This window comes from Oncorhynchus clarkii, chromosome 20 (assembly GCF_045791955.1).
Source record: "Oncorhynchus clarkii lewisi isolate Uvic-CL-2024 chromosome 20, UVic_Ocla_1.0, whole genome shotgun sequence".
Classification (NCBI taxonomy): domain Eukaryota; kingdom Metazoa; phylum Chordata; class Actinopteri; order Salmoniformes; family Salmonidae; genus Oncorhynchus; species Oncorhynchus clarkii.
In genome coordinates, this window is record NC_092166.1 from 74,413,353 (window position 1) to 74,481,189 (window position 67,837).

At 42.0% G+C, this 67,837-nt stretch overlaps 2 protein-coding genes across 3 annotated transcripts in view; one reads left to right on the forward strand and one right to left on the reverse strand.

The window, feature by feature from the left end:
• The window catches only part of LOC139376894 (mitogen-activated protein kinase kinase kinase 4-like), a 79,650-nt gene extending 69,250 nt beyond the window's left edge, over nt 1-10,400 (reverse strand). Inside the window, exon 1 of one of the 2 annotated variants that reach the window (XM_071119883.1) lies at nt 10,126-10,400. In XM_071119883.1, the coding sequence (XP_070975984.1) occupies nt 10,126-10,400 (275 nt within the window). The remainder of the gene's footprint in view (nt 1-10,125) is intronic. The other variant, XM_071119884.1, reaches the window with a different exon arrangement.
• A 12,337-nt stretch (nt 10,401-22,737) lies between these two features.
• LOC139376897 (potassium channel, subfamily K, member 1b) lies at nt 22,738-48,574 on the forward strand. The gene is made up of 3 exons (XM_071119888.1): nt 22,738-23,287; nt 27,035-27,430; nt 45,018-48,574. Exons 1-3 carry the CDS (start codon nt 22,933-22,935, stop codon nt 45,287-45,289), a joined length of 1,023 nt encoding a protein of 340 aa, XP_070975989.1. The 5' UTR covers nt 22,738-22,932; the 3' UTR covers nt 45,290-48,574.
• Nucleotides 48,575-67,837: the final 19,263 nt, after the last annotated feature.

Here is a 67,837-nt window from a genome sequence, read left to right on the forward strand (position 1 = left end):
GACCTGTGCTAGCCAAGGAACAATGTACACAGACAATCATGTAATGATGATGGCCTGAATAACCTTCCTTCCTGAATCACATGGTGGCATGACACGCAACCAGTCTTTTTCACGCATGCACAAACAGGTGCAGCAGCTGTTTATGAGAGAGAGAGACAGATAGGGGTAAAGAGAGAGACAAGAAAGAAAGAAATAGCGAGTGAGATGGTGAGAGAAATGTTTAAAAATACCAAGTGTCAGCCAAAGTTTATGAGTGCTAGCCTGGGGGGTTCCAGTGTGTTGCATTAATGAGTTGTAGCCACATGTTCCTCATGCTTCAGGCCATGAGGCTACTATCCTCTCTACGCAGGACTACACCACATCCTGAAATCCCTGGAATGCATGCGAGAGTGCCTGAATGTTACTTGCCCAGCCAGAGGACCAAATAGCAAGAAAGCTCTGACAAAAGATCTGTCCTGTTCCTCCTTGCAATGGTTGGCATGAGAAGATAGTGAGTGCTGTGCATGCATTTTTAAACATGTTTGCAAATCATCTTGTCTTACACAGTCAGGGACAGGGGTGACCATAACTCGAGCAGGCAGACAGTGTTGCACAATCATGTTCCTTGTTGTTTGTTTGTCTCTCTCCCTCTATGTTCTGCACATGCCAGACAGAGAGGGGTTGCGTCCCAAAGGGCACCCTATTCCCTACATAGTGCACTACTTTTGAACAGGACCTAAAGGGAATCGGGTGACATTTCCCCATTTGGGATGCAGCCAGGGACTCTAGAGGGGGGAGGAGAGGGCAGCTTTGTTGGAACTTGGAACTCTACTATTGACAATATGACATCATTGCTATAATATTCAAGCCCAAAGCAATCCAAGTTCCAGCCTTTGAGGTTTTCCCCGCTTTTCCGGAAAAACATTGGTCAAAACCAGAGGGCCCTCCAGGAAGTGCCTTGCCTGCAGGGCATGTTTATGTCTTAGTCCAAAATGTCACCCTATTCCCTATATAGTGCACTGCTTTTGACCAGAGTAGTGCACTATAAAGGTAATAGGGAGCAATGTGGGATGCAGAAAATGAGTTAGGACAAAAATACAATGAGCCTGCAGTTGCACAAACTGATTCCTGGAAGAGAGGAACTTCAAGTTCCCCAGTCCCCACCCATACGCTGCAGCTGCATAACCATGAGCAGGGTAAGTATACCTATTAATCCCACCAAAATCTGAGTTGACATTTCTTACAAAAATTAAAGCAGTATGTTAGAAAAGTGGATATAAAATGAAAGATTAATCTCATGTTTTAAAGAGACAAATATTTAAATCTCTTGAAGTTATGACTTTACTTACGTGTTTTAATAAATGTGTGAGAAGTCCGGACTGGGTTTAATGCGTACCGACTTTACGCCTTAAACCCATGGGTGTTCCAAATAAGCCCACCTCTTAAACAATCCATGTTAAAAACTTACAAACTGACACTTCTTATATAAAATTACATTATATGAATCACCCCTAAAATAAAATGATCATTGCTATTCATCATGAAAGTAGCACTTAAAACAGGGGGTGTCCAATTGTATCCACAGAGAACAAAGTGGACTTGGGCTTTTGTTCTTGCTGACCAGTACACGCCTGATTCAACTAATCAGACTTCAATCAAGACATTAGTCGAATCAGGTGTGTTATTGCTTAGAACACAAACCTGCACCCACCCTGGCCCTCTGTGGATAAGAAGCCATGCAACAAAGACCAGAACACAACTTTTTAGGAATTATCTGAAAGCTAATTCACATTTGCAGTACTGCTATTCTTGTTAATTAGTACAACTCATCTTCCTAAGGCATATCTGAAGACAGTTTCAATCTCCCACTCTGTGTATTAAATAAAGTACAGGTGGACCAAACAGATTCACCTGGATGAATGAAAGAAAGACAGGCGTAGTCTCCCAATAGTCTTCGTCGCTCTCATTTGTTTGCATTTTTATCCACCACCTGTAGGTTTTTGTTTCTCTAATATCCCTCAACCCTAAATTTCTGCATCAACATTCTGAGCACAATGATTGCTAATTGTTTCGAATCTTGGTAAAGGCACCATGGGTAGATGCACAATATGCATAATGATAGTGTGTGTTTTAAATCAACTTAAAATCTGAACAAAAATAATTTATGCTCATGTTGATTGAATATTAGGGATATCAAACTATCCTAGTGTTTCAATGCATACTGGCCTTAAAAGGAGAAACAGTGATTTGTTGAAGAAGAGAATAGGAAAGTCTACTCAAAATACTTGAAACCAATGGTTTGGGGTATAAAGATTAGAGGTCGACCGATTAATCGGAATGGTCGATTAATTAGGGCCGATTTCAAGTTTTCATAACAATCGGAAATCTGTATTTTTGGGCGCCGATTTGCCGATTTTTTTTCACACCTTTATTTAACTAGGCAAGTCAGTTAAGAACACATTCTTATTTTCAATAACGGCCTAGGAACGGTGGGTTTAACTGCGTCGTTCTGGGGCAGAAAGACAGATTTTCAACTTGTCAGCTTGGGGGATCAAATCTTGCAACCTTACAGTTAACTAGTCCAACGCAATAACGACCTGCCTCTCTCTCGTTGCACTCCACAAGGAGACTGCCTGTTACGCAAATGCAGTAAGCCAAGGTAAGTTGCTAGCTAGCATTAAACTTATCTTATAAAAAAACAATCATAATCACTAGTTAACTACACATGGTTGATGATATTACTAGATATTATCTAGCGTGTCCTGTGTTGCATATAATCTGACTCAGCATACAAGTATCTGACTGAGCGGTGGTAGGCAGAAGTATGGCGCGTAAACATTCATTCAAACAGCACTTTCGTGCGTTTTGCCAGCAGCTCTTTGTTGTGCATCAAGCATTGCGCTGTTTATGACTTCAAACCTATCAACTCCCGAGATGAGGCTGGTGTGACCGAAGTGAAATGGCTGGCTAGTTAGCGCTCGCTAATAGCGTTTCAAACTTCACTCGCTCTGAGCCTTGGGGTGGTTGTTTCCCTTGCTCTGCATGGGTAACGCTGCTTCGATGTGGTGGCTGTTGTCGTTGTGTTGCAGGTTCGAGCCCACGGAAGAGCGAGGAGAGGGACGGAGGCTATACTGTTACACTGGCAATACTAAAGTGCCTATAAGAACATCCAATAGTCAAAGGTTGAGGAAATACAAATGGTAGAGGGAAATAGTCCTAAAATTCTGATAATAACTACAACCTAAAACTTCTTACCTGGGAATATTGAAGACTCATGTTAAAAGGAACCACCAGCTTTCATATGTTCTCATGTTCTGAGCAAGGAACTGAAACGTAAGCTTTCTTACATAGCACATATTGCACTTTTACTTTCATCTCCAACACTTTGTTTTAGCATTATTTAAACCAAATTGAGCGTGTTTCATTATTTATTTGAGGCTAAATTGATTTTATTGATGTATTATATTAAAAATAAGTTTCATTATTACAAATACATTTTTATTTTATTTAAAAACGGCCGATCAAATCGGTATCGGTCTTTTTGTTCCTCCAATAATCGGTATCGGCGTTGAAAAATCATAATCGGTCGACCTCTAAAGATACACTAGACTACAATATTATGCAAAGTTAGGATTGATCATATTTAATGATATTGCTTTGTCATTTACATTCTGTATAGTGCGCTACTGTACCCTTTAAGCCCACCTGAGATAAATGTCAAATTTAACAAAAATGTATGTATAGCAATACAATGTTCATTTAACAGTGAAATTAGAAAAGCATTCAAAAATGTAAGCTGTAAATTGCCTGAAATCTATTCACTAAGTGGTGTTGGTACTGTGAGACGGACATGCCGGCACAACTACTTGCATGAAAAACTATTTTCAATTGGCAAGAAAAAGTAATGAATGCTCATGAAATATGCTGTCATGTTTTTACATTAGCACATAAATATCTTCATTTTAGATAAAGTATGATCACTTACTTGAGAAGGTACTAAAAATGTTTATCGGAGGGGAGGGGAGGGTAGCCTCAATGGCATTTATTTTTTTTTTTTTTTTTATTTTTTTTCAGCTTTGAAATTGACAACACACACAATTGTCAATAACTTCATCTGATTGGCTTAACATTTTAAAAAGTTGTAGATAACCATTTGAATTAGTTGAAACAGCAGAAAATATTTGTTTTCTAGTTTACTTGAATCCAAAGATGGAAGTGGGCTTAATGGGTATGCTTACTCTACATACCAAAATGTCACCCTATTCCCTACTTTTGACCTGACATTTATAAGAATTTACATCAGCAGCAACTGACAGTCTGACAAATGCCTGAATGCCAGTCTGTGCCATAATGCCAACTCCTTGTCACTAAAAGGGTGTTTTCACACATGGTCCTCTTTAAAAGAACCGATTGGAGTCCTCTTTAAAGTGAACTCTGGGGTAAAAAAATTTAAACATTTTAAAAAAAAGCTAAAGAACTCAATTCTCTTTGTATTCACACTGCCATTGGTTTGAATGAGGACTCAGCTCTTTTGACAGTTCACTTCACCCGTTTTGTGGTCCGAATGATCTTTGCATTCACATTGCTATGTTTAGAAAGGAACAAATATATTTTTACAACATTCAATCAATGCACTCCGGGATTTGTCAAAGTGCAGGACAAGCCATTTCATCAGAACGTATTATCGGACAGCTAGATATGCCAACTTACATTTTGGAAGCTAATAAATAGATTGCATTTAGTTCAAATATGAGACAATTGTAAATCAGAAGATACTATTAACAAATAAATAGCAGAAGAATAACTGCAGATTAAATAATGTTATAACTGACAAATGTAAACCCATTATCGGTTACTGCCCTTTAAGAGCTATAACAGATTTTGTACCATACAGTATGTTGTGATTCTCACCAAATACATCGTCTTCTCACACTATTCAAAAACCACAATCGAACAAAAGTCTTAAAGATCAAATCAAATTTCTGTTCATCACATGCCCCGAATACAACAGATACACCTTAGTGAAATGCTTACTTACGAGCCCCTAACCAACAATGCAGTTAAACAATAAAATACAGATTTTAAAAAAAGTAACAAGTAATTAAAAAGCAGCAGTAAAATAACAAGACTATATAAAGTGGGGTCACATATTGCAAACAAATAATCTGAACCAGAAACTACACAAACTCAGCAAAAAAAGAACGGTGCCTTTTTCAGGACCCTGTCTTTCAAAGATAATTTGTAAAAATCCCAATAACTTCACAGATCCTCATTGTAAAGGGTTTAAACACCGTTTCCCATGCTTATTCAATGAACCATCAACAATTAATGAACATGCACCTGTGGAACGGTCGTTAAGACACTAACAGCTTACAGACAGGAGGCAATTAAGATCACAGTTATGACAACTTGACACTAAAGAGGCCTTTCTACGGACTCTGAAAAACACCAAAAGAAAGATGCCCAGGGTCCCTGCTCATCTGCGTGAACGTGCCTTGGGCATGCTGCAAGGAGGCATGAGGACTGCAGATGTGGCCACGGAGACGCATAAGACAGCGCTACAGGGAGACAGGACGGACAGCTGATCGTCCTCGCAATGGAAGACCACGTGTAACACCTGCACAGGATCGGTACATCCGAACATCACACCTGCGGGACAGGTACAGGATGGCAACAACTGCACGAGTTACACCAGGAACGCACAACCCCTCCATCAGTGCTCAGACTGTCCACAATAGGCTGAGAGAGGCTGGACTGAGGGCTTGTAGGCCTGTTCTAAGGCAGGTCCTTACCAGACATCACTGGCAACAACGGCGCCTACGGGCACAAACCCACCATTGCTGGACCAGACAGGACTGTCAAAAAGTGCTCTTCACTGACGAGTTGCGGTTGTCGTCTCACCAGGGGTGATGGTCGGATTTGCGTTTATCGTCAAAGGAATGAGTGTTACACCAAGGCCTGTACCCTGGAGTAGAGGCTGACCGATTAAATCGGCATGGCCGATTAATTAGGGCCGAATTTAAGTTCTCATAATCGGTAATATGCCTTTTAGGACGGTGATTATGGTCGATTACATTGAAATCCACAAGGAAACTGTGTGTCAAGCTGACCACCGGTTACACGAGTGCAGCGTCAAAAGGACCCTGTTGCTGCAAGAAGCCAAGGTAAGTTGCTAGCTAGCATTAAACTTATCTTATAAAAAAACTATCAAACGACACATTGATGATATTACTAGGTTAATTAGCTTGTCCTGCGTTGCATATAATCAATGCGGTGCCTGTTAATTTATCATCAAATCACAGCCTACTTCATCTTCCCCAAACGGGTGATTTATTAACCTCTTTGATCTCTAGGGGCGCTATTTCATTTTTGGATAAAAAACGTTCCCGTTTTAAGCGCGATATTTTGTCACGAAAAGATGCTCGACTATGCATATTCTTGACAGTTTTTGAAAGAAAACACTGAAGTTTCAGAATCTGCAAAGATATTGTCTGTAAGTGCCCCAGAACTCATTCTACAGGCAAAACCAAGATGATGCGTCAACCAGGAAATGAGCAGATTTCTGAAGCTCTGTTTTCCATTGTCTCCTTATATGGCTGTGATTGCGCAAGGAATGAGCCTACACTTTCTGTCGTTCTCCCAAGGCGTTAGCAGCATTGTGACGTATTTGTAGGCATATCATTGGAAGATTGACCATAAGAGACTACATTTTCCAAGTGTCCGCCTGGTGTCCCTGCGTCGAAATTGGAGCGTAAAGCCAGGTGCAATTATTTTTCCATTTGAGAGCAAGGAGAAACCAGGCTTCCACGAAGGATATATCATTGAAGAGATATGTGGATAAACACCTTGAGGATTGATTCTAAACCACGTTTGCCATGTTTCAGTCGATATTATGGAGTTCATTTGGAAAAAAGTTCGCGTTTTGAGGGCTGAATTTTCGTTTTTTTTTTTTTGGTAGCCAAATGTGATGTACAAAACGGAGCTATTTCTAATACACAAATAATCTTTTTGGAAAAACTGAGCATCTGCTATCTAACTGAGAGTCTCCTCATTGAAAACATCAGAAGTTCTTCAAAGGTAAGTTATTTTATTTGAAGGCTTTACTTGTTTTTGTGATAGTTGCCTGCTAAATGCTAACGCTAATGCTAACGCTAAATGCTACGCTAGCTAGCTACTGTTACACAAATGATTGTTTTCCTATGGTTGAAAAGCATATTTTGAAAATCTGAGATGACAGTGTTGTTAACAAAAGGCTAAGCTTGAGAGATAGCATATTTATTTCATTTCATTTGCGATTTTCATGAATAGTTAACGTTGCGTTATGGTAATGAGCTTAGGTCTATAAATAGAATCCCGGATCCGGGTTTGGTCGTCGCAACAAGTTAACAAAAGTGCATTTGCAAAAAAAGAACATTGGCTGCACAAATGTACCTAACCATAAACATCAATGCCTTAAATCAATATACAGTAGTATGTTTAGTTAAACCTGCATATTTTAGTTAAAATAAATGCATGTTAGCAGGCAATATTAACTAGTGAAACTGTCACTTCTCTTGCATTCAGTGCAAGCAGAGTCCGGGTATATGCAACAGTTTGGACCTGTTGGATCGGAGGGTGAGGGCTAGGGCCATTCTCCCCAGAAATGTCTGGGAACTTGCAGGTGCCTTGGTGGAAGAGTGGGGTAACATCTCACTGCAAGAACGGGCAAATCTGGTGCAGTCCATGAGGAGGATGCACTGCAGTACTTAATGCAGCTGGTGGCCACACCAGATACTGACTGTTACTTTTGATTTTGACCCCCCCCCCCCAAGTTCAGGGACACATTCAATTTCTGTTAGTCACATGTCTGTAGAACTTCTTCAGTTTATTTCTCAGTTGTTGAATCTTGTTATGTTCATACAAATATTTACACAGGTTAAGTTTGCTGAAAATGAACAGTTGACAGTGAGAGGATGTTTCTTTTTTTGCTGAGTTTACTTGGGAATGTCTGTGCATCCTTGACAATCGCTAATCAATATCTAAGAACAGCACTTTTTTCCCCCTGCTAATCTGCACATCATTATCTTCTCCCTTTTGGGACACCAATATGAGGGTTTATGGTAGGGGGGAAGGTGTTGCAGTAGTCTAGTGTGGGGGTTTATGGTAGGGGGAACAGTGTTGCAGTAGTCTAGTGTGGGGGAACAACAAGCGAACCTGGGGAGCTTTGTGTTCATGTTGTCCTAAAAAAGGGAACAGGACTACGGAATTCAAGCGAACAGAAAGACCATCTCTCGAGATAGTTTGGTTCATGTTGGGGCTCTTTTGAGGGGTCTGAATTATTTTGGAGTGTTCACACCGCACACAAAAAAAACCATTTACAAAACACTGAGTTCACAAAACTTGCCTGAAAGGGACCAAGTGTGAAAACAACCTAATTGCCATGTTGAGCTTGACAAGGAGTGCAATGGAGTTGGAAAGAGCACAAAGAGATGTGGGACCTGGCTCGTCTGACAGCAGCAGTACAGTAACTAGATATTTAAGTCTGCTTGTGCTTGCAAATGAGACTTGGATTGAAAACACAGCCAACCAGTATGATCAAAGTGATGACACAGACAATCAAGAACCACACTAAAGCATTGAACACATTTTAGCACTCTGAACATCATTCTATCCATTTAAATTCAGTCCCCCGTGCAGTGTAGGCCAGGCACTCTTGCATGCCTCAAGGGAGAGAGACATAACATTGGATTCCAGAGAATCTGTCGCCAGGAGTCAGGGGCAAACAAACCCGATGACGTCGTGTGGGGTCAAAAGAGAAGCACATAGAACAAAAACATTCCACTAAAATCAGCTGGAAGCAATAACTCAGAAGCCGTTTTCTAGTGGAATACAGAGCATACACATTGACTGTACATGCAATCCCTGGCTAACAACAAATGGCTTCTGAAAAGCTTAAGGCAAGAAACACGTTAACAATATTCTATCTCCCGAACAAAGAGCAGGCATCATTGTATATCCTGCAATACTAATACCTACTAGCTCAAGCTTGGAATTAATATTTTCCCCGCTGGTGATTTGCAATGTTTACATGATGATCACCACACATACAACAGCAAGCACGAAATTCATGGGTGTGTTTAGGATATATATAATAGAAATGTTCAATACATCTAAGCAATCGGTGGTCTATTGTAGCTAGTAAGCTAACCATGTTCCACAAAAAGGTTTTGAAACTTCATAAGCGTTGCTAAAACGAGATCATGTTCATGTGCCAGTGTTGGCAGCACACTGTGCTTTTCCTACTGTGCTGAGAACAGTCTTGAATTCTAGGAAAGCTAAATAATACATTCCATAACATGAGTAGTTTCCCCATCTTCTCAGTTCAAGTCATAGCTATAAAAAAAACAGCATATCAGCCTAGCCACTGAATTCTTACTTTTCTGGCTGCAAGTACAACACTTTATCATAAAATGCATGCCCCAACAAATATAACTAGTTATGACGTGGAGCCTAGCGTAGTAAGTTAGCGAACTGCCTAACTAAATGGTTAAAGATAGCTAGCTAGTTATAGTAGCTAGCGTTGGCTAACAATTCATGAAAAGTATTAAAACATTTCAATTAATGTTTCAAATAGAATTCTATTGAAGTTCGTGCATACCGTACATATAGAAAAATGTTCCACAATCCTGACGAAAGCTAATAGCTACCAAACTTTGCAAGAAAGAAGAGCAATGTTAATTTGCAACTGACAAAACGGAATAAACTCAACGACCCGTTAAAGTAACGTCCGCCACATAGTTAGCCTAGCAAGTTGCTAGGTAGCTGCCTTTCGATGTTGCAAATCGAATGCCAAGTCAAAAATAGTTAGTTACCTCTTTCAAAAGGTAAGTATTTCCTCCATCCCTCCAATAATTCCACAACAAATAGAAACACAGTGCAAAGTTACATTTCAGAGAACAGATGTATCTCCCAAAAACTTTGCATCTTTTAACGCTGCAAAAACATTGCAACTGCACGCAAACCACTATGTGACAGTAGGTTGCCTTTAGACGCACAAGCGCGCCAATTGACCCGCGTGGGTTGTCACATTCAGCTCACAAAGTGGCAGCAGCCGAAGCCCCGGCTGTGTAGTTTCTTTTCACGAAGAAGCACTGATTATTCGCCTACCTGCTAGGTTCGCTATTATCCGGAGGCTCCATAGCAGGTCGGGGAATGCTCGGTTCTAGTGGTGCATGGGACCACCCATGACCATGCAAGTTTAATAGTTGTTTGCACGTTTTCCTTTTGCAAAAGCTGGGCGAAAGGTGTCTTTCTGTTAAGATTTTTTTTCGCCTGCAGAATTGGGGCTCGCCTGGGTGTGCGCTGCCGCCATCTTTCCAGCAGTCAGGAGGAGTGCTACGGCAACCCGTACAGTTCATCCGTTCAGCAGTCAAGTCACACATTGAACAGCGAGACAGATATTTCACCGGATGTGTAAATGGAAGCATCATTTGGCGTTTCCACTTACTACCAAATATGGTGATGAGAGGAAGCCCAGTGGCAGGCAGTGGTAGAAGATTATCAAGGGAAATGGATTTTGACCGATATTCTGCAAATGTCCTGATTGATGAAACATTTGATCTCCATACAGTTTTCTGTTTCCAAAACTAGAATCTGCAACAAACAGAGTGAACTGTGTTTTGTAGACTTTACCCTTTGCCAAAGTTTACAAAAACATTTGTTAACGCATGAACGCACATCACAAAACAGGCGTTCCCTAACGGAATTATGCAAATAAATGCCAGAACACGCTAATAGGATCTCAATAGCTCGTGATCTCCTTGCTTGTTCTACCCACTATCCTTAATTTGCTCCCATTGGAAACGATAGGCTCTGGTCTATCTTGGGTTATCTATAAAAAATCTTTGACAAAGTGGTGACGATGCTTCTTCTTCGAGGTTTAATGGCAGACTAAACCCTACTGGTGCATTGTCGCCACCTACTGTACAGTGAAGTAAAACAAAAATTATATTTCTGGAAAGTAAACAAAATAAATTCATAGTCAAATCAAATTGTATTTGTCACATGCTTAGTAAACAACAGGTGTTGACTGAAATACTTACTTATGGGCCCTTCCCAACAACACAAGCTCAGGTGCCTTTGAGGGCAGAGCATTCATCGACAGGGTTCCTTGTAGTGCCTCCGAGTCCCAAAAAACTTTCAGCCGCACTCTCTGTTTGCGCCGTGCAGTTGATAACCAAAGCAATAATCTCTACAAAGTCCACCTTCTTATCATGCAACATGTCAGGATCCCTCTGTTGAGGGAATAATAATCTCTGGTGTCCAGTGGCAGATGTAGGTATGGGTAGGTATTCTGGTTTGTGCAAAATCGTTCAGAATAATATAAAACCAGTCTGCACACCACCAAGGTGAATTGGTTTAGTCTTGACTCTTGGTTGACAGTGTTGGGCGATGGGTAATGTATTGATGCTCGAGTGCCAAATCAACACACATGGATAATTTTATTTATTTTATTTCACCTTTATTTAACCAGGCAGGCAAGTTGAGAACAAGTTCTCATTTACAATTGCGACCTGGCCAAGATAAAGCAAAGCAGTCCGACACGTACAACAACACAGAGTTACACATGGAGTAAAACAAACATACAGTCAATTATACAGTAGGAAAAAAAGTCTATATACAATGTGAGCAGGTGAGGTGAGATAAGGGAGGGAAAGGCAAAAAGGCCATGGTGGCGAAGTAAATACAATATAGCAAGTAAAACACTGGAATGGTAGATTTGCAGTGGAAGAATGTGCAAAGTAGAAATATAAATAATGGGGTGCAAAGGAGCAAAATAAATAAATAAATACAGTAGGGGGAGAGGTAGTTGTTTGGGCTAAATTATAGATGGGCTATGTACAGGTTCAGTAATCTGTGAGCTGCTCTGACAGCTGGTGCTTAAAGCTAGTGATAAGAAGAGGTCTAAGCCATCAGGTGTCCAGTCTAGGAAAAAGAGGAAAGAAAGAGAGGAGAAACGCATAAAAGATAAAGGTATGCAGCTATGTCATCTCTTTATGAGTATAATATTATGCAAGTAATGAAATAGGCTAGTATAACACTTACGTTTGCTAGTCTATGTTGCTATGTTGCTTGCTATGCTATTACACATTGGGCGACAATATTCTGTTTTTTGTCCAACTAGCTTACATAACACTGGATATAATTTCACACAGTTTCATCATTATAATGTGTGTAGCCTGCAGTAAAATGATTACAACCTAACTAGCACATTCTTGATTTGGTTGACTTTCATTGAGCTGTAGGCTAACTTAAAATATATCTATATTATGCTAATATTTTGTATCTTTTGTGATATAACGAGCATTTTGGGGTGTCTTATGCCTAGAATTAGCCAAGGAGGTTGTATGGTCCATGTGGTTGCTATTCTGAAAGTTTGATAAATTGTGCAAAATGACATGTATATTTAATTGTGCAACAAATGTATTTAGGGTGTCAGACTCACATACTGTATTTCAATGCAAATTCAGGGGCACTTCTGAAATATTTTGGAGCACCGTCTGGCACTGGCCAGGATGAGGAGCCATCCACCTCCTCAGCCACACAGGCCTCTTCGGAAATTATCTCGGAGCGTCAGGATATCAGGTAGAATAACAACTCAATGTTTATATCCCAGGACAAATTAGCTAGCATCAGCAAGCTAGCTAAATAGGACAAATTAGCTAGCAAGTGCAAGCTAACTAGCTAAATTGCAAAAAAGTGTAATGCTTTTCAACCTGTTCCCAAATTAATGACATTGGTTCAGAGTTTGTTTTGATATTTTAAGCTGCGTGTCGTGATCGCGTTTGGTGTAGGGGGACGAAATATATTTATGTACGATAGCGCACGATGGCGTACACGCACAGCCGGTTTGGGTTCCGTGTTAGTGGACACACAGAAACACTGTACTCTCCATCAAATTTTAATTTCCTCAAAGAGGTTGAACTGATGGCCCAATTTGATGTAGTCATGAAAGAGCACCTTAACATTGGCCACCAACTACAGAATTAATTTATTGATTTGTTGAGCAGCAAGGTCAATTCAATAATGGTGTGACATCAAGCTGGCAAAATCATTCTAGATTGCACCTCAGATTTCAGCCACACTGTACAGTTGTCAGTTGTGATTATAATTGTGTTACTGAAGGAGGAGCCCCACATAAAGGAACATTTTATGGGGGTTTTGGCAGCAGAGGAGTCCACGGGCCAACATATGGAATCCCTGATTTTCAGATTAGAGGAGCTAAAAATTCCTTTTGAGGACTGCAGAGGACTATCATGTTTCAGGTAAGACCCAAGTGCAGACTTTGTTTAAGTAACAATGTTAATTACAACAACAGGGACAGGCAAACGACAGGTCAAGGCAGGCAGGGGTCGGTAATCCAGAGTAGGGGCAAAGGCACCAGATGGCAGGCAGGCTCAGGGGCAGGCAGAGTGGTCAGACAGGTGGGCTCAGAGTCAGGACAAGCAATTGTCAAAACCAGGAGGGTGAGAAAAGAGAGACTGGGGAAAAGCAGGAGCTGAGAAACATAACACTGGTTGACTTGACAAACAAGATGAACTGGCAACAGACAAACAGAGAACACAGGTATAAGTACCCAGGGGACAATGGGGAAGATGGGCGACACCTGGAGTGGGTGGAGACAAGCACAAGAACAGGTGAAACAGATCCGGGCGTGACAATGACACTCTTATGATAATGGGGCCAACATGAGAGGCAAAAACAAAGGTGTCCAAGCCAGACTCCTGGAATTGAATCCAAGAGCTCTATTTGTGCCATGTGGGGCTCACATATTGAACCTGGTTGTGGCTGATGCTGCTAAAAGTTCTGTCGATGCCACAGGTTACTTTGGCATCTTATACAAACTGTACACCTTGTTCTCAGCCTCCACACAGCGATGAGCCATCCTGAAAAAACATGTGGACATCCCTTTGAAGATGTGGACTTAGACAAGGTGGGAGAGGAAAGTTAAGAGTTTCAAGCCACTGAGGTATCAGGCAGCAGCGGTGAGAGGGGCACTGATTGAGGTGAGGGATCAAACCAAAGACCCTGTGATAAAGATTGAGGCCCAGTCCTTGTCAGAGGAGGTGGGATCATACCACTTCAGCATCTGTACAGTGGTGTGGTATGACATCTGGAGCCAGATCCAACATGTGATCAAGCTGATGCAGTCTCCCAGTATGCATGTGGATGTTGCAGTCAGTCTTCTCAGAAAGACAGAGAGAGGTCTCAGCAACTCCAGGGCGACAGGCTTTATGACTGCACAAGCGTCAGCCAAGGATATTTGCGAGGCTATGAATGTAGTACATGAATGTTCTACAACAAAAAAGGCTGTGTCCACAAAGCAGGACATTTCATACGGATCATTTGATGAGCCTTTGAGTGATGCCCTGAAGAAGCTGGATGGGACGTTTTTCAATGTCATCGTTGATGCTGCAACCTCAGCCCTTCAGGAAAGATTTTCCACATTGGAAAATGTGGGGGAGAAGTTTGGAGTGCTGTCAGCCTTCCAAAGTCTTTCAAATGAGGAGCTGACAGAGCAATGTGAGGTCCTTAGTATGACACTGCACTATAAAGAACACTCAGACTTGGATGGCAGAGAGCTTGCACAAGAACTGAAGAACTTGCCTGACTTGCCATCGAAGACCATGACCCTGCTTGATCTGCTGATATTTATGCACGAAAGGGAGGTCTCAGAAATATATCCACATTTGTGGACTGCTCTCAGAATTAGTCTTACTCTTCCAGTGACCGTAGCTGAAGCAGAGAGGAGCTTTTCAAAGCTGAAGCTCATCAAATCCTACCTGACGTCCACCATGTCACAGGAACACCTTAGTGACCTTGCTGACATCAGTATTAACCATGCAATAGCTGGGCAGATTTCTTATGATGATGTAATTGATGACTTTGCATCAAGGAAGGCAAGAAAGGTCAGGGTTTAGATGGGAGTTGTGCAATTTAGTTTGTGTGTTTCTTGTTTGAAGTGCAATAGTATAATAATCAAATTCTCTTCTTTATAAGTGTGTTATTCTATTTGTGTATTTATGTGATATAGAATTTGTGCAATTTAGTTTTATTTGTGTTTTTTGTTAGCAATAGGGTAATAGTGTAATAATTCAATTCTCTTTTTTGTTTGTATTTATACACTACAATTTGTTTCTATTTGTCTTTGTTACTTCTTTTTTGATATTTATGAGTGTTATTTTTGTGTATATATATATATATATATAATTTAATATATATATATATATATATATTATTATATATATATATATATTCATATATATATATATATTTGAAACGGTTTTCCTACTTACAAAGCATGTAGAGGTCTGTAATTTTTATCATAGGTACACTTCAACTGTGAGAGATGGAATCTAAAACAAAAATCCAGAAAATCACATTGTATGATTTTTAAGTAATTAATTTGCATTTTATTGCATGACATAAGTATTTGATACATCAGAAAAGCAGAACTTAATATTTGGTACAGAAACAATTACAGAGATCATACGTTTCCTGTAGTTCTTGACCAGGTTTGCACACACTGCAGCAGGGATTTTGGCCCACTCCTCCATACAGACCTTCTCCAGATCCTTCAGGTTTCGGGGCTGTTGCTAGGCAATACGGACCTTCAGCTCCCTCCAAAGATTTTCTATTGGGTTCAGGTCTGGAGACTGGCTAGGCCACTCCAGGACCTTGATGCTTCTTACACTCCTTCGTTGCCCTGGCTGTGTGTTTCGGGTCGTTGTCATGCTGGAAGACCCAGCCACGACCCATCTTCAATGCTCTTACTGAGGGAAGGAGGTTGTTGGCCAAGATCTCGCGATACATGGCCCCATCCATCCTCACCTCAATATGGTGCAGTCGTCCTGTCCCCTTTGCAGAAAAGCATCCCCGAAGAATGATGTTTCCACCTCCATGCTTCACGGTTGGGATGGTGTTCTTGGGGTTGTACTCATCCTTCTTCTTCCTCCAAACACGGCGAGTGAAGTTTAGACCAAAAAGCTCTATTTTTGTCTCATCAGACCACATGACCTTCTCCCATTCCTCCTCTGGATCATCCAGAGGGTCATTGGCAAACTTCAGACGGGCCTGGTCCTGTGCTGGCTTGAGCAGGGGGACCTTGCGTGCGCTGCAGGATTTTAATCCATGACGGCGTAGTGTGTTACTAATGGTTTTCTTTGAGACTGTGGTCCCAGCTCTCTTCAGGTCATTGACCAGGTCCTGCCGTGTAGTTCTGGGCTGATCCCTCACCTTCCTCATGATCATTGATGCCCCACGAGGTGAGATCTTGCATGGAGCCCCAGAGGGAGGGTGATTGACCGTCATCTTGAACTTCTTCCATTTTCTTCTTAAAGAAAAACTAACAGGTCTGTGAGAGCCGGAATTCTTACTGGTTGGTAGGTGATCAAATACTTATGTCATGCAATAAAATGCAAATGAATTACTTAAAAATCATACAATGTTATTTTCTGGATTTTTGTTTTAGATTCCGTCTCTCACAGTTGAAGTGTACCTATGATAAAAAATCGTCAGTGTATCAAATACTTGTTCTCCCCACTGTATAACTCCAAATCTGTAAACACGGGCACCTTCATAGATATCATCCTAACTAACTCAACCTCCAAATACACTTCTGCTGTTTTCAATCAAGATCTCAGCGATCACTGCCTCATCGCCTGCATCCGTAATGGGTCTGCGAGCAAATGACCACCCCTCATCACTGTCAAACGCTCCCTAAAACACTTCTGCGAGCAGTCCTTTCTAATCGACCTGGCCGGAGTATCCTGGAACGACATTAACCTCATCCCGACAGTAGAGGATGCCTGGTTATTCTTTAAAAGTGCCTTCCTCACCATCTTAAATAGGCATGCCCCATTCAAAAAATTTAGAACCTGGAATAGATATAGCCCTTGGTTCACTCCAGACCTGTCTGCCCTTGACCAGCACAAAAACATCCTGTGGCGTTCTGCATTAGCATCGAATAGCCCCCGTGATATGCAACTTTTCAGGGAAGTTAAAAACCAATATACACAGGCAGTTAGGAAAGCTAAGGCTAGATTTTTTAAACAGAAATTTTCATCCTGCAGTACAAACTCAAAAAAGTTCTGGGACACTGTAAAGTCCATGGAGAATAAAAGCACCTCATCCCAGCTACCCACTGCTCTGAGGCTAGGAAACACTGTTACAACCGACAAATCCACTATAATTGAGAATTTCAATAAGCATTTCTCTACAGCTGGCCATGCTTTCCACCTGGCTACCCCTACCCCGGTCAACTTCCCGGCACCCTCCACAGCAACCCGCCCAAGCCCCCACCATTTCTCGTTCACCCATATCCAGATAGCTAATGTTCTGAAAGAGCTGCAAAATCTGGACCCCTACAAATCAGACGTGCTAGACAATCTGAACCCTCTCTTTCTTAAATTATCTGCCGAAATTGTTGCAACCCCTATTACTAGCCTGTTCAACCTCTCTTTCGTATCATCTGAGATTCCCAAAGATTGGAAAGCTGCCGCGGTCATCCCCCTCTTCAAAGGGGGAGACACTCTAGACCCAAACTGCTACAGACCTATATCTATCCTACCCTGCATCTCTAAGGTCTTCGAAAGCCAGGTTAACAAACAGATTACTGACCATTTTGAATCACATCGTACCTTCTCCACTATGCAATCCAGCATCACTACTCTGGACGGCTCTGACTTAGAATACGTGGATAACTACAAATACCTAGGTGTCTGGCTAGACTGTAAACTCTCCTTCCAGACTCACATTAAGCATCTCCAATCAAAAATTTAATCTAGAATCGGCTTCCTATTTCGCAACAAAGCTTCCTTCACTCATGCTGCCAATTATACCCTCGTAAAACTGACCATCCTACCGATCCTTGACTTCGGCGATGCCATCTATAAAATAGCCTCCAACACTCTACTCAGCAAACTGGATGTAGTCTATCACAGTGCCAGCCATTTTGTCACCAAAGCCCCATATACTACCCACCACTGCGACCTGTACACTCTCGTTGGCTGGCCCTCGCTTCATACTCGTCGCCAAACCCACTGGCTACAGGTTATCTACAAGTCTCTGCTAGGTAAAGCCCCGCCCTATCTCAGCTCGCTGGTCACCATAGCGGCACCCACTCATAGCACACGCTCTAGCAGGTATATCTCACTGGTCACCCCCAAAGCCAATTCCTCCTTTGGTCGCCTTTCCTTACAGTTCTCTGCTGCCACTGACTGGAACGAACTGCAAAAATCACTGAAACTGGAGATTCCCATCTCCCTCACTAGCTTTAAGAACCAGCTGTCAGAGCAGCTCACAGATCACTGCACCTGTTCATAGCCCATCTGTATACAGCCCATCTATCTACCTCATTCCCATTCTGTATTTATTTATTTAGCTCCTTTTGCACCACAGTATCTCTACTTGCACATCCATCTTTTGCACATCTATCATTCCAGTGTTTAATTGCCATATTGTAATTACTTCACCACCATGGCCTATTTATTGCCCTAACTCCCTTATTTGACCTTATTTGCACTCACTGTATATAGACTTTTTTCCTTTTTTTTCCTACTGTATTATTGACTGTATGTTTTGTTCATTCCACGTGTAACTCTGTGTTGTTGTATGTGTCGAACTGCTATGCTTTATCTTGGCCAGGTCGCAGTTGCAAATGAGAACTTGTTCTCAACTACAGTGCATTGCGAAAGTATTCGGCCCCCTTGAACTTTGCGCCCTTTTGCCACATTTCAGGCTTCAAACATAAAGATATAAAACTGTATTTTTTTGTGAAGAATCAACAACAAGTGGGACACAATCATGAAGTGGAACGACATTTATTGGATATTTCAAACTTTTTTAACAAATCAAAAACTGAAAAATTGGGCGTGCAAAATTATTCAGCCCCTTTACTTTCAGTGCAGCAAACTCTCCCCAGAAGTTCAGTGAGGATCTCTGAATGATCCAATGTTGACCTAAATGACTAATGATGATAAATACAATCCACCTGTGTGTAATCAAGTCTCCGTATAAATGCACCTGCACTGTGATAGTCTAAGAGGTCCGTTAAAAGCGCAGAGAGCATCATGAAGAACAAGGAACACACCAGGCAGGTCCGAGAACCCTTTGAAGAACTATTTTTGGTTCCAGGTATAACTCCAGGTAGAACTTTGGACAGCCAAAGAACGCAAGCAGAACAGTTTAAACTTGAGCAGCAGCTTAACAAGTTTGACTGGGGACTGGGACAGCCAGGAGTCATCAGGCCAGGTAGTCCTGAGGCATGGTCCTAGGGCACAGGTCCTCTGGGAGGGGAGAGAGAGATATGGGAGAATTAGAGGGAGCATACTTAAGATCACACAGGACACCAGATAAGACAGGATAATTTCACCAGATATGACTGACTGACCCTAGACCCCTGGCACATAGACTTTTGCAGCATAGATACTGGAGGCTGAGATAAGGTGGATCGGGCCACTGTGGCCTTGTCTGACGATACCCCGGACAGGGCCAACCAGGAAGGATATAACCCCACCCACTTTACCAAAGCACAGCTTCCACACCACCAGATGGATATCAACAGACCACCAACTTACTACCCTGAGACAAGTCCAAACAGGAAGATCACATCAGTGACTCAACACACTCAAGTTAAGTATAGCAACAACAACAAAAAACTGTCACGACGCACCCCTCCTATGGACATCATGAAAGAGCACTAGTAAGCCAGTGACTGAGGTCACATAATAGGGTCAGAGGCAGAGAATCCCAGTGGAGAGAGGGGAGCCAGGCAAAGACAGCAAGGGTGGTTTTGTCTCATCACATACTCTATGATCTATCCCGTTGCCTAGTCACTTTATCCCTACCGATATGTACCTATCTACCTCCATTACCTCGTACCCCTGCACATGGACTCGGTACCTGTACCCTGCGTATACAGCCAAGTTATCATTACTCATTGTGCATTTATTCCTTGTGTTATTATCTTTCTATAACTGATCTATCCTTTGTGTTATTTTTTTACTATTTCTGTTTTCTGCATTGTTGGGAAGGGCCTGTAAGTAAGCATTTCACTGTTAGTCTACACCTGTTGTGACAAATTCAATTTTATTTGATCTATTTATTTTGAAAGAGAAAATATTCGGTCTAATAGGTTGTTAACTTAGTAGAGAGAAAACATTACACAATACAGGATCTGGAAAGGAGCCTAGTGTCACGGTTTTCTGTATGAGAAGGAGAGTCGGACCAAAATGCGGCGTGTGGATTGCGATCCATGTTTAATAAACAAACGTAAAACACGAATCGATACAAACACTACGTAACGAAAACCGAAACAGCCCTATCTGGTGAACAACACAGAGACAGGAACAATCACCCACAAACACACAGTGAAACCCAGGCTACCTAAATATGGTTCCCAATCAGAGACAATGACTAACACCTGCCTCTGATTGAGAACCATATCAGGCCAGACATAGAAATAGACAAACTAGACAATGAAACATAGAAACCCACTCAGCTCACACCCTGACCAACCAAAACATAGAAATATACAAAGTAAACTATGGTCAGGGTGTGACACCTAGCCTACTTGGCAACTGGCCCTTTATCCTTGTTCAAATGAAGGTTATAATGTCAGACAGTTGGGGAGTGGAATGAGATGGTTTGGCGATTATGTGTGAAAGACACACACACACACACACACACACATACAGCCTATAGGAAGAGGGATGTGACAGGCTACTGCCTACTAAAATAATTAAGTTGTCCCTGCCAATATCAGTCATTCTCTTTGGGTAGGTTAACACTAAATAAAAAGCCAACCACCCAATTTCAATTTCAGCAATAGCATCTAATTTTAGACAAAATGTGTGATTTCACTACGCCCTTGGCTTTCTCGTTGATCATCTGTTTAATTTCGATAACAATAGCTATAGCCAAAGAGGTGCTATAGACTAGCGCTCTACGCCCGTGTCTCTCTTTCAATGCGTTTCACCTGGAAGAGATAAGAGAAGCACATTCTCTCCGCCGCCACATCATCCTCCTCTCAGCAGTAGCTCGACCCTTCTCCGTGAAAGTGAAGTGCATAGACAGAGTAGGTTACTATGGAAAGAGAGGCTATACAGGCACGCCTGGTGCTCACATGGATGACGTATGTCGCGCAGTGGAAAGTCGTGGGTGGATTCGGTTCAGTCAGTCAAGCTAGTTAATGCCGTCAACAGCAGCGGCATTGTGCTAGTTATAAAGCAAAGTTGTGTTTATATCGATGGGGAAATATTGTATTGGTCACCATCTCTAATTTGTTCCATCCCACTTGATAGCAGCCTACACGATAAATTACTTGTAATAGGCTATTGATAGTAATCATCTGGATGTCACCGGGATAATCTATACTGGTCAATGCTAGGGAGAGTTTGTGCTGCAAACCAACAACACAGCAACACGGGTCACCGTGTCCTTAGCTCCTACTTGCTGCAGTAAATAGAGGGAAGTACTGCAGCTTTACTGAACAAAAATATCAACGCAACATGTAAAGTGTTGGTCCCATGTTTCATTGGTCGCCAAAAAAGATCCCATAAATGTTCCATACGCACAAAAAACTTATTTATCTAAAATTTTGTGCACAAATGTGTTTACACCCCTGTTAGTGAGCCTGACAGGCGTGGCATATCAAGGAGCTGATTAAACGGCACGATCATTACACAGGTGCATCTTGTGCTAGGAACAATAAAAGGCCACTCTTAAAATATGAAGTTTTGTCACACAACAATACCACAGATGTCTCAATTTTTTAGGGGGCATGCAATTGTCATGCTGACTGCAGGAATGTCCACCAGAGCTGTTGCCAGATAATTTAATGTTAATTTCTCTTCCATGAACCACCTCCAACGTCGTTAAAAATAAATATTTGGCCGTATGTCCAACTGGCCTCACAACTGCCGACCATGTATAACCACGCCAGCCCAGGAACTTCACATCTGGCTTCTTCACCTGTTGGATCGTCTGAGACCAGCCACCCGGACAGCTGATGAAAGAAGTATTTCTGTCTGTAATAAAGCCCTTTTGTAGGGAAAAACTCATTGTGATTGTCTGGGACTGGCTCCCAAGTGGGTGGGCCTATGCCCTCCCATGCCCAACCATGGCTGCACCCCTGCCCAGCCATGTGAAATCCATAGATGAGTGTTTAATGTGTTGCTGCCATGCTATGTTGCCCTGCTATGTTGTCATTTTAGGTCTCTCTTTATGTAGTGTTATGTTGTCTCTCGTCATGATGTGTGTTTTGTCCTATATTTGTATTTATTTATTTTTAATCCCAGCCCCCATCCATGCAGGAGGCCTTTTGCATTTTGGTAGGCAGTCATTGTAAATAATAATATGATCCTAACTGACTTGTCTAGCTAAATAAAGGTTAAATAAAATAATGAATTCATTTCAATTTACTGATTTCCTTATATGAACTGTAACTCAATAAAATCGTTAATTGTTGCATGGTGCGTCTATATTTTTGTTCAGTGTTGATATTGGCTACACTATCTATCAGGCCAGGGTGACAGCTAAAACATATTTATTGTAGTGATTTTCATCGAAAATGTAGCCTATAAGTACCGCATTATTAACGTCTAACGTAGCTAGCTGGGAAGGGCTCATCAGGAAGACAGATTGAATTGACTGAACCGAATCTGTTCGTCTCCACTCGACTCTCGCCGCACGACAACGTCATCAATTTGGACACCAGGCGTGTCCATTTAGCTTTCCCAACAGACAGAGACGGAAAAAACGATTGTCATCATAAGCTTAGCTGTTGCTAAGGACAGCGCGTGTGAAAAGAAACTAGAAGACATTGTAACATTTGTGGTGTCTAGGCTATTCATTGTTTTTGACAAGGATATCAACTGTAGCCCATCAACTTGTCGATTCGAGAACTCTTGGAAAATGCTACAATCTCTAACTAGCAATTCGTGTGTGCGATTGATCGAAAGTCACAAATCGACATGGTATTTTTTGTTTTTAGTCCTGGGCTATATTCTGTATCTTATATTCGGAGCTGTTGTCTTCTCCTCGGTGGAACTGCCTTATGAAGACCTTCTACGCCAGGAGCTCCGAACCATCAAAAAACAGTTCCTCCAAGAAAACCAATGTCTGTCGGAAGAACGCCTCGAGGAGTTTTTGGAGAAGGCGCTCGAGGCCAGTAACTATGGAGTGTCCATTCTCAACAACGCATCGGCAAATTGGAATTGGGACTTCACCTCCTCGCTGTTTTTCGCCAGTACTGTATTGTCTACCACAGGTGAGTCAGTCAGTGGCCCATTTTAAGTGTAGACTACTGCTTTTCAGCCATCTCTCGATGGAACGTTGAATGACATACGGGGCTTGAAGGAGGTGATGCAGCCTCCGCGTCAAAAACGCGTTCTGCGTCGGCGCATCGCCCCCAGAAATGAATAGGTGCCATTCAGAAATGTTTATTTTAATAGCTATATTTTCAGAAAAATAAAGGAGTTGCTTGCTTACGTAGTCATGTCTAGTGGTAATATAGTTGATTATTGTCATACGCGTCTTGTTAGGTAGGCACACGACATTCCTGAAAGCAGGTTGGCATTTTTTGTTGTTGCCTGTGACACTGAAATGTACCCTTTCGCGACACTGTACACCCAAGTAACTAACACCTGCCTACGTTACCCGAGCTCAGCATTCTGTCATGATAATATACAGTATGCCCTCAATGTCTGTCTGCCTGCCTGCTCGTCTGTGTTTATGCATTGAGCAAGGGCACGTTCTTTCTCACACACTGAACACATTTATCCTTTTAAAAAGCCTACAAGCCTGGGTCTATAGTTTTTGACACTCCCACCAACGATTACCGACTTTAAAAGAAAACACTATGTAAATTCCGTTTTAGCTTAACTTTTCAAGTTACAACATATGTAATTTTATGTAGGCCTAACATAAGTAATGTTTAGGGATGGGATACCAACATTACATGCTTCAGATCAGACCGCAAAGGCGTTTCTTTTGAATAGGTGTTACATATAACAAACAACCTCCTTATCATATAGCCTATTGCGTAAAAGGCCTACATTCGTTTCATGTCTCTGTAGAACTTTGGTCCTAACCCAAGTGATATAAAGATGCTCAGAAGTTAAGCTATCTTTGACTGTGGTTCCAACATATAGGCCATTTTGAAATTGGTGTCTGAGTTGATGTTGCACCTTAAAGTCCCAGGTGATACATAGGCTTTAGTGTGTGGTCTCATGTAAATAGAACAGAGCCACAAGGATAGGCCTAAAGCTGGGAAATATGGGTGTGCCGATTGCAGACAATCTGGTTTGACAAGATTAGGCACCCATTGTCATTTAAGACTTCCATGACATGACTCAAGTCACCAACCACAGTTCCTTCTCAGTCACCTTTTCCTCACACAGGCATCTGTCATTTTTTAATTGCAACAATGAAACACAAGAAAATATACAGTAGTCACAATACAGCCAGAGAGATCCATGAAAAAGTAAAGTACAAGGGAAGCTATGGTGTCGGTATTCATTTCACAGGTGGTATAGAAGAACTCTCTCAGTTCGGTTCCTTACAATCCACCACATTGTGTTCTGTTGCTCTTTCCTATTGTTATGAACAGCTCTAAAACCAGCAATAGACGATTGTCATGACTACTGCCTTGTAGATGTGGAAAAATATGATAATGTTGGAAGCATATAAGGCTTTACCAAAGAAACAAAGACTTAAGCTACTGACAATAGATATCTTGTTTTGTGGTTCAGAAACGGATTAATCAAAAGGAAAGGGTGCAGCTCTTCCTTTTGTCTAAGCAGTTTGCTGATAATCTGTGAAGTTTTCTCTAAAGGGCAGCACTTTCACTAATTGGGTGTGTGTGTTATAGAGGTCGACGATTAATCGGAATGGCCGATTTTTAATTAGGGGCGATTTCAAGTTTTCATAACAATTGGTACAATCGGTATTTTTGGATGCCGATTTTGCCTTTTTTTCCCCACCTTTTATTTAATCATTATTTAACTAGGCAAGTCATTTAAGAACACATTCTTATTTCAATGACGGCCTAGGAACGGTGGGTTTAACTGCCTTGTTCAGGGGCAGAACGACAGATTTTTACCTTGTCAGCTCTGGGATTCAATCTTGCAACCTTACGGTTAACTAGTCCAACGCAATAACCATTGCACTCCACGAGGAGCCTGCATGTTACGCGAATGCAGTAAGCCAAGGTAAGTTGCTAGCTAGCATTAAACTTATCTTATAAAAAACAATCAATCATAATCACTAGTTAACTACACATGGTTGATGATATTGCTAGTTTATCTAGGGTGTCCTGTGTTGCATATAATCGATGCAACGCTGGGGGATGATTTAACAAAAGCGCATTTGCGAAAAAAGCACAATCGTTGTACCTAACCATAAACACCAATGCCTTTAAAAAAAATCTGTACACAGAAGTATATTTTTTTTAAACTGCATAGTTAGCTACAAGAAATCCAGGTTAGCAGGCAATATTAACCAGGTGAAATTGTGTCACTTGTCTTGTGTTCATTGCACACAGAGTCAGGGTACATGCAACAGTTTGGGCAGCCTGGCTCATTGCGAACTAATTTGCCAGAATTTTACACAATTATGACATAACATTGAAGGTTGTACAATGTACAAGAATATTTAGACTTAGGGATGCCACCCGTTAGATAAAATACAGATAAAATAAAATACTGAACGGTTTCGTATTTCACTGAAATAATAAACGTTTTGTTTTCGAAATGATAGTTTCCGGATTCTACCATATTAATGACCAAAGGTATTTCTGTGTGATATTATAATTAAGTCTATTATTTGATAGAGCAGTCTGACTGAGCAATGGTAGGCAGCAGCAGGCTCATAAGCATTCATTCAAACAGCACTTTCGTGCGTTTAGCCAGCAGCTCTTCGCAAGCACAGTGCTATTTATGACTTCAAGCCTATCAGGCTGGTGTAACCGATGTGAAATGGCTAGCTAGTTGGCGGGGTGCGCGCTAAATGAGTTTCAAACGTCACTCGCTCTGAGACTTGCAGTAGTTATTCCCCTTGCTCAGCAAGGGCCACCGCTTTTGTGGAGCGATGGGTAATGCTGCTTCGAGTGTGGCTGTTGTCGATGTGTTCCTGGTTCGAGCCCAGGTAGGGGTGAGGAGAGGGACGGAAGCTATACTTTTGAACTGGCAATACTAAAGTGCCTATAAGAACATCCAATAGTCAAAGGTATATGAAATACAAATGGTATAGAGAGAAATAGTCCTATAAATACTATATTAACTACAACCTAAAACCTCTTACCTTGGAATATTGAAGTCTCATGTTAAAAGGAACCACCAACTTTCATATGTTCTCATGTTCTGAGCAAGGAACTCAAACGTTAGCTTTTTTACATGGCACATATTGCACTTTTACTTCTCCAACACTTTGTTTTTGCATTGTTTAAACCAAATTGAACGTTTCATTATTTATTTGAGGCTAAATTGATTTTTATTGATGTATTATATTAAGTTAAAATAAGTGTTCATTCAGTATTGTTGTAATTGTCATTAAAAAAACGAAGGAAAAAAATCGGCCTATTAATCGGTATCGGCTTTTTTGGGTCCTCCAATAATCGGTATCGGTGTTGAAAAATCATAATTGGTCGACCTCTAGTGTGTAACAGTATAGCTTCCGTCCCTCTCCTCGCCCCAACCTGGGCTCAAACCAGGGACCCTCTGCACACATCAACCACAGTCACTCACGAAGCATCATCGCGCCACAAAAGCTGCGGCCCTTGCAGAGCAAGGGGAACAACTACTTCTAGGTCTCGGAGCGAGTGACGTCATCGACTGAAACACTATTAGCGCGCACCACCACTAACTAGCTAGCCATTTCACATCGGCCACATGTGCAATTGGCATATTTTTGGCTTTGTTAAGAACCAGAAATCCTTTTAAATGTGAGTTTTCTATAGGATACATTTCCATTGCTCATTATCTCAACTAACCGGTCCATGTCCCTTTGTTTCAACCAGGATATGGCCACACCGCTCCACTCTCCGATGGAGGCAAAGCCTTCTGTATCGTCTACTCTGTGATCGGCATCCCCTTCACCCTCCTCTTCCTCACCGCCGTGGTCCAACGCATCATGGTCTTCAGCACGCGCCGTCCAGTCATGTACGTGTCGACCCGCTGGGGCCTGTCCAAGCCTCTCGTAGCCGTGGTCCACGCCACGCTCCTCGCCATCCTGGCTGCTTCCTGTTTCTTCCTCATCCCGGCGGCCATCTTCTCCTCCCTAGAGGAGAACTGGAACTTCCTGGAGAGCATCTACTTCTGTTTTATATCACTAAGTACCATCGGACTGGGAGATTACGTACCAGGGGAGTCCTTCAACCAGAGGTTCAGACAGCTCTATAAAGTCGGAATAACTGGTGAGTTAGTATTGTATTTATTTTTTAAGAACATCAGAGGGGTGTTCTACTAAGCATGATCAAGGAGTTAGCTAACTTTGATAAAGAACCAGAAATAACTGGATATTGTATCTTCAGCTGTTTGAAGCTGATGTGAAAGACGCAACAACAAAAATTAATGGGAAGTATAGAAATAGCTCACATAGCACAGATCTACCGCTTCTTAAACATGCTTTCAATGAGATAGGTATGTCAATATGAATTTGGTCGGGTTGCCCAGAAGGTTACATATTTCAGCTTTAAGAAAGCTAAGCTTAAAAATGTTGTTTGAGTAAATTAGACCATGTTCATTTCAAGATTATATAAAAATAAATGTTTTACAATATTTAGGCAAGTTAGCTGGCTAACTTTTTGATCCTGCTTTGTAGTATACCCCTCTGTTTAACTCCATTGTTTGTAAACAATGTCTTGGTGCTGAAGCAATACATTGTTTGTTTAATATCATGTTGATCTCATGGACTGTCAGACAGTCCTTACATCCATAGCTTAATCTACGAATTTGAGAGAGGTTACATTTCTCCAACTGTGTCCCTCAGCTCTATAGTGAAAAACGTGGTGGGGCTGCTGTTGACCGAATCTCAGATTCATCGCTTTAAAGTTTGATGAATGATACCATATTTGGTTGCCTTTGATTTAAAGCAAACAAACATCCAGACAAATATAGAGAGAGCAACAACATCTCGAGGCTCTGAATTCTCTTGGATAGTTTCTCATTCTGTTTAGAAGCTTCAGGCTTAAGACATCTTGAGGCTAAGAATAGAGAAAACGACTGATTTTAACTTAAAAGGGTGTCCTGTATATTTGATGTGAATTGCCTTCAGTACTAGCATGTTTTGTTAAGTTTGACTCTGAGAATCTTCACATATCTTTCCTTAAAATGATATTTCTCGATCAGTATAGTTGGCCACATTGGAAACACAGGAAAGGCTTGGCAAAGCCTATTGTGTTGATGTCTAACTTCATGTAGTGTATCTACATTTTAGTTCAATAATGATTATGATCTGTGAGGGGAAAACCAAAACCGTTCCACTTCATGCTGCTAATTGTGATCAGCAGCTCACTCCCCCCCTAGTGGTAAGATTAGGTCACAGCAATAGAAAAACGGATACTGTGAGGTTATGTTTTCCATGCTAAGAGTCATCACTGGCTCATTGAGAGTTAGAGAAGAGGAGGAATGGAGAACGGCAGACGGTCTATTCAGTAGTGTTTGTGTGGGGGATTGTGGGAGCAGGGGGCATTGCATTCCGGAATTTGTTTGTAGCAGACTGTTTTGAAGGAACTACTACTCACTCCTGTCACTAGACAGACACCTCTCACTGACGTAACTGTTTCTCTCTATATCATGCTGCATGACATACTGTTAATAATACTATGCCCCTGGGCCCCACCCACTCACTTATCTCTCCTACTCCCCTTAACATTTTATTTATTTATTAGGATCCCTATTGGCTGGCGCCAATGGCGACAGCTAGTCTGACGAAAAATGAAAAAGATATTAGACAGACTACAATTGACATGATTTGTATTTAAGTGTGTGTGTGTGCACGCGTCCATTAGTTACATACTGTACATGTCAGTACATACACACAACTAGGTCACAAAGGGGAGAGGTGTCGCATTATTTGCTGCTCACTTGCGCTATATAAGATGGAAGGGAGTTCCATGCACTCATGGCTCTGTATAATACTGTATGTTAACGTGAATTTGTTCTGGAGCTAGGGACTGTGAAAAGACCTCTCGTGGTATTTCTGATGGGGTAAGTGTGTGTGTCGGTGCTGTGTGTAAGCTGACTGCAAACAATTTTGGATTTCCAACACAAAGTTTCTTTCCTCAACTCTTAGCCAAGAGAACTGGCATACATAGTATTAATATTAGCCATCTAATTACTATGACGAGCAAGACGTGAAAACCCTTCTGAGTTCTATTAGATTGCCATATCGTGGATTCAGTGCTGAGGTTGAAAAGCCATAACACATACAATACCAGTCAAAAGTTTGGACACATCTACTCCAGGGTTCTTCTTTACTTTTACTATTTTCTATATTGTAGAATAATAGTGAAGACATAAACTATTAAATAACACATGGAATCAGGTAAACTCAGCAACAACACAAAAAAAAACAGCCCTTTTTCAGGACCATGTCTTTCAAAGATAACTAATAACTAACTAAAAATCCAAATAACTTCACAGATCTTCATTGTAAAGGGTTTAACCTCTCTAGGGTAGTGGGGACGCTAGCGTCCCACCTGGCCAACATCCAGTGAGATTGCAGAGCGCCAAATTCAAATACAGAAATACTCATTATAAAAATTCATAAAATTTACATAGGTTTAAAGATTAACTTCTTGTGAATCAAACCACGGTGTCAGATTTAAAAAATGCTTTAAGGTGAAAGCATACCTTACGATTATTTGAGAACATAGCCCAGCAGACAAATCATTACAAACAGTAGCCAGCCAAGTAGAAGAGTTACACAAGTCAGAAATAGAGATAAAATTAATCCCTTACCTTTGATCTTCATATGGTTGCACTCAGAAGACATTCATTTACTCAATAAATGTTCCTTTTGTTCGATAGTCTCTTCATATCCAAAAACATTTGTTTTGTTCGCTTTTTCTTCAGTAATCCACAGGGTCAAACGCAGTCAAAACAGGCAGACAAAAAATCCTAATTGTATCCGTAAAGTTCATAGAATCATGTCAAACGATGTTTATATTCAATCCTCAGGTTGTTTTTAGCCTAAATGATCTGTAATATTTCAACTGGACAATAACGTTGTCAATATAAAAGGAAAACAAGAAATGCACTCTCTTTGGATTGTGCATGAAAAACCTCTGTGACACGTCGGGGTCCACTCATTCAGACTGGTCTTACTCCCTCATTTATCATATTACAAGCCTGAAACAATTTCTAAAGACTATTGACATGTAGTGGTAGGCATAGGAACTGCAATTTGAGTCCTAAGTCAATGGATACTGTAGTGGCATTGAATAGAAAACTACAAAACCAACAACAACAAAAACTACTTCCTGAATGGATTTTTCTCAGGTTTTCGCCTGCCAAATCAGTTCTGTTATGCTCACAGACACAATTTTAACAGTTTTGGAAACTTTAAAGTGTTTTCTATCCACATCTACCAGTCATATGCATATCATAACTTCTGGGCCCGAGTAGCAGGCCGTTTAATTTAGGTATGCTTTTCATCCAAAATTCCGAATGCTGCCCCCTACCCTAGTGACCTGTTTGGGTTAGGCTAGCGAGACACCTCGACAACATCCGGTGAAATTGCAGAGTGCGAAATTCAAATTACAGTATTGTAAATATTTACCTTTCATAAAATCACAAGAGTAATACATCAAAATAAAGCTTTTCTATCCAAATCTACCATCCGGCTGTTGGATTAACAACAAAATTAACAAAGTTAAGCTTTATTTTGATGTATTGCACTTGTGATTTCATGAAAGTTGAATATTTATAGTAATTTATTTCACCAGCAGTTTCGAAATGGGACGTTAGCGTCCCACTGATCCGTTAGAAGTTAACAGTTGTGCCTTACTAAAAGTTAATTTGTGGAATTTTCTTAACTTCTTAATGCCTTTAATCCAATCAGTTGTGTTGTGACCAAGGTAGGGGTGGTATACAGAGAGCCCTATTTGGTTAAAGTCCAAGTCCATATTATGGCAAGAACCGCTCAAAGAAGCAAAGAGAAATGACAATCCATCGTTACTTTAAGACATGGTCAGTCAATCCAGAACATTTCAAGAATTTAAAGTTTCTTCAAGTGCAGTCGCAAAAACCATCATGCGCTATGATGAAACTAGTTCTCATGAGGACCACAACAGGAAAGGAAAACCCAGAGTTACCTCTGCTGCAGAGGTTAAGTTCATTACAGTTACCAGCCTCAGAAATCTGCAATTAACCTCCCCTCAGATTGCAGCCCAAATAAATGCTTCAGAGTTCAAGTAACAGACACATCTCAACATCAATTGTTCAGAGGAGACTGTGTGAATCAGGCCTTTGTGGTCGAATTGCTGCAAAGAAACCACTACTAAAGGACCCCAATAAGAAGAGACTTGCTTGGTCAAGAAACACAAGCAATGGACATTAGACCGGTGGAAATCTGTCCTTTTGGTTTGAGTCCAAATCTTAGATTTTGGGTTCCAACCACTGTGTCATTGTGAAATGCAGAGTAGGAGTCTGATGGCCTAGAGATGGAAGCTGATTTTCAGTCTCTTGGTCACAGCTTTGATGCACCTGTACTGACTTCTGGATGATAGCAGGGTGAACAATCCGTGGCTCGGGTGGTTGATGTCCTTGCTGATTTTTTTTTTGTTGGCCTTTCTCTGACATTGGGTGCTGTAGGTGTCCTGGAGGGCAGGTCGTGTGCCCCCTGTAATGCGTTGGCCAGACTGCACCGCCCACAAACGCAGGGCTCTCCAGAGGGTGGTGCAGTCTGCCCAACGTTGTGGTACCAGGCGGTGATACAGCCTGACAGGATGCTCTCAATTGTGCATCTGTACAAGTTTGTGATGATCTTAGGGTCCAAGCCAAATTTCTTCAGCCTTCAAGACAAATTTCTTAACTTTAAGATGTTCAGTGATGTGTGCGCTGAGGAAATTTAAGCTTTCCACCTTCTCCTCTGCGGTGCCATCAATGTGGATAAGAGTGTGCTCCCTCTGTGGACTTCAGGAAACCAGCATTCGGCTCCTTCATTTGGTTGATGTTGAGGGTGGTTATTTTCCGGGCACCACTCCGGCAGGTCCCTCACCTCCGCCATAGTTGGTAATCAGGCCTACAATGTTTGTCGTATGCAAACTTGATGATTGAGTTGGAGGTGTGTGTGTGGCCACGCAGTCATAGGTGAACAGGGAGTACAGGAGGGGGCTGAGCACCCACCATTGTGGGGCCCCTGTGTTGAGGATCAGTGAAGTGGAGATGTTGTTTCCTACCTTCACCCCCTTGGGGCAGCCTGTCAGGAAGTCCAGAACCCAGTTGCACAGGGCAGGGTTCAGACCCAGGGCCCTGAGCTTAATGCTGAGCTTGGAGGGAACTATGGTGTTGATTGCTGAGCTATAGTAAATGAACAGCATTCTTACATAGATATTACTCTTGTTCAGATGGGATAGGGTAGTGTGCAGTGCAATGGCGATTGTATCGTCAGTGGATCTATTGGGGCGGGAAGCAAATTGAAGTGGGTCTAGGGTGTAAGGTAGATGTGATGCTTAACTAGCTTCTCAAAGCACTTCATGATGACAGAAGTGAGTGCTACGGGCAATAGTCATTTAGTTCAGTCACCTTTGCTTTCTTGTGTACAGGAACAATGGTGGCCATCTTGAAGCAAGTGGGGACAGCTGACTGGGATAGGGAGAGAATGAATATGTCCATAAAACACTCCAGCCAGCTGGTCTGCAAATGCTCTGAAGATGCGGTTAGGGACCTCGGTGTCTGAAGTGGCTGGTTTTACCTTTTGTAATCCGTGATTGTCTGTAGAACCTGCCACATGCGTCTCGTGTCTGAGCCGTTGAATTGCGTCTCCACTTTGTCTCCGTACTGACGTTTTGCCTGTTTGAATGCCTTCGAGGGAATACAGATGTACTTCCTGATGAACTCAGCCACTGTGTCCGTGTATACATCAATGTTATTCTCAGAGGCCACCCGGAACATATCCCAGCCTGCGTGATCAAAACAATCTTGAAGTATGGATTCCAATTGGTCAGACCAGCGTTGAATAGACCTTAGCACCGGTACTTTGTGTTTGAGTTGGAATGGAGTCATAATCCGATTTGCTGAAGGGAGAGCGGGCGAGGGGCCTTGTAGGCATCCCGGAAGAGAGAGACGCAGTGGTTGAGTGTGTTCTCAGCACAAGGAATACAGTCAATGTTTGTTTTTTTCCCACCTTTATTTAACCAGGCAGGCAAGTTGAGAACAAGTTATAATTTACAATTGCGACCTGGCCAAGATAAAGCAAAGCTGTTCGACACACAACAACACAGAGTTACACATGGAGTAAAACAAACATACAGTCAATAATACAGTAGAAAAATAAGTCTATATACAATGTGAGCAGGTGAGGGGAGGTAAAGGCAAAAAGGCCATGGTGGCGAAGTAAATACAATATAGCAAGTAAAACACTGCAATGGTAGATTTGCAGTGGAAGAATGTGCAAAGTATAAATAATGGGGTGCAAAGGAGCAAAATAAATACAGTAGGGGAAGAGGTAGTTGTTTGGGCTAAATTATAGATGGGCTATGTACAGGTGCAGTGATCTGTGAGCTGCTCTGACAGCTGGTGCTTAAAGCTAGTGAGGGAGATAAGTGTTTCCAGTTTCAGAGATTTTTGTAGTTCGTTCCAGTCATTGGCAGCAGAGAACTGGAAGGAGAGGCGGCCAAAGGAGGAATTGGCTTTGGGGGTGACCAGAGAGATATACTTGCTGGAGCGCATGCTACAGGTGGGTGCTGCTATGGTGACCAGCGAGCTGAGATAAGGGGGGACTTTACCTAGCAAGGTCTTGTAGATGGCCTGGAGCCAGTGGGTTTGGCGACTAGTATGAAGCGAGGGCCAGCCAACGAGAGCATACAGGTCGCAATGGTGGGTAGTATATGGGGCTTTGGTGACAAAACGGATGGCACTGTGATAGACTGCATCCAATTTATTGAGTAGGATATTGGAGGCTATTTTGTAAATGACATCGCCGAAGTCGAGGATTGGTAGGATGGTCAGTTTTACGAGGGTATTTGTGGCAGCATGAGTGATCAATGCTTTATTGCGAAATAGGAAACCAATTCTAGATTTAACTTTGGATTGGAGATGTTTGATGTGAGTCTGGAAGGAGTGTTGATTGTGTTGATAAAACATTGCTAGCGTTTTCCTCAAATTTGCTTTGCTAAAATCCCCAGCTACAATAGATGCAGCCTCAGGATATGTGGTTTCCAGTTTGCATAAAGTCCAGTGAAGTTCTTTGAGGGCCGTCATGGTATTGGATTGAGGGAGGATAAACACGGTTCTGACGATAATCGGAGAGAATTCTCTTGGGACGCAATACGGTTGGCATTTGATTGTGAGGTATTCTAGATCGGGGGACCAGAAGGACTTGAGTTACTGTATGTTATCACAATCGCACCATGAATGGTTAATCATGAAACATACACCCCTGCTTTTCTTCTTCAAGGAGAGTTCTTTATTCCTGTCTGCACGATGTACTGAGAACCCATATGGCTGTATGGATGGGGACAGTATATCCTGAGAGAGCCATGTTTCTGTGAAAGAGTATGTTACTATCCCTGATGTTTGTCTGGAAGGAGATCCTCGCCTTGAGCTCATCTACTTTGTCCAGAAACGAAACATTAGCGAGTAATATACTCAGAAACAGTGGATGGTACCAGTACCAGTGACTTGCTCTATACAGAAGTGGTCAGATGATGCGGATGCCAAGCAACAGGACTATTTTGCTAGCACGGACTGGAATATGTTCTGTGATTCATCCAATGGCATTGAGAAGTATACCACCTAAGTCACCGGCTTCATCAATAAGGGCATTGACGAAGTCATCCCCACAGTGACAATACGTACATATCCCAACCCATGGATTACAGGCAACATCTGCACCGAGCTAGAGCTGCCGCTGTCAAGAAGCGAGACACCAATCCGGACGCTCATAAGAAGTCCCACTATGCCCTAAGACGAACCATCAAACAGGCAAAGAGGCAATCCAGGACTAAGACTGAATCCTACTACACTGGCTCTGACGCTCATCGGGTGTGTCAGGGCTTGCAAACTATTACGGACTACAAAGGGAAACCCAGCCGCAAGCTGCCCAGTGACGCAAGCCTACCAGACGAGATGAATGCCTTTTTTATGCTCGCTTCGAGGCAAGCAACACTGAAGCATGCATGAGAGCACCAGGTGTTCTGGTGATCACACTCTGTAGCCGGTGTGAGGAAGACCTTTTTAAACAGGTCAACATTCACAAGGCCGCGAGGCCAGACAGATTACCAGGGCGTGTACTCAGAGCATGTGCCGACCTCTCCCTGACCGAGTCCGTAATACTTACATGTTTCAAGCAACCACCATAGTCCCTGTGCCCAAGGAAGAGAAGGTAACCTGCCTAAATGTTTACCGCCCCGTAGCACACACGACGGTAGCCATTAAGTGCTTTGAAAGGCTTGTCATGCCTCACATCAACACCATCATCCCGGAAACCATAGACCCACTCCAATTCGCATACCGCCCCAACAGACCCACAGATGTCTCAATCTCATGCCACACTGCCATTTCCAACCTGGACAAAAGGAACACCAATATGAGAATGCTGTTCATTGACTACAGCTCAGCGTTCAACACCATAGTGCCCACGAAGATCATCACTAAGCTAAGGCCCCTGTGACTAAACCCCTCCATCTGCAACTGGATCCTGGACTTCCTGACAGGTCGACCGCAAGTGGGAAGGGTAGGCAACACACCTAACACGCTCATCCTCAACACCGGGGCCCTTCAGTGGTGCGTGCTTAGTCCCCTCCTGTTCACCAACGACTGCGTGGCTAAGCACGACTCCAACACTGTCATTAAGTTTGCTGACGTCACAACAATGAGACGATGAGAAGGTCTATAGGGACGAGGTCAGAGACCTGGCAGTGTGATGCCAGGACAACAACCTCCCCCTCAATGTGAGCAAGACAAAGGAGCTGATCGTGGACTATAGGAAAAGGAGTGCCGAACAGGCCCCCGTTAACATCGACGGGGCTGTAGTGGAGCGTGTTGAGTTTCAAGTTCCTTGGTGTCCACATCACCAACAATCATGGTCCAAACACACCAAGACAAGTCATGAAGAGGGCACGACAACACCTTTTTCCACTTCAGGAGACTGACATTTTTTGTCATGGGTCCCCAGATCCTCACATTTATACAGCTGCACCATCGAGAGCATATACTGGCTGCATCACCGCCTGGTATGGCAACTGCTCGGCATCCGACCTTCAGGCGCTACAGAGGGTGGTGCGTACGGCCCAATACAAAATTGGGGCCAAGCTTCCTGCCATCCAATACCTACTAGGCGGTGTCAGGGGAAGGCCCAAAAAATTGTCAGACTCCAATCACCCAAATCATAGACTTTTTCTCTCTGTTTCCGCATGGCAAGCAGTACCGGAGCACCAAGTCTAGGTCCAAAAGGCTCCTTAACAGCTTCTACCCCCAAGCTATAAGATGGTAACTTCCGGCGCCGACAGAGATGGCCGCCTCGCTTCGCGTTCCTAGGAAACTATGCAGTTTTTAGTTTTTTTACGTGTTATTTCTTACATTAGTACCCCAGGTCATCTTAGGTTTCATTACATACAGTCGAGAAGAACTACTGAATATAAGATCAGCATCAACTCACCATCAGTACGACCAAGAATATGTTTTTCGCGACGCGGATCCTGTGTTCTGCCTTACAAACAGGACAACGGAGTGGATCCTATGCAGCGACCCAAAAAAACGACTCCGAAAGAGAGGGAAACGAGGCGGTCTTCTGGTCAGACTCCGGAGACGGGCACAGCGCGCACCACTCCCTAGCATTCTTCTTGCCAATGTCCAGTCTCTTGACAACAAGGTTGATGAAATCCGAGCAAGGGTAGCATTCCAGAGGGACATCAGAGACTGTAACGTTCTTTGCTTCACGGAAACGTGGCTTACTGGAGAGACGCAATCCGAAGCGGTGCAGCCAACAGGTTTCTCCACGCATCGCGCAGACAGGAAAAAACATCTTTCTGGTAAAAAGAGGGGCGGGGGCGTATGCCTTATGACTAACGTGACATGGTGCGATGAAAGAAACTTACAGGAACTCAAATCCTTCTGTTCACCTGATTTAGAATTCCTCACAATCAAATGTAGACCGCATTATCTACCAAGAGAATTCTCTTCGATTATAATCACAGCCGTATATATCCCCCCCCAAGCAGACACATCGATGGCTCTGAACGAACTTTATTTAACTCTCTGCAAACTGGAAACAATTTATCCGGAGGCTGCATTCATTGTAGCTGGGGATTTTAACAAGGCTAATCTGAAAACAAGACTCCCCAAATTTTATCAGCATATCGATTGCGCAACCAGGGGAGGAAAGACCTTGGACCATTGTTACTCTAACTTCCGCGACGCATATAAGGCCCTGCCCCGCCCCCCTTTCGGAAAAGCTGACCACGACTCCATTTTGTTGATCCCTGCCTACAGACAGAAACTAAAACAAGAGGCTCCCACGCTGAGGTCTGTCCAACGCTGGTCCGACCAAGCTGACTCCACACTCCAAGACTGCTTCCATCACGTGGACTGGGAGATGTTTCGTATTGCGTCAGATAACAACATTGACGAATACGCTGATTCGGTGTGCGAGTTCATTAGAACGTGCGTTGAAGATGTCGTTCCCATAGCAACGATTAAAACATTCCCTAACCAGAAACCGTGGATTGATGGCAGCATTCGTGTGAAACTGAAAGCGCGAACCACTGCTTTTAATCAGGGCAAGGTGTCTGGTAACATGACCGAATACAAACAGTGCAGCTATTCCCTCCGCAAGGCTATCAAACAAGCTAAGCGCCAGTACAGAGACAAAGTAGAATCTCAATTCAACGGCTCAGACACGAGGCATGTGGCAGGGTCTACAGTCAATCACGGACTACAGGAAGAAACCCAGCCCAGTCACGGACCAGGATGTCTTGCTCCCAGGCAGACTAAATAACTTTTTTGCCCGCTTTGAGGACAATACAGTGCCACTGACACGGCCTGCAACGAAAACATGCGGTCTCTCCTTCACTGCAGCCGAGGTGAGTAAGACATTTAAACGTGTTAACCCTCGCAAGGCTGCAGGCCCAGATGGCATCCCCAGCCGCGCCCTCAGAGCATGCGCAGACCAGCTGGCCGGTGTGTTTACGGACATATTCAATCAATCCCTATACCAGTCTGCTGTTCCCACATGCTTCAAGAGGGCCACCATTGTTCCTGTTCCCAAGAAAGCTAAGGTAACTGAGCTAAATGACTACCGCCCCGTAGCACTCACATCCGTCATCATGAAGTGCTTTGAGAGACTAGTCAAGGACCATATCACCTCCACCCTACCTGACACCCTAGACCCACTCCAATTTGCTTACCGCCCAAATAGGTCCACAGACGATGCAATCTCAACCACACTGCACACTGCCCTAACCCATCTGGACAAGAGGAATACCTATGTGAGAATGCTGTTCATCGACTACAGCTCGGCATTCAACACCATAGTACCCTCCAAGCTCGTCATCAAGCTCGAGACCCTGGGTCTCGACCCCGCCCTGTGCAACTGGGTACTGGACTTCCTGACGGGCCGCCCCCAGGTGGTGAGGGTAGGCAACAACATCTCCTCCCCGCTGATCCTCAACACTGGGGCCCCACAAGGTTGCGTTCTGAGCCCTCTCCTGTACTCCCTGTTCACCCACGACTGCGTGGCCACGCACGCCTCCAACTCAATCATCAAGTTTGCGGACGACACAACAGTGGTAGGCTTGATTACCAACAACGATGAGACGGCCTACAGGGAGGAGGTGAGGGCCCTCGGAGTGTGGTGTCAGGAAAACAACCTCACACTCAACGTCAACAAAACTAAGGAGATGATTGTGGACTTCAGGAAACAGCAGAGGGAACACCCCCTATCCACATCGATGGAACAGTAGTGGAGAGGGTAGCAAGTTTTAAGTTCCTCGGCATACACATCACAGACAAACTGAATTGGTCCACTCACACAGACAGCATCGTGAAGAAGGCGCAGCAGCGCCTCTTCAACCTCAGGAGGCTGAAGAAATTCGGCTTGTCACCAAAAGCACTCACAAACTTCTACAGATGCACAATCGAGAGCATCCTGGCGGGCTGTATCACCGCCTGGTATGGCAACTGCACCGCCCTCAACCGTAAGGCTCTCCAGAGGGTAGTGAGGTCTGCACAACGCATCACCGGGGGCAAACTACCTGCCCTCCAGGACACCTACACCACCCGATGTCACAGGAAGGCCATAAAGATCATCAAGGACATCAACCACCCGAGCCACTGCCTGTTCACCCCGCTATCATCCAGAAGGCGAGGTCAGTACAGGTGCATCAAAGCTGGGACCGAGAGACTGAAAAACAGCTTCTATCTCAAGGCCATCAGACTGTTAAACAGCCACCACTAACACTGAGTGGCTGCTGCCAACACACTGACACTGACTCACTCCAGCCACTTTAATAATGGGAATTGATGGGAAATGATGTAAATATATCACTAGCCACTTTAAACAATGCTACCTTATATAAATGTTACTTACCCTACATTATTCATCTCATACGCATACGTATATACTGTACTCTATATCATCGACGGTATCCTTATGTAATACATGTATCACTAGCCACTTTATACTATACTATGCCACTTTGTTTACATACTCATCTCATTTGTACATACTGTACCCGATACCATCTACTGTATCTTGCCTATGCTGCTCTGTACCATCACTCATTCATATATCCTTATGTACATATTCTTTATCCCCTTACACTGTGTACAAGACAGTAGTTTTGGAATTGTTAGTTAGATTACTTGCTATTACTGCATTGTCGGAACTAGAAGCACAAGCATTTCGCTACACTCGCATTAACATCTGCTAACCATGTGTATGTGACAAATAAAATTTGATTTGATAAGACTGCTGAATAATTAATCAAATGGCCACCCAGACTATTTACTTTTTATTTTCAACTTTAGTTTATTTTCTTAACTCTATTCCTTGAATTGCATTGTTGGTTAAGGGCTTCTAAGTAAGCATTTGGGCGCATGTGAAAAACATTTTTTTTTTTACCTGTTGGTTTATCTGTTCAGGGTTTCTGACACTCCCAGGTTGATCAGAAGCTGGTCTGGGTCAATTAGTCTCCAGAACTTCAGAGGATCCCAAAAATTCCACACCAATAACCATGCAAGTTAGAGCGTAGGGCAAAGCAGTGGAGTAGTGTTAACTCACATGGGGGAGGTATCAGGAAATATGCTATGTAGCTTAGTTTTGGAATAGTCTGTCTTGATTTGTGTGAGACGATGTCTGTAGTTAATTGAGCAGGTGTAGATATGCTCCAAGCTCTCTTCCCAGTCTGCTACAGAAATGTCAGTGCCTAGCTCTTCCTCCCATGTTGCCTTAATGACATCTGTAGAAGGTGTGCTAACAGATTGAAAAGCGTAATATAGATTAGATCTGTTTGCCTGAGGTGGGACAACTTTTTATGCATCTGTCAAACATGGAAGAATTTAGCATTTCCAAATGTAGGAACATGTTTTCTAACAGTCTTTAATCTGTAGGTATCTGAAAAAGTTACTTCTGGGAAGATTGTATGTTTCCCTCAACAAATCAGAGGCCAAAGATCCCTTCTATATATAGATCCCCTATGTTATTGATCCCTAGCTCTCCCCATCTCTCAAATGTGTTATCAAGGTTAGAGGGGGCAAAGGAGGGATTCCTTGTAACAGGGAGCAGGAATGATATTGGTCAAAATGGACCTTTGCTTTCAGATACGGACTGTGCTATGTATAATAGGATTGTTACAATAACGTGACATCTCCAAATTGACAGGGGACAAAATCACAGCCAAATGGAGCCCAAAACTTTTATTCATGAACTTTTAGTCATTGTTCTCCGATTTTTATTTCTGTGTGCTTCTACATTTCTACTCCTTTCAAAATGTTTCAGAGTAGATCCCTGCCCTTTAAAAAATAAGTTCAGCATTTTGTGGCAGGGCAGGCACTTTGTTGATGTTCAGTTGTAGAACTGTTTTTATTATTGGTTCTAAATTATCTATTTTAACATTGCTCCGGGGACTTCTATTTAGTGAGATCGGGCACTGATGTTGGGCGATTAGGCTTGGCTCACAGTCAGCATTCCAATTAATACCAAAGGTGTTTGATGGGGTTGAGGTTAGGGTTCTGTGCAGGCCAGTCAAGTTCTTCCACACTGTTGTTGACAAACCATTTCTCTCTGGACCTCGCTTAATGCTCGGGGGCATTGTCATGCTGAAACAGGAAAGGGCCTTCCCCAAACTGTTGCCACAAAGTTGGAAGCACCGAATCGTCTGAATGCCATTAGTATGCTGTTGCTTTAAGATTTCCCTTCACTAGAACTAAGGGGCGGACCATGAACAACGGCCATAAACCATTTATTCCTTCTGCACCAAACTTAACATTTGGCACTGCATTGGGGCAGATTCAGCCATCAGACTGCCAGATGGCGAAGTGTGATTAATCACTCCATAGAACGCGTTTACACTGCTCCAGAGTCCAATGGCGGCGAGCTTTATACCACTCCAGCCAACGCTTGGCATTGCGCATGGGGATCTTAGGCTTGTGTGCGGCTGCTCGGCCATGGAAACCCATTTCATGAAGCTCCAGATGAACAGTTCTTGAGCTGATGCTGTTTCCAGGGGCAGTTTGAAACTCGGTAGTGAGTGTTGCAACCGAGGACAGACAATTGGTATGCGCGTCAGCACTGTGGTCCCGTTCTGTAAGCTTGTGTGGCCTTCCACTACACGGCTGAGCCGTTGTTGCTCCTAGACATTTCCGCTTCATAAAAACAGCAGTTACAGTTGACCCGGGGCAGCTCTAGCAGGGCAGAAATTTAACAAATTGACTTGTTAGAAAGGTGGTGTCTTATGACGGTGTCACATTGAAAGTCACTGAGCTCTTCAGTACGGGCAATTCTGCTGCCAATGTTTATCTATGGAGTTTGCATGGCTGTGTGCTTTAAAAAATAATTGTATACACCTGTCAGTGTGTAGCTGAACTAGATGAATCCACTAATTTGAAGGGGTGTTCACATACTTTTGGCCATGTAGTATACATTGGTTAAAAAACGCAGGTCACAAAAACTAAATTAAGTTAAGCTACATACCCCATTACTTAATAGTAATACATTTAGTTTTTTTTTAAACATTTAGAAAGCATACTCATCTGTTTTTGTGTAATTATGGAGAAAATAATATTTTGGCTCTGAGAAAATCTGATCACCTCTCACCTAGTGTTGCTTCCTCTTCTAAGTTCAGCGGCTGCCGTGTCAGCAGAGGTCTCGTCGCAAAACTAAGACCGTCGCCGAACCGAAGACTGTTCAGCAGAGTTGTTTGAGGAAGGAAAGAGAGGAAGGTGCCACAACTCTCATTTGAGTGTTTTACCTACTTATTTTCTGATTTTTATTTTAGCTATTTGTAGCTTGTAGTGTGTGTTTTCTATCCCAGTTCACTATTCTCCCTGTAGACTTTACAGACGCACCCCACCCCTTGGTTGCAACCTTTCTAAATTAGTGTACCCTGCGCACACAACCCATGTGGAATTCCTGGTCTCTGGCAGCGTTGGAACTGCCGATCTAAAGTCAAGAACGCATATTTCATCTCAGCTTATGCTGCCCCTCCGTCCCTTGACTTTTTTGGCCCTGATGGAGACCTAGATCACCCGAGTGCACACATACTCCAGCTGCTCTCTCTTCATCTGACTATGTTTTCCTTCATAGTCCGAGAGCATCTGGTCATCGCAGTGGTGGCACAGTGAGATTAGTAGGCGAACAGCCTCATTTCTCCTAAATGGAAATGTTCTCTTTTCTCCCTCACCTGTCCATCTCTTCATTTGAATTACATACAGTCACATGTCCACTCAAGTGTAACATAGATGACAACAGTCACCCACCAGGTGCGCTTAGATTTGGCTCTTTTTTTTTTTATTCCTCAATGAGCTTGACACCTTGATAAGCTCATTTTCTGATGATGGCTCAGATGACTCTTCGTACTTGGCGACTTCAACCTCCAGACGTCTGCTTTCGATTAATTTCTTTCCAACTCTCTTTCCCCTGCTTGCCTCTTTTGAACTCACCCTTTCCCAGTCCCCTCCCACTCACAAGGCAGGTAATATGCTTTTCTGTCCTCCAACCCTAGCCACAGCCCCTATCCAAATGGGCAAAAGCTGTCACAATCTTTGCTCTCCTCTTCTATCTTCTCTCCATTCTGCTAAATCCTTCTTCCTCCTGTCTCCTTCTGCCTTTTCAACCCTACTCTTCCCTTTCCGCATCCTATGACTCACACTATCCCCTTTCTGGCTTCCCCCCTGCTCTGTGGCTGAGTGATTCATTGCAAACTTACATAACAGTTCTGCTGGCAGCTGAGAGAAAATGGTGGAAAACACCATTTCTGGAGGACCTATCATCCTTCCACTCCTCTCCACCTTCTCTTCCTCTATCTGCTGCTAAAGTCACACTTTCTATCACTTTACATTTCAAGCTAACCCTAGTAAACACTTGTCCAACTTCTCCTCCCTCAATCCTCCACCTCTCCCTCTCTGCAGACGACTTTGTCAACCACTTTGAAAAGAACGACATCCGCTTCTAATTCACTCAGCCTATTGAGACCACTGGTCCCGCTTGCACCCTACGCCTTGACATCTTTCTCTCCTGTCTCCAGATGAAATCCTGAGACTAGTGAGGTCCAGCCGCCTGACAACATGCCCGCTCAACCCCATCCCCTCCTCCCTCCTTCAGACTATATCTGGAGACCTTCTCACTTCCCTCATCAACTCATCCCTGACCACTGGCTGCGTCCCCTCTGACTTCAAAATGGCCCAAGTTGCTCTACTCCTCAAGAAACCAACACTTGACTCTGACGTCAGAAACTGCAGACCGGTATCCCTTCTTTCTTTTCTTTCCAAAACATTTGAGTGTGCTGTCTCTGACCAACTCTCTCTCAGAATGATATTAGTGACGATAACCAGTCTGAATTCAAGACTGGTCACTCAACTGAGACTGCTCTTCTTCACGGAGGCTCTCCGCACTGCCTCTGTTCTCATCTTCTTAGATCTCGGTGTCGAAGGCAGCAGATAGAACCATCATTTCTTCCTTTCCACCCTCTCAGGGCTGGTCATCTCAGGCACCGCACATTCTGATTACAGGCTGCTCCTACCAGGTGAATTGGAGAGGATCTGTGTCTGCACCACGTACTCTCATGACTGGTGTCCCCCTAACCCATCTTCTGAAAACATCTGAAACACTACCTCGTTAAAGATAATCTTTAAAAAGTCCTACAGCACCCCTTTTGTGAACTAACACACACATTTTGTTTTCTCTTACTAGCTTTGACTTTGCTGAGAGCTACTTTTGAGGAAAAATGTACTTACTGTGATATGTGGTTGTCCCACCTAGCTATCTTAAGATGAATGTACTAAGTCACTTTGGATAAGAGCATCTGGTAAGGTCCCCTCCTCTAACCTAGTGTTGCCTACACTTCTAAGGTCACGTCCTTTCTCCGTCTCAGCTAGTGTTGGTTTAACTCATCTCTCCCTCTCAATTCAATGAGCATCATTGGCATGAAATCCATGAGTAAATATTGCTAAAGATTTTATTTTAATGTAATGCAACATCACTCTCTCCGTCTCTGCCGCCCCCCTCAGTCAACCTGTTGCCCGGCCTGATTGTGATGCTGGTGGTCCTGGAGACCTTCTGTGATTGATAATGGTTCCTCTAGTAACCCCTTGTCTGTATTATTAATTTTCTCTCTCCAGTCTACCTCCTCCTGGGCCTGGTTGTGATGCTGGTTGTCTTGGAGACCTTCTGTGAGCTGCAGCAGCTGAAGACCCTGAGGAAGATGTTCTATCTGAAGAAGGAGAAACCACAGGACCGCCTGGCAATACTGGAGCACGACCATCTGTCCTTCACCTCCGTGTCCCACCAGACCAACTCCACCTCGCTCAAGGGGGACAAGACTAAGGACGTACCCTCCGTTAGTGTCCCCGTGCTGGCCTCGCCTGGTGGAGATGACCCCATGATCAACTAGAGGGGGGGAAATAGATAAAAATGTTGCTGTGAAATAGGCAGGAAACTAGAGAAGGAAAAGGAGAGTACTGAAGGGGGGATGGTGAAACCAAGTTTGCATCCCATTTTGCTATCCTTCTTTTGAAGTGTACACTGCCTATCATGAATTTTCTAGGTGAAACTTTACCGTTAGCTGAAACTCTCTCCCCAGTGAATGCTTACACCAATTCAATGTTTTTTAATGAAAAGGCTAGAGAATTGGGATGCAACCTATGGGAGGGTGATACAGAGGACTCTCGTAGAAGGATATTTGTGACTACATTATAACTTAAGCTTCAGCATAAGGATGCATTTTAAAAACAAAAGCTCAACTTCAAACCATTGTTAGTAATGTTGAAATTGAACGATTGTCTTTTAGCCCTTTACCATCCATGAGAAACTTAACTATCACTCTCTTAATGATGAAAAATGAGCATATTGTGCTATACTGCATTAACAAGATCTGTATTCACTGACATAGGAAAAACTTAATATAGCCTTCATATGTATAACTGATATGTACGCTGGTTAACTTAATGATAAGGGAAACGCCTGCTTTAGCTTTGTTCATTGTCAAAGTCCTCGCTCAGAACAGCCATGCTATCAGCTGTTCTCATGGATGGAATAACATTAAGCACATACTGTATCTATAATGCATTATGAACTCGCGCATCTCAAGTTATAAGGCAGTCGTAATACATAAGCACAGATATGGGCTTCATAGAACTGATTTGACAATAGCACATTAGGGAACCTTTAATGGGACATCCACCTTGTAAAATGTAACTGAATATCACATTGTGCCGTAATGTCTGTATACATATATACCTTAAGTACTATTTTACAGGAGTTTAATGGAACGCATGTATTCAGGTTAACTGTATCAGGTATACAACAGTAGCACATTTCATTGTTGTAAATGCTCTGTTTATTAATTACAGTAAGACTTGTTTGATGCTAGTTTAAAGTACAACTTGCAATGTTATTTTAAGGTAGTTAAATGTTTCATGTCTCGCGCTGTACTGTGTATTTTTCATGTTGATTCGTCTAAAAGAAAGGGATTTACTGTGTAATATGTGGTTTATTCAACGTTCGTGACAATTATGAAAGCTTTTTTTTAAACTTAAAGGGGGAACAAGAATGAGGCAGACCCCAAGTAGGGTACGCTGCTTGAAGAAATGCTGCTATTTAAAACAAAAAAGGTTCAGTTGCTCATATCATGTCCCTCAAAAAGGTTATGTATAGAACCACAAAGCACCCTTCATTTTTTTTTTGCAGTGTATTTTCATAAATTATTTGAACACAGCAGGTTACTGTTCATCTTATGTGACACCACTCGGAAATGGGAAATTACTGGGTTGAACATTTTGTATGAAAATAATTGGTTCTGGAAAGTACAAAAGTAATTTCCCGTACCTCAGATTTAAAGCTGCAATATGGAACGTTTTGGGCGACCTGACCAAATTCACATATAAATAAGTTATAGATCTTTAATTGAAAGCAAGTCTAAGAAGATTTGTTCTATGTGTGCTATTTCTATGCTTCCCGTTAAGTTTAGTTTTACTTTTGGATTTGTATACCAGCTGCTTATAGCTGAAAATAAACATTTTGGTTATGGAAATGATACATAATTTCACAGTGGTTTAGATGGTACAATGATTCTCTTCACTATACTTGCTTGTTTTGTCACCATATAAACTGAAATTAGGTGTACTGTCTGAATTTTGCCAAGCAAGAAATGGGGGATCGATTTCTGCATAGTGCATCTTTAAGTGAGAGGACAAAGAGGGTTAACAACTGAATTCATAAGTAATGTTAGTAGGCTGGAAGTTTGTATAAAACTTCAGGACTGCTTTGTGACACAAGACATTATTTGATACTGGAAATTTCTATTTAAAGAGGAGAATATGAACTGTTTTTGAACCAAATTTAAAAAGAGTCTAGTATTTTTGGAGGATGTAAAGTGGAGTGTTTACAAATGTGTATTTATGATTTATGCAGATGATGATTTCAAGTGAAGGTACTCCATGAGAGTCATTGTGAGAGAAACTTGAAGATAGGAAACACTGATTGACAGACAGGACTGCTTTACAGTGCAATGCAGTCAAAACTCAAACTGATTTTCAATAGCTGCATAATGAGTTATCTGACATATATTGTCCAAAGATCTACAAAAAATGTACTATATTAACATTTAAGTTAAGATGTACATCAAGGAACATTAATTGATTTGCTTGTACATATTTTTCCTGACTTGATGTCATCCTGTATTTGGAAGTAATTTGCTTGTAGCCTACAGTACAAGCTGATTTGCTTGTGTACATACTGGTAATATTATTTATACATATTTAGGATCTTAATTTGATTACCCTTTTGTTTCAGAGAATTTGAAGATGAGCTTTGTGATTTACATAAATTCGCTGAAAACCCACACTAACACGTGGTTATATTAACAGTATTGCACTTTTTATGTAGCCTACTTTTATCCAGCTAATAGCCTAACCACCGATCAAGCAACATTATGGACTAAACGTTCAAATCCTGTTGCTGCAGGATTATTTTGCTGTGACAATATAGATCAAATTAAGATCCTACATATGTAGGACAGACTAGCCTATATCATACACTACTCAATCATACTATATGAGTACCTTTTTCAGATGGGACAGACTTCTTTTATAGCACCAAATCCTACCTGATTGTATTGTACCAGACAGGAAACTGCTGTCCATTCTTGAGAATGTAGACGTTTCATTTTCAACATATGGTTGTGTTGTGCAGAATTATGTTTTATAGATCATCTAAGAACGTTTCAGGGTTTTTGTTTTGACTGTAGTTCTTTCCACAAAACTCTTCTACATCGCACAATGACAGAATGAGTAGAAGCCTTTAACATTGTCAAGAATGTTTTGTTTTGAATACCAGTTTAGCAAACAGAGGAATTGTATGTAATCGTGTTGGTACTTTTGTTAGTTGGCCAAAAGGGAGAATGACAATCTTGACAGACTTGACAGTTGCAGTGATATTTTTACTGTTATAAATATATTGTCTGAAATGCATTGGTCTATTCTTTAAATGATTTATATATATGCCACATTGGTCTTATAGCACACAAAACTGTGGACGTCCTTGTCAATCCTTGTCAGTGTTATTGTGTGGTGCATGCGCTATTTCAGTCGCCTGTGTATCTGTGCAATAACAACACCTGTATATTATTGTGCTCTGTCTAGTTTCTCATAGAAATAAATGCAGATTTAGACTCCCATAATGCAGCGTGGAAATTTACTGTTAAATTGTTTGAAAGCTATTGCTCTATTTTCAAACCATTACATATGTAGAGAAACACCAACATGCTCTCGTCATGACTTCTTTATCATCGTGCTACGATGATTGTCATTGCACTCCACTCTGACATCTACATAAGTGATAAAGCCCGAGAAGCCGGTGTTTAGAGGATATATTGGCACGGGTGTTGTTAGGTCCGAGACTAAGTGGAGGGCTGGCAAACCTCGCCAATATATCTTCCAAACACCGGCTTCTCGGGCATTATCACTTTTATACAACATATTCAAATATTGATTGACATTTTCATAACATTTTTATTTTGATTATTTATATTTCATCCTTCCACAAGATATCGTCCCAACCCAAATCTAGCGTTGCTACCTAAGCCGGCTGGTCGTTCGTTTAATCGGGTCGGTTGTCAGAGACGTGACCCAGTCGTTCAGTCTTTTTGTTCTGAAGCCTATGGACGCGACCCAGTCGTTCGATCTAAATGTTCCATACTGGCTGACAATTTTCTTATCCCTTGCTTGCTAGCTAGCCAACCACAGCTAACTTACAGTCACGTCAAAAAGTGCAGCCCAATAACAGCAAAGTAGGTGCTTTTGCATAAGCTGTTTCTTAGTGATTTATTTGCCTACATACATAATGATATAATGAGCCGTGATTTCACCTGGCAAAGAAAATGTGCTCACTCATCAGGACACTGTTGTTCAGAGGAGCAAGCCAACAACACAGCTAACACAATCTTCAAACTGAAGCTGGAAAGACTGCGAACTAGCTGCACTTCGTTTCGTTTGACCTTTTTTCAATTTACATTTCTTTGTGTGTATATATATTATATCCATAAAAATGATGCCAGCTGATTCATGAGGCTAAGAAACGCTGCCTGCCTGTGTCTCGTCCCGACACGTTCATTACTATGGTACAGCTGGAGATCGAATTTGAATATTGAAACGATGTTGCAAATGTCGGGGACAGCAAGGTTTATACAAGTCTTTGCTGTTGAAAACAATGTTAGGTAATGTCTAGATGCTTTTTATAGTGGAGATCAACTTCTTAAATTGCTTGGCTGGGCTAATGAGACAATGGATTCCGCAGTCAGATGGAACAGAGTAAATAGGCAATATTAACTGGCTGGAATGCGGTTTTAACCAATCCGTATCATTAAGTAAGCTCTGTTAGTCAGACTCAGACAAGCATATTCTATTTCAGAGCTACCATTTGTTAGCCTGGGTGCCTAGACTGGCACCCAGGCTAAGCCTCTGTTTTAAAGCAGGTTATACAATCTGAAATATAGCTGCGAGCAGCAATGAATGGGGTTCACATGATGAAAGAAAGGACATGCTCAATTGGATAAAGCAAGCACTATAATGTAGGAAAGAGTTTCAAGTTGATAAGTCATTGTGAAGTAGATTTAAATGGACATGAAAAACCGGATTGACTGATTTCTCAATAACAGCCATCTCTTAACCCAGTGCTTCCCAAACTTTTTTGGGTACTGTACCCCTAAAACACTTTGACATGCCTGAAAAACTCCCTCATGCACCTGCAACCGGCGTGATTCCTAAATTAGGTGTACTTTAGACAAAAATGTGGTTTGCGCTCCCAGTCGAGTTTGGCAGACTTGTTTTGAATGTCAGAGAAGTAGGAGTTGAACTTGAGCTTACTATTTGCACCATATGATCTCCGTCAACGTCACCTGTAAAAAGGTAGGTGTCAAGTTGCTGGAAACAACTTATATCCCCATCACATTTCCTCTCGCACAGTTAGATTCCGGTTGTTCAGTTTGCTGAACGCATCAGCAAGATAGGCAAGGCGGCCTCCCCAGTCTGTGTCCTTGAACACAGCCACAAGGGGGTGTGAGTGCTCAGACAGAAAATCCCTTGGGCACGCAGCTCAAAAAGCCTCTAGCGTTTTCCCTCTGGTTAGACAATGGACGTCGGTGTGAAGCTGTAGCTGCTGGTGCTCTTTCCAACTGTCATCACAGAGCCTTTCAAACAGTTCAGATTTATGATGGTAAAGTTCATAACTTTCACTGCATCATTCAAAACATAATGTAACTCAGGACTCATTCTCTTGCTGGCTAATGCCTCTCTGTGAATGATACAGTGGGATTTACTTTATGTGGACAATTAATCATTTCACTCTCCCAGGCGTTGATGCAGCTCCATCCATGCACACATGAACACAGAATTTCCAATCCAAACACATCCTCACTTGTAGTTTTCCCCGTTAGCTTCTAGCAGAACAGAATGTGCTCATTAATTGCCAAAATGTCTCTATCGCACAAACGCAATCAACTGGGCTTCCCCACTGACTTCAGTCGATTCGTCCAATTGCAGAGAAAATGGACAGAAATTATCGTTTTTCAACCATATCAACGCCCATGTCGTCGATCCTACGGTACAACATGTTATTTGACAATGATACAGTCTTCAGTGCATCAGTTGCTGTCTTATCAGTCATCATTTCTGTGAGGATAACAGCAGCAGGCACTCTGGAAGCGAGGAGCAAAGGATCACGGACACTTGGCACGAGCAGAGGATCAAACTTAGGCCAGGTAGACAGAGTAATGTGCACACACACAAACTAAAGTAAAAACGTGGGTCCATAAAAATATAAAATAACTAGAGATTTCACACCAGTGACCAAAATTGTTTTCCTGCCTGTTAAAATGTAAGTATACGGCTTAACTTAAAACACAGTCACAATACATATACTCACTAAAACAATACAAAATATCAATACATTACATCCAATAATATATCATTCTAATGACAACAATACTATCATCATCATCTATCATCGTCTTACATATGAGGAACCACAGATAACTTGTGTACAGGTTTGGATAGATTTGAGCCATGTTTTCAAAGTAAATTTTAAAGTACAATAATCAGTGCAGCTTCTCAAGTCCATGGGCATTGCATTCCAGTATATTGTAGTTCTAACAGACAAGACTGATTGACCGATTTTAACGTGTCGAAAAGGGACAACGCAATCCCCTCTAGTTTACTGCCCTGTTATCCCGGAGGTGCTTTCCTTGAGCATGATATGCCAGCATAGGGGTGGAGGGGCAAGACCATGCAGGATCTTAAAGACTAGGCTTGCATCTACATACTGCTTAAAGCTATCCAGACTAAATAAATAATGTTTGTAAATTATATGACAATGGTAGTAACGGTTTGGTTTGTTATCAAAGATCTTAGGTGTTCGTTTGTAGAGGGATTCAATTGGTTTCAGAATAGTAGCTCCTGCTTGTGACCAACTTGTGAGGCAATATCTCAGATGTGAGAAGATCATAGCATGCATATATAGTTTTGTGGCCTCCAGAAGAAGAAAATGTCTTATAAACCTAAAGTTGGATAATCCATATTTGACCGTGTTAATCACCTTCTTCACGTTTCTTGAATGTCAAGTTGGAGACCAAGATACCTGAAGTTATACACAACTTTCAGATTCTCTCCATTAACAAGAACAGCTCGCTGGGAAGAATCAATGGATTTCTTGGAGAAGTACATACAAACAGTCTTGTTGACATTTAAATGAAGGCAATAATTAGTCATCCATTTAAAAACATGTACCATAGCTTCAGTTAACAGCTAGTTGTCTATGTTTTGTGTACATACAGAACTGTATTGTCTGCATTCATCTGCATGTTAACTTGTGGGAGATCATTTATATATAATGGTAAACAGAAGGGGGCCTAATATTGACCCTTGTGGGACCCCAATGTTATAGTAAAGAGAGTCTGACTGAGTGTCCCCCAGACAAACCCTTTGACTTCTGTTTGTCAGGTAGGAATACATCCAACTAATGACGTCAGTGGACACAGTAAGGGAAGATAGTTAGGATACGAGGACCTAATGATTCACAGTATCAAAAGCCTTTTTAAGATCCAAAAAGACTGACTTCACCACCTAGGTCCAGATTAGATTTAACTTCTTTGGGACTGGGGGGCAGTATTGAGTAGCTTGGATGAATAAGGTGCCCAGAAAATAGCAATTGGCTGTTTTGGTAGAATTGTTAGTTCTGAATCCAAATGGCATTTGATGTATTGAGTTGTCCTGAAGGAGGTGATCAGTCAGATGATCAGCCACCCATCTTTCAGTTACTTTTGATAGCATTGGAAGAATGCTTATAGGTTGGTAATTTTCCACCAGTGTTGGGTCACCAGATTTTAAAACGGGTATCACTGCAGCAGACTTCCAAGATTTGGGGAATAACCCATATTTGAAGGACAGATTAACTTCTCTGGGATATTTACAGAAATACTCATAATAAACATTGCTAAACGATATAAGTGTTATGCATGGAGTTTTAGATCCACTTCTCCTTAATGCAACCGCTGTGTCAGATTTCAAAAAAACTTTATGGAAAAAGCACACCATGCAATAATCTGAGTACTGTGCTCAGACACAAAACAAGCCATACAGATATCCGCCATGTTGTGGAGTCAACAGAAGTCAGAAATAGCATTATAAATATTCACTTACCTTTGATGAACTTCATCAGAATGCACTCGCAGGAATCCCAGTTCCCCAATAAATGTTTGTTTTGTTCGATAAAGTCCATAATTTATGTCCAAATAGCTCCTTTTTGTTCGCGCGTTTAGCCCAGTAATCCAAATTCATGAGGCGTGACACTAGGTCCAGACGAAAAGTCAAAAAGTTCCGTTACAGTCCGTAGAAACATGTCAAACGATGTATAGAATCAATCTTTAGGATGTTTTTAACATAAATCTTCAATAATGTTCCATCCGGAGAATTCCTTTGTCATTGCAGAAATGCAATGGTCACTCTCACCAGTGCGCGCGTGATCAGCTCATGGCACTCTGCCAGACCCCTGACTCAATCAGCTCTCATTCCCCCCTCCTTCACAGTAAAAGCCTCAAACAAGGTTCTAAAGACTGTTGACATCTAGTGGAAGCCTTAGGGAGTGCAATATGACCCCATAGACACTGCATATTCGATAGGCAATGAGTTGAAAAACTACAAACCTCAGATTTCCCACTTCCTGTTTGGATTTCTTCTGCCAAATGAGTTCTGTTATACTCACAGACATCATTCAAACAGCTTTAGAAACTTCAGAGTGTGTTCTATCCAGTCTACTGATTATATGCATATTCTAGCTTTAATGGCTGAGTAGCAGGCAGTTTACTCTGGGCACCTTTTTATCCAAGCTACTTAATACTGCCCCCCAGTCCCAAAAAAGTTAAGGCCTTTAGCTGCCCTGAGACTACGATTGCAAATGATCTTTTGGCTAACGCCGGCACATTTACATGGATGTTGCATTATTGTAATATTGATGTTGATTAATGTGCATTGTCCCCTATAAATAAACATATATATAAACAATTACTAAATGCTGAATTTTCCTTTGATATAGATAGAGTGAGACTGAGAGATGGTCTCTCTCTCTCTCTCTCTCTCTCTCTCTCTCTCTCTCTCTCTCTCTCTCTCTCTCTCTCTCTCTCTCTCTCTCTCTCTCTCTCGTCTTTGTAGAGAAGTACACCTCAGGCAGTGATATCTTACTGTACAGTTAGTCATCTAAATCTAGCCATTATTTCCATCTTGTCAATAGTGCTTTTCATGTCCATTTTCTTTGTTCCTAGTTACGTAACGTACGGTTATGAATATCACAACTGTTCCTTGAAGGAAACGAGGTATAACGTACCATGGGGATTCAACGATCAATCATATTCACCTAAAGAAAACTGAAATCACACCCAAAGGTCCAATAAATTCAGAGCCCGCCCTCGGAAGCCTCGTTTCCTGGCGATAATACCGGGACGAGCAGTAATTTCCTCAATTCAGTATTGCTCTTTAGCGAGCCCAAATCACCTGATTGTGTAGGTCCAAAATATGTAATACCTCATTCCATCCTTCAGGGAACAGTAGTTATATTCATAACTGTACTTTCCCTTTCAGTTTATCACTCGTTATAACATACAATGGGGACAAACAATCACACCCCAAGCCAGGTCAGAGGGTACCAAACTAGGAGGCCCGTGGCAGCCCAGGCACGCAAAGGTTCCACTGGCTCCAAAAAGGGATTACAGAAGCCACCTTTTTCCCCAAAACGTACCCGAGAAGCATGAACTGTCAGAGCCCCATATAGGGAACAAGAACCCGCTGCAACTTGGCTATGCGCACTGACAAGCTGCCACTGCAACCCAAGTCCATAAACCCCACGGTTCCAAGAATAATACTTACCTTGCGAGCCTGAAATGTCAGAACTTGTAAGAGGAACTGCAAGCCCAAAACAATAGAACACCTATCGTGACTTGGTAAAGTACACATGTGCGCTGCATAGCATCGACCAGAGTCAATGAACTACAGCAGCACAAGGCTCAAACCCACATGTGCGCTGCATAGCATCGACCAGAGTCAATGAACTACAGCAGCACAAGGCTCAAACCCACATGTGCGCTGCATAGCATCGACCAGAGTCAATGAACTACAGCAGCACAAGGCTCAAACCCACAGAAAACTGTGGTAACCCTTATAATGAGCACTTCACATGCTGCTGAAGTCCAAGCCTCAAACCCACAGGGAATAGTGGTAACCCGGATAAATATGTAACCTGCCCGCTGCCTGAAACATTGTGGCTCAAGAACATTATGAGCCACACTGGGAAACAGTTATGTCCTAGCGATAAAACCTCACAAAGCTAAACCTCACAAACCCCAACTCGCTGCAGCACAGATATCACCAATATATCAACAAGCAGCCGCCACACCTCTAGTGGAGTGAGCACACACACTGCTAGGCAGCCCTTGTCCTTCGCTGTCGTACACCAGGGAGATAGCCTCCACAATATAATATGAAAGATGCTGTTTCGAAAGGGCCCAACCCCTAGCTGAATTGGCGAAACAGACAAAAAGCTGGTCACATATGTGGATATCCTTAGTCCTATACATATACACTGAACAAAAATATAAATGCAACATGCAACAATTTAAAAGATTTTACTGACTTTATGTAAGGAAATCAGTCAATTGAAATACATTCATTAGGCCCTAATTGATGGATTTCTCATGACTGTGAATATAGATACCTTAAAAAAAAGGTAGGGGCGTGGATCAGAAAACCAGTCAGTATCTGGTGTGCCCACTGTTTGCCTCGTGCAGCGCGACATACTGTATCTCCTTCACATAGAGTTGATCAGGCTGTTGATTGTGGCCTGTGGAATGTTGTTCCACTCCTCTTCAACGGCTGTGCGAAGTTGCTGTATATTGGCAGGAACTGGAACATGCTGTCGCACATGTCGATCCAGAGCATCACAATCGTGCTCAATGGGTTACATGTTTGGTGAGTATGTAGGCCATGGAAGAACTGGGACATTTTCAGTTTCCAGGAATTGTGTACAGATCCTTGCTACTTGGGGCCATGAATTATTGTGCTTAAACATGAGGTGATGACTGCGGATGAATGGCACGACAATAAGCCTCAGGATCTGGTCATGGTATCTCTGTGTTTTCAAATTGTCATTTATAAAATGCAATTGTATTTGTTGCTTATGCCTGCCCATACCATAACCCCACCACCTCTATGGGACACTCTGTTCACAACGTTGACATCAGCAAACCACTTGGCCACATGACCCCAAACACACTGTCTGACATTTTTTTATTTTACCTTTATTTAATTAGGCAAGTCAGTTTAGAACAAATTCTTATTTTCAATGATGGCCTAGGAACAGTGGGTTAACTGCCTTGTTCAGGGACAGAATGACAGATTCTTACCTTGTCAGCTCGGGGATTCAATCTTGCAACCTTTCGGTTACTAGTCCAACGCTTTAACCACTAGGCTAATCTGCCCAGTACAGTTGAAAACAGGATTCATGCATGAAGAGCATACTTCTCCAGCATGCCAGTGGCCATCGAAGGTGAGCATTTGTCCACTAAAGTCGGTTACGATGCCAAACTACAGGTCAGGTCAGGTCAAGACCCTGATGAAGATGATGAGCACGCAGATGAACGTCTCTGAGATGGTTTCTGACAGTTTTTGCAGATATTCTTCGGTTGTGCTAACCCACAGTTTCATCAGCTGTCCGAGTGGCTGGTCTCAGATGATCCTGCAGGTGAAGAAGTTGGATGTGGAGGCCCTGGGCTGGTGTGGTTACATGTGGTCTGCTGTTGTGAGGCTGGTTGGATGTACTGCCAAATTCTCTAAAATGATGTTGAAGGCGGCTTATAGTAGAGAAATTAACATTCCATTTTCTGGAAACAGCTCTGGTGGACATTCCTGCAGTCAGCATGCCAAATGCACGCTCCCTCAAAACTTGAGACTATCACATTTCAGGTATTACCCAGATGCAGACAGTGTCGAAGAAACAACGTTTATTTCTAATACAGGGGCAGACAAAGGACAGGTCAAAGGGGGTCAATAATACAGAGAGGATGCAAAGGGTCCAGAACAGCAGGCAGTCTCAGGGTCCAGGCAGGCAGGGGTCAATAATCAGATAAGGTGGGGTAAGGTACAGAACAGCAGGCAGGCTTAGGGTCAGGGCAGGCAGAACGGTCAAAACTGGGAAGGATTCGACAACGGGAGCAAGAAACAGGCAGGAGCAGGGGAACAAACGCTGGTAGGTTTCACGAACAAAACAAGCTGGCAACAGACAAACAGAGAACACAGGTATAAATACACAGGGGATAATGGGGAAGATGGTCGACACCTGGAGGGGGGTGGAGACAAGCACAAAGACAGGTGAAACAGATCAGGGTGTGACAGAGACATTTTAGAGTGACCTTTTATGGGACCTTTCATTTCAGCTCATTAAACATGACACCAACACTCTGATTTTTGTTCAGTGTACTTGTGTAAAGCATGCACCGGACACAGGCCATTCAACCTCTGTTGTTCACTGGAAACAAATGGAGGAGGTGAGAAGGGGAACAGCTCGAATACCCGGCACCTGTAAGACATAGGCAAAACCTTGGGAGCACAAGCTGCATAAGCAGGTAACATCACTTTGGAGTAACCATCGGTGAACTCCAAACAGAAAGAGTGTACTGATCGCACGCAAAGATCCCCAACGTGCTTGGCCGACACCAAGGCCATGAGCAGGGCAGTCTTGCAGAAAAGGACCTTCAGATCCACAGACTCCAATGGTTCAGACGGAGGCTCACCCAGAGCTTTCAGGACCAAAGCCAGGTCGGTACCATAAACTTAGATACGGGTCTTTGTCGATGCACGCCTTTCAGGAACTGTACCACCAGAGAATGACACCCGGGGTAGAGTCGTCAATCCCTTCATTACACGCTGAGATGTCTGCTATATAAACCTTCAATGTGGAAAAAGAAAGGCTCTGCTTAAAAATCTGTTACAAGAACATCAAAATGTCCACCAAATAGCTCTGAAAAGGAGAAGCTCATTTAACCTCACACCAACTGTATAGTCATAATCACATTCAAGAGTAAAGAGTAAACCCCGTCAAATTCAACCTTCAGGGGCCAAACCCACAGATCCCATGTCTGCGGTTGTCGGTGCCAAACTCTCCTGTGTGGCTGGGACAATAGATCCTCAAGACTGTCAGAATGGCAGGCTAAGGGCCTAGTTTTCTGTGACATTTTTTTTGTGGCATAAAGCATGGACAGGAAGTGCTGACAGGAGGCCCCACTCCACACCCACACACAGAGCACAGAGGAGAATGAAGGTTGAGAGAAACTGACAATGACCATAGAAAATAAGAAAAATAAATGAATTGGAATTTAGAAGCAATAAAAATGATAATGAAATGTTGAATATGTTAAATGTTGGAAACATTGGGGAATGTTAAAGGGTGACTGTAGTAATATAGTAAAATGGTTTAGGATGAGATGTTTGCTTGTTTTAGGGTACATTTGGACTATGTCTATCGGGCTTGTAGGAGATTGATTGTGAAATGTTAGAATGAAATAATAGGATGATGGGATGTTGAATGTTTAAGATGTAACTGGAGTAATAAGTTAGATTAGAATTGAGTGAAATTATAATATTAAAGCTTGATTTGAAGGGAATAGGAAGTGTTAATGTTTAAAACTAGTAGTGATGATGATGTTTAGTTAGAGGTATATTAAAGATGCAATATGCAGAAATCGCTCCACCGTTTCCTGGTTGATAAAATTATAATAGTTTGCCTAATTTCAGGTTGTGACTAAACAAGCAATTATAGTGTAGATAATCATTGTACCATCTTAACCGCTGTGAAATATATTTTACATAACCAAAAATGTTGCATTTTCAGCTGTTTGAAGCTGGTGTACAAACCCAAAGTAAAAGTTGCAAAAATCATGCTTTAACATGGGGAAGCATAGAAATAATGCACATAGAACATATCTACTGCTTCTTAGGCTTGCTTTCTATGAGAATGACAGATCAATGAAAATTGCATATCTATAACTCACGTGAACTTTGTCAGGTCGCCCAAAAAGTTACACATTGCAGCTTTAAGGGTGCTAGCTAGACCTAGAATAACCCCATGTCAGACTAGTTAGGAGAGACCTAAAAGGAGTGGTCAGGAAAACCTGGTCATACGTGGCTCGGATCATTATGAGATGAGGCTTGTATCATTTGGTATTGGAACCTGCATCATTCTTGGTGGGTTAGGGGTTACTTGCGTCAGAGCTCGCTAGAGCCTGGTTTTAGAGAGCATAGGGTGTGGTTAGTGGTTGGCTGACAAAGCCCCTTTAAGGGTCAGGAGCGAGTTTGCAGGTGCAAGATTTTGTAGAGGCGTCAGCAAAACCACAAGGGTTTTTAGGTGAGGAGTAATGAGGTAGGCCATTAGAGAAGCTGGTGTTAACCATAAATGCATCATTAGGACAAGCATTAGGATATAAAAGATGCAGGAATTGTTTGTTCGGAAGAGTATTTTGGCTTGCTAAATGAACCCATTGTCTGCTGAATAAGAATTTAGCTGTAGCTTTTTAGCTTATATATATTTAGATTTTTATTACTTCTTTAAAAATGTTCAAGTAAAGTTCTAGAAGGAATACTTAAGGTTACCTTATTGATAGAAGTTATAAGTAGCTATTAGAATTTTGAATCACCAACTGAGATACTGATCATCCTTAGGGGGGCCGACAAAATACTGTTATAGTTGTAGAAGGTAAGATACCGTTTTTCTTGTTATTAAATGCTGTCTTCTCATAAAATTGTATTAGACAAAAAATATTGCATTGGCAGCCTGATAGGGGTTTAGATAAGGGCGCTGGAGGTATCTAATCCATGGGTAATTGTTGCTTATCATAATTGCTTGTGTGATTATTAATTTGTGATATTTATTGATTGAGCTGGGACCTTTTATGACAGTTTCTGGAATTTTGAATAAACCCTGTGTCATAAATGAGTCATACAAGTGCATGTTGTTTTACTCTAGGTTTATGAAATTGACTTGATTGATTGAGGATTTAGCTTGACATGACACGGAACTCCCCCCGCTCAACAGGAGGATGATCTCTTCCAACCAGGGTTGTCTGGGCCAATGGGAAGCCACCAGAATCAACAACAGACCCTCCTAATGGACCTTCTCCATGGTGGCATGAATCAGGAAACGCATAGAGCGACAGGAAATGCTCACTGCTTCAACAAGCAGGGCCAGGTTTAGGAGAGAGTGTCACACCCTGATCTGTTTCACCTGCCTTGTGCTTGTCTCCACCCCCCTCCAGGTGTCTCCCATTTATCCCGATTGCCTCCTGTGTATTTATGCCTGTGTTTTCTGTTTGTCTGTTGTCAGTTCGTCTTGTCTCGTCAAGCCTACCAGCATGTTTTTTCGTACTCCTGTTTTCCTTGTCCCTATTTTCTAGTCCTCCAGGTTCCGACCATTCTGCCTGCCCTGACCTCGAGCCTGCCTGCCGTCATGTACCAATCTGAATCTGTCCCAGTTTACGAACTTCTGCCTGTCCTCGACCTGTCTCTTGCCTGACCCTAGTCTATTAATAAATATCAGAGACTTGAACCATCTGCTTCCTTTGTCTGCATCTGGGTCTCACCCTGTGTTGTTATAGAGAGAGACACCCCCCCTCCCCCCCGCCTGTTGATGTACGCCACCGTTGTCCTGTTGTCGTACCTTACCAACACATGTTGGCCCCCCTAAATCAGAAGGATATGCCTCAGCGCCAGCAAAACAATCAGTAGCTCTAGGTAATTGATATGCAGTGACCTTTGCGCTGTTGACCAAATCCCTCTTTCCGAGTAGCCCACACACAGTGTCCCCGTCCCAGTAAGGACGCATCTGTGTTGATCACCCTGTGGACCAATACCCGACCCATGAGAACCCCCTGCAACAGCAGTCACGGGTCCTTCCAAGGAGTCAACACCCTTAGGCATGACAGGGAAACGTTGAACAACCGATAGTAGTGGCGAGATGCATCCAGAAGCGTTGCAATCACCCAGCGCCGAAACAGAAGTCCCAGAGGCACCACGGCTATCATATAGGCCATCAGACCCAATAACCACAGGCACCACTGTAAAGGCACCGAGTGCCCCAGCTGAAACTGTGCCAGACAGAGCCGCAATGTGACCCTCCTCCGTTGGGACAAAAACGCATGATTCAGAACCGAGTCCAGAACGAGACCCAGAAACTGAATGCGCTGAGCCGGATTCAAACAACTTTTCTTGTGATTCACTGTGAATTTCAAAGACAGAGTATGGGAAACCAGCGTAGAAGTGTGGAGCTCAACCTTTCCCTCAACTCCACTACGACCAGCCAATGGTCCAGATAGGCCAATACTCTGACCCCTGGCACTGCACCGGAGCCAAGTCGGGAGTAGGGTTGGTAATAACAGGCACCTGGGGTTGTCAGGTGCCTGTTATTACCAAGATCCAAAACATCTAGAGGGATGAGTACTCTCTCCCCACTAACAGACACCTTAAGTCGGAGCCAAATCTCGTAGTCTTTGTGTGCTTGAAAAGTTTGTAAATTGCATGAGACGTTCTTCCTTCAGGATAGCTGAAGAGCGAAGAATTGAGGAAATTAATGCGAGCCCCGGTATTATAGCCAGAAAGGCAGGAATTCTGAGGCATTCATTGGCCCATTGGGCGTGATTTCAGTTTTCAGGTGAACATGATTGTTCGTTGACTCCCCATAGTATATTATACCAAGTGACCGACTGAAAGGGAAGTCAGTCTCTCTCTCTATCTGTGCATGGGACAGGTGCCTGTTATTACCCTGAATTATAGGTAATGCAACTGGTTCACCCACTACCGGAATCTTCAGTAACTTTGGTAATTAACAGATCATCTATGGTATCTTTGATAATTTATGCCTAAATAACTTTTAAAAAATGTATTAATATATACTGTATACTATTAATGCTGTATATCTGTGTCTATATTGTCCATGATACCTGCATTGTTCATTTAATTTACTTTGACATCATTATTATCTATTCTAACCATGTTATCATTAATACCGTTGTTTTATGAAAACCATGAGGACTACTTTTGCAGCTTATCCTTTGCCTCCTGCCTGCCTGCCTGTCCATGAGACATGTCTATCTCTACGCAGAACCCTACTGACGTTCCTCCAACTACATAGAAAAAGTCAGGGATTTTTTTTAGCCTTAAATTATTGTTTTAACACAAAGCTTTGGGTAGAAGTTGCCTTGGCCTTACCAGAGGGCGTATTAGGAGAAACTCACATAATAACATAGATGATGTAGGGAACTCGGAGAAGTACTCTGGTTCCACCTAGTGACGACAACCTCATCCTACTTCAACAGGGAAGTCTAACTGACTGTCCAGCAGATGGTAGCAGATACCAACTCCAGACCAAAGATGAGCATTGATAAAAGAAGAGGAGGTTGCACCAACGTTTGTGGATCGGGGGTAAATGAATGAATGAACCCGAACAAATTAAGTGATTAACAAATTATATATGTGATATTTTCAATATCTCCCAAAGACACTGCAATTCAATTCAGTAGCCTATTCAGTAGCCTATTCATTAGCCTATTGCATTGCTTTGATATAAATCACTAAATGGTAACTCTGCAAATAATTCTACATAATTCAGTACTGCACATTGTGGATTAAAAACTGCTGTTGTATGTATTCAAAGGCATACATCTTGGTGGTATTGTGTTCTCTCCCGTAAATCATAGGTCAAAGTTCCACCTGATTCAGGGTTAGTTACAGGGTCAGAGTTTTCATCTCTCTAATGGTTAGGATTAAGGTTAAGTAAGAATTGTGTGAGCCAAAACGACCCATAGGGCATCTAGCATCTCCTGTTTTTGTAGCGTGACACAGTTTGATGTAGAAGTATACCCCTGGACAGGACATTAGGTTAGGATTAGGGGAAACTTTGTGCATTATATTATTAAAGTACCGTATGATATCATGGCAGTACAGTTTTGCATCCATAAGGCCATAAGGCTCTCGTCAAAGTAGTGGACTATATAGAGAATGGGGTGGCATTTGGGGCACCTTTGATCCAAACGAGAGCCAGGTAGAGCTGAGACCCAGTACCTTTGCTTATGGGAATTATCTAATGAAAACTTGTCCACTTTTAATTTAAGGGCCAAAAACACAAGTAAATAACAGCAAAATCAGACAACACCATAGCAGAATAGTTTACAAATTCAATTATTCAGCCTGTCATATTCTAAAGGGATACGAGGAGCATTCAAAATGTGAGCACGGCACAGGGAGAGCAATATGCATGCTGAGTCATTGTAGGGAAGACAGAGGGTTTATTTAACAGCTAGGGCTATATTGTATTTACAGTACATGATCCATGGTTGGCTGAGTGCCAGTGGAAAGTTTTTTGTTTTTTTAGGGGGGGGGGGGGGGGGCATTTACGTCATCAATATCTTTCTAACCAGCAACAAGATGGCCTCATGTTTACACTTAAGAGTTTGTGATCTAGCTAATTATTAGCCCAATGGGGTAAATACAGATGGGAAACACTCAGCCTATTCATTTATAGCCACTATGCTGCATCAGATGGGCTACATAAGGTGATAATGAATATTGTTAAATAGCATACTGATAACATGAACCAATATGTTAGTGGGCTCATTTCTGGATGGGAATATTATTTTTGCACTATGCAGAAACAACTCCACCATTTCCTGGTTGCAAAAAAATAGAATAGTTTGCCTAATTAGTTTATGTGTAGAAAATCATTGTACAATCTAAACCGCTGTGAAATATTTTTTCCATAACCAAAAATATTGTACAGTGGGGAGAACAAGTATTTGATACACTGCCGATTTTGCAGTTTTTCCTACTTACAAAGCATGTAGAGGTCTGTCATTTTTTAGCATAGGTACACTTCAACTGTGAGAGACGGAATCTAAAACAAAAATACAGAAAATCACATTGTATGATTTTTAAGTAATTAATTTGCATTTTGACCTCTACATGCTTTGTAAGTGGGAAAACCTGCGAAATCGGCAGTGTATCAAATAATTGTTCTCCCCACTGTATATTCAGATGTTTGAAGCTCGTGCATAAAACCGAAAGTAAATTATGCAAAAAATCAACTTAAAAAATGGAAAGCATAGAAATAACAGACAGAACAGATCTACCGCTTCTTAGACTTGCTTTCATTGAAGAATGACAGATCTATAAGTCACATTTCTTCATGTGTTTTTAAATTTTTTATTTTCATCGTTTTGGAGTAGAAAGAGTGTCTGCTAAGAGGAATTTATTATTACCACAACAGTATCATGTGGTCTTGTGTGGATCAGTTTGTAAGAACATGGGGTCAGCAGCATTATGGGGTCCGATCCTATAAGGAACACAGACATAGAAATGTAGGATATGCACTCACTGTCATATAAGCCACTTTAATAAAGAGTGTCTGCTCAGAGGCACCTCACTGGGCACAGACGTCAGTCAGTTCAATGTCTAGTTTTGATTTACATTTGGTTGAGATGTTAGCTAACATGAATTCAACGTGAAATCAACAAAAAAAGCCACGTGTCATTGGATTTAGGTTGCAAGTTGGGTGAAGAAAATACAAAAATCACTTATGTTGATGACTTTTTGCAAATCCCAACCGTTTTCCACATTGATTCAATGTCATCACATTGTTGTTTTTTTGGTTGAAATGACATGGAAACATTGTTTATTCAACCAGTTTTTGCTCAGTGGGATGTGTTATTATATTATCATGACAGTATGTGGTCCTATGTGGCTAAAATTGATTAAATAAAAAATGTTCCTCATCAATCTACACACAATGGCCCACGCTCACTCACTATTAAAAATGTGTAGTTTTATTAGACCAGTTTAAGATGGGGAAAACCTTTCAGAAGGACAACCATCTCTGTAGCACTCTACCAATCAGGCCTTTATTGGTAGAGTGGCCATAAAGCCACTCCTCATTAAAAGGCACATGACAGCCCGCTTTGAGTTTGCCAAAAGGCACCTAAAATACTCTCAGACCATGAGAAACAAGATTCTCTGGTCTGATCAAACAAAGATTGAACTATTTGGCCTGAATGCCAAGCGTCACCTCTGGAGGAAACCTGGCAGCATCCTTACGGTGAAGCATTGTAGTGGCAGCATCATGCTGTGGAGATGTTTTTCAGCGGCAGGGACTTCGAGACTAGTCAGGATAGAGGAATGGAGCAAAGGACAGAGGGATCCTTTATGAAAACCAACTCCAGAGCGCTCAGGACCTCAGACTGGGGTGAAGGTTCACCTTCCAACAGGACAATGACCCTAATCACACAGCCAATACAATGTAGGGGTGATTTCGGGACAAGTCTCTGAATGTCTTTGAGTGGCACAGCCAGAGCCCGAACTTGACCTGATCAAACATCTCTGGAGAGACCTGAAAATAGCTGTGCAGCGACACTCTCCATCCAACCTGACAGAGCTTGAGAGGATCTGCAGAGAATAATGAGAGAAACTCCCCAAATACAGGTGTGCCAAGCTTGTTGAGTCATACCCAAAAAGACGCGAGGCTGTAATTGCTGCCAAAGGTGCTTCAACAAAGTACTGGGTAAAGGGTCTGAATAAATGTGATATTTCATTTTTTTTAATGCATTTGCAAAAATGTCTAAAAAACTGTTTTTGGGATATTGTGTGTAGATTGATGAGGAAAAAAACTATTTAATCCATTTTAGAATGAGGTTGGGGCCTGGATACTTTCCGAATGCACTGTAAATGTAGTTCTCTACACTGATCATGGTTAATGCTACTGTAGATCGTGGCACAAACCAGGACAGACTTAACTCTGCCTGACTTCTCAAACTGTACTGCTGTAACTCAAATTTACAATCAGTTGCTAAAAAAAGACGTCAGGGGTCACATACTGTCTCCAATGAAACGTGCTAGCACAGTATTAGGTGGCTGATATAGGGTTGGAACTATTTATGGTATGTCATTTTAACTTTATTGTACATAATGGATATTAATTTTAAAGAGAGACTTGGTTGGACATTGTCAGTACACCATATCAGTTACAAAATATATCAAATAGCAGTGAATGAAATGACAAATGTATTAATTTTAACGAGTTATATTTTACTTTCAGGGTGGATGCTCAGGCTGTACATTTTATTTCAAAATTAAAGTGCTGAGGGTCTGGTTGTTGACAAATGCAACAAGAGATCGACAGATTAATCGGCATGGCCGAATAATTAGGGCCGATTTCAAGTTTTCATAACAATCGGTAACCAACATTTTTGGATGCCAATTATGGCTGTTTACATTGCACTCCGAAGAGACTGCGTGGCAAGCTGACCACCTGTTATGCGAGTGCAGCAAGGAGCCAAGGTAAATTGCTAGCTAGCATTAAGCTTATCTTATAAAAAACAGTCAATCTTAACATAATCACTAGTTAACTACACATGATTGATGATATTACTAGTTTATCTAGCTTGTCCTGCGTTGCATGTAATCGATGCGGTGCCTGTTAATTTATCATCGAATCACAGCCTACTTCACCAAACGGGTGATGATTTAACAAGCGCATTCGTGAAAAAAGTACTGTCATTGCACCAATGTGAACCTAACCATAAACATCAATGCCTTTCTTAAAATCAATACTCAAGTACATTTTTTAAAACCTGCATATTAATATTGCATGCTAACATTAATTTATTTTAACTAGGTAAATTGTGTCACTACTCTTGAGTTCTGTGCAAGCAGAGTCAGGGTATATGCAGCAGTTTGGGCCGCCTGGCTCGTTGCGAACTATGTGAAGACCATTTCTTCCTAACAAAGACCGTAATTCATTTGCCAGAATTTTACATAATTATGACATAACATTGAATGTTGTGCAATGTAACAGCAATATTTAGACTTAAGGTTGCCGCCCATTCGATAAAATACGGAACGGTTCCGTATTTCACAGAAAAAATAAACGTTTTGTTTTCGAAATGATAGTTTCTGGATTTTACCATATTAATGACCTAAGGCTCGTATTTCTGTGTGTTATTATATTATAATTAAATCTATGATTTGATAATTGATAGAGCAGTCTGACTGAGCAGTGGTAGGCAGCAGCAGGCTCGTAAGCATTCATTCAAAAAGCACATTCCTGCGTTTGCCAGCAGCTCTTCGCTATGCTTCACGCATTGCACTGTTTATGACTTCAAGCCTATCAACTCCCGAGATTATGCCTATAGAGAACATCCAATAGTCAAAGGTATATGAAATACAAATGGTAGAGAGAAATAGTATTATAATTCCAATAATGACTACAACCTAAAACTTCTTAACTGGGAACATCGAAGACTCATGTTAAAGGAACTACCAGCTTTCATATGTTCTCATGTTCTGAGCAAGGAACTTAAACTTGAGCTTTTTTACATGGCACATATTGTACTTATACTTTCTTCTTCAACACTGTTTTTTCATTATTTAAACCAAATTTAACACTTTTCATTATTTATTTTAGACTAAATTGATTTTATTTATGTATTATATTAAGTTAAAATAAAAGTGTTAATTCAGTATTGTTGTAATTGTCATTATTACAACTATATATATATATATATATACACTTATATATATATATATATATACACACACACACACTCAGCCGATTGATCGGTATCGGCTTGATTTGGTCCTCCAATAATCGCTATCGGTATTGAAAAATCCTAATCTGTCGACCTCTAAATGAAACCATGTGAGACGTTTCTTAGTTTTATTTCTGCCTCTTGGCTGAATGTGTTTGTGTTAACGCCTCAAGATTCTGGAGACAAAATGGAAGTTACTAAAAGCACATTTCCGCAAACATGTCCGCAGAGGTCTTTATGCTGTCCTCCTCTCTCTGGTTTCATAGACAAATAGTCACAGTT

Coding starts and splice junctions, on each gene's coding strand:
- LOC139376897 (XM_071119888.1), top strand. CDS start 22,933: ATGCTACAATCTCTAACTAGCAATTCGTGTGTGCGATTGATCGAAAGT. Junction 23,288..27,034: donor TACTGTATTGTCTACCACAG/GTGAGTCAGTCA, acceptor TGTTTCAACCAG/GATATGGCCACACCGCTCCA. Junction 27,431..45,017: donor CTATAAAGTCGGAATAACTG/GTGAGTTAGTAT, acceptor TTCTCTCTCCAG/TCTACCTCCTCCTGGGCCTG.